A 72,089-nucleotide genomic window follows, 5' to 3' on the forward strand; every position below is an offset into this window, starting at 1 on the left:
ATGTTAATCATTTTTATAATATTCTTTTAAAAACCAAAACTACACATGCAGTACCCATATAAACAAGTGAAAGATCAAATATTTTCCTTCTGCATTTCTATTCCCACAGTTCTTACTCTGGATGTGGATAGCATTCTTTGTCATAAATCCCTCGGGATTGTCCTGGGTCATTGCACTGCTATTAGTAGCAAAGTCAATTACATATGATCGTCCCACAGTGTATCAGTCTCTGTGTACAGTGTTCTCCTGGTTCTACTCATTTCACTCTGCATCAGTTCATGGAGGTCTTTATTTTTGTGGTCATTCATGTCCTTAATGCATTTTATAGTATTCAATTATTGAATATTATAACTTATTGAAGTATATAGAGTATGTAACTTGTAGGCTAACTTATCCCATTTTTATCTGTCATGTATTCAAGCATTTATTAACTCTTATAATGTACTAGACACTGTGCTACATGTTAGGAATATAAAAATGTAACTGAAAATCTCTGTGCCCCAAAGAAATTTACATTTTATAGGGGAAGACTGTATTCATATGAGTATGTATGGGATAATTTTGTAGGGAAACAATTGCAGCTGGTTTGGAAGATGGGAAAAGGCTACATGTAGAATATTGATGACATTTGAACTGGACTTTGGAGAGAATTTGTTTTTTGTTTTTTGTTTTTTTAATAAACTCTTTCCCTCTGTCTTAGAATTGATACTGAATATCAGTTCTAAGGCACAAGAAAGATAAGGGCTGGGAAAATTGGGTTATGTGATTGCCCAGGGTGACATAGATAGGGAAGTGTCTGAGGCCAAATTTATACCCAGGACCTCCTGTCTCTAAATCACTCTTTCTGTTTACTGAATCATCTAGCTACCCCTGAAGCTACAGATTTTAAAAGGTGGAATGTGATCCTTTTCAGATTATAGCTGTTTATGATTTTATGGCACAACTCATTACTGATATTAGATAAACTTTATAGTATCATAAAATAATTTGTATTACTTGAACATTCTTTTGGGTTTCAAAATTATGATTCATCCTTAACCTTTCCTATTTCAATTTTGGGTCAAAGAAATTGTTCCTCTGGCCAAGAAATATGCTGACTATTGGCCTGTCCATTTGCATGCCAAAATCTGGGCAATATATGTTCTTTAAAAAAAATTTTTTTTAAACCCTATCTTCTGACTTAGAAGGCAGAAGAGTGGTAAGGGCTAGGCAGTTGGTGTTAAATGACTTGCCCAGGGTCACATAGCTAGGAAATGTCTGAGAGCAGATTTGAACCCAGGATCTCACATCTTTACATCTGTTTCTTGGTCCATGGAGCCACCCTGCTTCCCCTGTAATATGTGTCTTTATCTATTTTCCTTTTTGAGATCCAAATACAGTTTCAGTTCCTTAGATCATCGGAGGGTTCTAGGACTTAATGTAATCAAATCTGCACAAGATTCTCTCCCAACAAGAGTATCTCTAGAATTTCATTGTTATTATGGAACCCATTTTCTATTTGGACATTTCCTAAGACACCCAACATGATTTAAATGAACTCCCTTTTGTGACACTTTCCTCCCTACTTATTATTGCTTTACTTTATCATTAGTGCTCAGCATATTGTTGAATAAGTTATGTTGGCAGTTGCATCTGTTGTGGAAACTTGCATGATCTTATATACAGGGGAGACCCTGGGTTTGAAGAAAGCTTTTAAGGTTGCATTGCAAGTCAAATATTTTTTAAACTAAAAAACACCCAATGAAATATTATATGAAAATTTGTTGTTGTTATTCAGAAAATTGTTTTCAAAAGCCTTCCTTATCTCTTCAAATATAATAGGGGTTTGAGAATTGATTGGCATTCTGCTGACCTTCATTCTTCTTATTCTTTATACTTTTAAATGCATAGAACACCCTCTTTTAGTATCTTCCCCACCTTTTTAGTAACTTCCAACTAATTTCCTGAAAGTTTTGGAAAATTGTCAAGATCAATGATTCTGTATGAGCCCAAAACAAATTAAAAAATTTTCATGGCCCTGATTAGATCTTTTTATATTAGCAACAATCCATACAAACAGAACATGGACAATATTTTGTGTTGTAAACAAACAGAGGAAGCATGAAGTATCTGACTGAGAAAATTGCAGCAAGGACAACTTAGGTTCAAGACCTGCCTCTTACCTATACTGGTTTTACACTGGACAAGTGTCTTAACTTGAAGGAGATCCCTGGCAAGCCTTTAAGACTAGAAATTGCAGAATGAGTGGAGATTAGCATTGATACTGGGGGTTTTTCTCACTGGGAATTCCACATGGCAATGAAAAAAATTCACAGATTCAGTCCCCCATAACTATACATTCCATCCCCCAAAATACAATAAAAAAAGAAAATTATTCTAATATATATTTGGAATCATACAATCATGAACACATTGGCATTTTGGTTCATTATAATACAGATCCTTGATTTAACTTTCAAACAGCTGTAGCTCAGAACCTGAGATTCTTTGAGTTTTCCTATTTTTTTTCCATTTTATTCTGTCTTTCTCATACTATCTTAGAAACTCATGAATGGAACTTTCAAGTGATCTTGTTACCCACCCTAAAACCACTTGGCTCTCTAGTGTGTTGAAACAAAAGGACCTTTGGGACATGAATTTAGAAAATTTGGGAACTCTGTCCTGAACTCTTTTCCCTCCTCTATTCTGTATCATTAGTAATCTCAACAGCCCTCCTTGGTTCAATTATCATGATGTTACACATATGCTATCTCACTATCTCACCTAAACTCCAACAACAGATTTGTAAAATATTTCTATTTGGATCTTAAATAGGCATCTCAAACTCATATTCTTTAAAGAAGACTAACTTAAAACTTCCCCTTTGCCATATTTGGTTGGCAAGCATACCACTATTCTTTTAGTCACTCAAGTTAGTAAACTTGAGATCATCCTCAGCTCTTCATTTTTCCTCACACTGCTCCCCCCCCAAAAAAAAAATGGAACAGGAATTATATTTTTAGTGCCAAATCAAAATTTTCTCTGTTTTCCTAAAACCATGCTTTCTTATACTTTATCATCATACCAACACTCCTATTTTCTCATTGGAAGTGTTTATGTTCTAGGGCATTGGTGTCCAAAGTGGGAAACAGAAGTTGGATCATGGGTGGTATGGGAAGATATTATTAGAACATCAGCTTATATTTTATTTTTAGGTCAAAATGAGAAAAATTAACCTTTCTTAATATTTAATAAGAAAGGAAGTGGACTCAGTGGAGAGCTGGTTTCTTTCAGAGCCAGGAAGACCTGAGTTTTGCTCCTGACACAAACTAACACTATAAACCTATGATAATCACTTAACCACAGTGTTTTAGGCAACTCTACAATACTATACATTGCACAGAAGGTGCTTACTTATTTTTTTTTTAAACCCTTACCTTCCGTCTTGGAGTCAATACTGTGTATTAGCTCCAATGCAGAAGAGTGGTAAGGGCTAGGCAATGGGGGTTAAGTGACTTGCCCAGGGTCACACAGCTGAGAATTGTCTGAGGCCAAATTTGAACCTAGGACCTCCCATCTCTAGGCCTGGCTCTCAATCCACTGAGCTACCCAGCTGCCCCCTAGAAGGCGCTTACTTATAATATTAATGATCTCATCAATTTGGAATTCCTATTCAAATGAAGTCATAAATTTAATTTCAATCCCTAACATTGGATATGGGTAGCTAGGTTGCACAGTAGATAGATCTCTGGGCTTGAAATCAGGAAGACTCATCTTCAGGAGTTCAAATTCAGACACTTAGTAGTTGTGTGTCCCTGGGCAGATCACATGACCTAACCCTTACAGATTTTTTGCCTCAGCACCTATACATAGTATTGATTCTTGTGTGTGTGTATATATATATATATATATATATATATATATATATATATATATATATAAACAGATATAGATATAGATAGATAGTGCTTCTCAAATGCCTGACCTACCTGGACAGCTGAGTCAATATAAATTATTCCTAATTCCTTAGCCCCTTAATAAGCAGGAGAGGGGCTATCTTTAACCATTCCTATACCTTTCCCTTCTTTTCATTTTTTTCAATTAACAAACATTTATTTTTTCTCTCCAAGAAAAAGGAAAAGCAAAGCCTTTATTTAAAAAAACAAACAACTATAAAAGATTCATACATAGTTAACCAAATCAAATCCCCACACTGTCATGTTCTAAAAATGGCATATTCTACACTGAACTCCATTCCTTTGCTGGCAGGAGGTGGGTAGCATTCTTCAACATTTATCTGGAATCATTGATGCTCATTGAATTTGTTAGTTTTCAAGTTTTTCAAAGTTGGTAATTTTTGCAGTGTTATACTATGTAAGTTGTGGTCCTAATTCAGCTCACTTCACTCTGTATCAGTTCGTACAAATCTTACCAGGTTTCTCTGAAATCATCTCCTTTGTCGTTTATTACAACACAATGGTATTCCATTCATATGCCATAATTTGTTCAGCAATTTCCCAGTTGATGTCTCCTCTTTTTTTATTCTGATTACTCCAGCTCCCGAGGACAGTAGTTGGGGGAGAAGGAGCTGGATCCATTCAGCCTATCTGAGAGAGGCACAGTAAGTCCTTTTAGTAGCAAAGATCAGAGCCAAGGTTCATTTTTATCAGGAAAGTGCTAAGGAATTACATCTCATTTGGGAGAAGAGGGAGGTAATAGTGGAAATTCAAGATGTGATATCTTTGCTTTTCCTTATTCTGCCTCTAGGTAGTTTCTAAGGTCTTAAGAGCCAGCCTTGGAGATGGGAGGTCCTGGGTTCAAATTTGGCCTTTGATATTTTGCTATCTCTATGACCCTAGGCAAGCCACTAAATCCAAATTGCCCAACCCTTATCACTCTTCTGCCTTGGAAATTATATTTAGTATTGATCTTAAGCCATAAGGTAAGGGCTATTAAAAAAAAAAAGATGAGCTCCATTTTTTATAACAAGGAGGAAATGCTGGCAAAATGCTTTTTTGTTTTCTGTTGCCATTGAGAATGGAAGGCCCTAAACTGTAATTAGGAGGTGGGAAATTGTTGAGCAATAATAATTAACATGAGTGGGCTGACTTCATTCAAGTCATACTCAGTAACCACAGGTGTCCCCCAAATCTTTGCTCTATGCCTTCTTTTCCTCTCCCTCTGCATTATTTTGTTTGGTGTTTTCTCAAACTTCCTTAGGTTCAGTTTTCATCTTGCAGCAAAGCTCTGGACTTTAATCTCACAGAGCAAGGCTGGGGACCCTCTCTTTCCCCCTTCCTTCTTCTTCCTCCCTCCCTCACCCCACCCCGACCCTCTACAGGGTGAAAGTGTCTTTTTTTGCAATATTTATAGCTTGATATCCTAGTCTACTGTGTTTTGTTCACAGTTCACCACCATTAATTAATACTCCAGTTTTTTTTCCACAATTAACTTTTTTTTTTAAATATATTTTATTTGATCATTTCCAAGCATTATTCGTTAAAGACATAGATCATTTTCTTTTCCTCCCCCCCACCCCCCATAGCCGACGCGTAAGTCCACTGGGCATTGGATGTTTTCTTGATTTGAACCCATTGCTTTGTTGATAGTATTTGCATTAGAGTGTTCATTTAAAGTCTATCCTCTGTCATGTCCCCTCAACCTCTGTATTCAGGCAGTTGCTTTTTCTCGGTGTTTCCACTCCCATAGTTTATCCTTTGCTTATGAATGGTGTTTTTTTCTCCTGGGTCCCTGCAAGTTGTTCAGGGACATTACACCACCACTAATGGAGAAGTCCATTACGTTCGATTATACCACAGTGTATTAGTCTCTGTGTACAATGTTCTCCTGGTTCTGCTCCTCTCGCTCTGCATCACTTCCTGGAGGTTGTTCCAGTCTCCATGGAACTTCTCCACTTTATTATTCCTTTGAGCACAATAGTATTCCATCACCAACATATACCACAGTTTGTTCAGCCATTCCCCAATTGATGGGCATCCCCTCGTTTTCCAGTTTTGGGCCACCACAAAGAGCGCAGCTATGAATATTTTTGTACAAGTCTTTGTGTCCATTATCTCTTTGGGGTACAGACCCAGCAGTGCTATGGCTGGGTCAAAGGGTAGATATTCTTTTGTCGCCCTTTGGGCATAGTTCCAAATTGCCCTCCAGAATGGTTGGATCAGTTCACAACTCCACCAGCAATGAATTAATGTCCCTACTTTGCCACATCCCCTCCAGCATTCATTACTTTCCTTTGCTGTTATGTTAGCCAATCTGCTAGGTGTGAGGTGATACCTCAGAGTTGTTTTGATTTGCATCTCTCTGATTATAAGAGATGTAGAACACTTCTTCATGTGCTTATTAATAGTTTTGATTTCTTTATCTGAGAACTGCCTATCCATTTCCCTTGCCCATTTATCAATTGGAGAATGGCTTGATTTTTTGTACAATTGATTTAGCTCATTATAAATATGAGTAATTAAACCTTTGTCAGAGGTTTCTATGAAGATTTTTTCCCAATTTGTTGTTTCCCTTCTGATTTTAGTTATATTGGTTTTGTTTGTACAAAAGCTTTTTAGTTTGATGTAGTCAAAATTATTTATTTTACATTTTGTGATTCTTTCTATATCTTGCTTGGTTTTAAAGCCTTTCCCCTCCCAAAGGTCTGACATGTATACTATTCTGTGTTTACCCAATTTACTTATGGTTTCCTTCTTTATGTTTAAGTCACTCACCCATTTTGAATTTATCTTGGTGTAGGGTTTGAGGTGTTGATCTATTCCTAGTCTCTCCCACACTGTCTTCCAATTTTCCCAGCAGTTTTTATCGAATAGTGGATTTTTGTCCCAAAAGCTGGGATCTTTGGGTTTATCGTATACTGTCTTGCTGAGGTCGTTTTCCCCCAGTCTATTCCACTGATCTTCCTTTCTGTTTCTTAGCCAGTACCAAATTGTTTTGATGACTGCTGCTTTGTAATATAGTTTGAGGTCTGGGACTGCAAGGCCCCCATCATATGTGTTTTTTTTCATTATTTCCCTGGATATCCTTGATCTTTTGTTCTTCCAAATGAACTTTGTTATGGTTTTTTCTAAATCAGTGAAGAAGTATTTTGGTAGTTCAATGGGTATGGCACTAAATAGATAAATAAGTTTGGGTAGGATGGTCATTTTTATTATATTGGCTCGTCCTATCCATGAGCAGTTAATGTTTTTCCAATTGTTCAAGTCTAGTTTTAGTTGTGTGGCGAGTGTTTTGTAGTTGTGTTCATATAGTTCCTGTGTTTGTCTTGGGAGATAGATTCCTAGGTATTTTATTTTGTCTAAGGTGATTTTGAATGGGATTTCTCTTTCTAGTTCTTGCTGCTGAGCTGTGTTGGAGATATATAGAAAAGCTGATGATTTATGTGGGTTTATTTTGTATCCTGCAACTTTGCTAAAGTTGTTGATTATTTCAATTAGCTTTTTGGTTGAATCTCTAGGATTCTTTAAGTAGACCATCATGTCATCCGCAAAGAGTGATAACTTGGTCTCCTCCTTGCCTATTCTGATACCTTCAATTCCTTTATCTTCTCTAATTGCTACTGCTAGTGTTTCTAGTACAATGTCAAATAGTAGAGGTGATAATGGGCATCCTTGTTTCACTCCTGATCTTATTGGGAATGCATCTAGTTTATCCCCATTGCAGATGATATTAGCTGTTGGTTTTAGATATATACTGTTTATTATTTTTAGGAATGACCCTTCTATCACAATTAACTTTTAAGAGGAGGTATTTGCTTCATATATTTAGCAAAAGCAGAAGTACAAATATTTCCTCCTCAACACCGAGGAGAGTAGTCTCAAACTCAGTTTAATTTCAACATAGCATTTGCCCAGCCAAGTACCCTTCCAAATACTTGGTTCAGCTGCTAGATGAGTCTGTCAGCTGACAGTACGGTAGAAAATTCATTGGTGCTCAGACATTTGTATTCTAATATAGGAATACAAAAAAATAATTGTTCATGATAGAGGGTGAATAATGATATTTCCATTAAACTTAACTGTCACTTCTTGTTTAGTCCTGTTGTTTAGACCTTTCTGCCTCCCTTTGAGGTTTTCTTTGTAGTGATACTAGAGTGGTTTGCCATTTCCTTCCCCAGTTCATTTTCCAGATCAAGAAACTAAGGCAAAAGGATTAAGTGACTTTGCATAGGGTTATATAGATTGCCAGTGTCTGAATTTAGATTTGAACTCGGGTCTTCCTGACTCTGGGCCCTCTCTCCACTGTCCGACTTAGCTTCTCTTTTTAGGCACTACATGTCTATTCATATTAAAGCATAATGGGGCTTGCCTTTGGATAGTTTATATTTTACTGAGGGGAAGCAACCCATACAAAAATGGGTAAATATAAAATACCTTCCAAAGAAATACTAAGACATTGAGACCAGAGCTTGGAGAAGTTATAAGAACAACAAGGAAGAGCCGCAAGATTTCTTGAAGGAGAAAGTACTTCCAAGAACTGCCTTTTTTTTTTTGCTTTGTTTGTTTTTGAGTTGCCAGCCTTTTTAAGGGTTAGTAGGGGAGATTAAAACAATATATTTTTTTCCCATTAATTACCCTGTTACCTTAAGAGTGGTTATTTTTAGAATTCTGTAAACCCTTCCATTTTCAGCTATAGTAGCCATTAAAATCAAGTTTTAAACTTAAAATAGAGCTGAACCTATCAAAAAGTAGAAAAGCAAGAATTTTTAAAATAAAGCATACCCAGCCACATTGTTCTAAGTAAAAAAGGCATTTTTGCCACTAATAAAATAAAATGTATTTTAAAATATCTGTTTCACCTTTAACTTATCTTTTAGATGACTCTTTATTTGTAGTGTATAAATTAGTATTACACATGTATATTTAAACGAGTAAAAACCATATGTCTACATGCATGCTGTGGGCCATGATAAAAAATCTTTTATTAATAAAGATGTGTGCTTGCTTGAAGGTGACTGTTAAGGGTATTGTCCTTTGGTAGTATTCTCCCTTTCTTTTTACTGACCTGTCCAACTCAATTGAAGTGGCTTCTTTGGTTCTCTTAACACTAGACATCACTAATTTAATTTCACTTGGGATGGAAAGAATCCTGTTAATTGAGAAAGGAGTGGGCATTTAAAACACATTTTACCTACCTGGAGTGCCTTCTACATATATAAAAAAATACACACACATATGTATCTATATCTATATTTTAATATAAAACCTAATCACAAGAAAATTTGTCCCTGTTTACCTAAACTATTCTATTAATATGTTTAAGATCATTGGAAGTTATGCCTGCCTACAACTTAAAAGAAACATTAGCCTGAACAGAAAGTCAAATTTAAGATACCAGTGAAATTTGAAAAAAGACAGGAGGTTGTAACTCAAGATACTACCATGATATTTATCTTTGGTTTTAGAAGAACCATTGTGGTGCAGGAGACACTCAGGAAGAGGCAGGATTAACTGGGCAAAATCACGTAGCCTCTGGGTCATTGGCTTCCTCCTTAGACTAAAAAGAGATGATGAAGTCTTGTTTGTTATCTTTAAATTATATATATATATATATATATATATGTATGTATACTACATGTAAAATAATTTTTAATAATCTTTTAAAAATGTGGATAGTGAAGTCTTGTTCTATCTGCTAAGGGGGAGTTTCCTCATTTGAAAGTTCCCAATGCCACTGAAATCATAGGTTTAAGTCTCTGTTTCTATTCTTTAGTCCTTTGTCTTGAGGAAAGAATTATTTAAAGATCTGTTCTACAAAAGAAAAAGATGATTTCATGTTTTGATTCATACTTGAAATTTTAAATGATTAACTACTTAGTTAAGTAGGTTGACCAGATACTGATTTCAAGACAGTGAAGTTTTTTCTTGCCCTACTTTTAGGAGGGTAAAAATTTAGTGAGAAAATGAATAGGAAAAAAAGACATTTATTATTCTTCCAAGCTGACTTAAAAAAAATAAATTTACAATTAAAATTATACACAGTGGTGCTAACACCGAGTCTAAGAAATCAGTAATATTGGCATATTCCAAGAGAGAAGGAAGGTTCTGGTAACAGTGGGTGAATGACCAAGCCAAATCCAGTAGAAAGGAAAAGGAAGGCATGAGATGGGTTATTCTGTTTCATCCTTATCACCCTTATCATAAAGGATTTTAGTTGTTTAGTATAAGCCTAGGCAATTAGATTTGAAGGTCAGACTAAAATGCCTGTAAGTTCCAATAGGTCATTCATCATTCAGGGACAGAAGATTTGCTTCCAGATGTTATCTAGGAAGAGCAATTTAATCAAGCCGTATTAAAATTAAAATTGGCAGGTGGGTAGCTCAGTGGGTAGAGAGCCACGCCTAGAGATGGGAGGTCCTGGGTTCAAATGTGATCTCAGACACTTCCCAGCTGTGTGACCCTGGGCAAGTCACTTGACCCTCATGGCCTGGCCCTTACCAATCTTCTGCCTTGGAACCAATAATTGGTTCCAAGACAGAAGGAAAGGGTTTTTATAAAAAAAAAAAATTATCCCCTTAACCTCTCCACCATTGGAAGTAAGTGCTATTATTATCCACATTTTACAGATGAGAAAACTGAGACAAACAGAGGTTAAGTGACTTACTCAGGATCACAGAGCTAGTTAGTCTGAGGTCAAATTTGAAATCATGCCTTCTTGATTTCAGACCCAGTGCTCTAGCAGGTCTAATAGAATTGTCTCTCTTTGTAAGAAACAAGAGAATCAAAATGAAGAATACAACTCTTAAATATTGGCTTATTTATTCCATAATGGAAATTGTAATGCAATATATTAGAGATAGTACTCACTTTATATAAATTCCCCTTATGCAATGTAAAGAATTCTGAAATAGATTTTCATTCAAACCCCCCCCCACATATATTAATTTTACTGTGTGCGCTCTCTCTCTCTCTCTCTCTCCCTCTGTCTCTCTCTCTCTCCCTCTCTGTCTCTCTGTCTCTGTCTCTCTCTCTCTCTCTCTCCCTCTGTCTCTCTCTGTCTCTCTCTGTCTCTCTCCCTCTGTCTCTCTCTCTCTCTCTCTCCCTCTGTCTCTCTCTGTCTCTGTCTCTCTCTGTCTCTCTCTCTCTCTCTCTCTCTCTGTCTCTCTGTCTCTCTGTCTCTCTGTCTCTCTCTCTCTCTTTCTCTCTCTCTCTCTCTCTCTCTCTCTCTCTCTCTCTCTCTCTCTCTCTCTCTCTCTCTCTCTCTCTCTTTCTCTCTCTCTCTCTTTCTCTCTCTGTCTCTGTCTCTGTCTCTCTCTCTCCCATTCAGTCACTCTGGTAGATGCTCTATGGTCTCTTGTTCCCCACCAAAATTTTTTTTAAACTTTTTTTTTAAAGCCCTAAAGATAAACTCTCCAAGTGAAAGAACTGTCAATTGGAGAGACCTTCACTGCAGCTGGATCAGGCCTGGGTGGAGATCTCCTGCTGAAGAGAGGAGGCCTTTGCCCTGCTCTGCCCACTCAGACCACCATGTGGCTAACCTTGGCCCAGAATATTCCTCCTCCTACTCTCCCTTCTCTATCTCCAGCTGGCATGATGTCCTTGAACCCTGTGCTTCCCTCCACTTCCCTCCACTGGGATGTGGTCCTTTTCCTTCTTCCCTCCTCCCTCCCTTTCCCAGATCCCTAGCAAATTCGCTTAAATAAGGTCTATGAAAGATACACTTTTGTAAATCAGAAACTGTATGTATCTCTTATCCACATTATTGCTAAATGAAATGCCCAAAAACCAGAAAATTTCCCCTCTGTAGTAGATTCTCTTTAGAATCATTTAAAGAAAAGGATTAATTTATGATCATTACTGTTACTGTCAAATGTATGGTTTAATAGCAAAACCTATTAATTAATCAGGAGTAAATGAAGAGTAACTTTGTTTGAGAATGACAAATGCATAAATATTACCATAATGTTTGCCTTTCGTCAAAGACTGATCTTGCAATGATTATTACCCCACAGTTTTGAGCACACATTGATAGGATGCATGGGCTGGGGACACAGGCCCCAGATATAATTGCCTGTGATTTTTTTTTGCTTTAAAGAGCTATTTCAGGAACTGTCATTGCTATGTCAGAAGTTGCTGAGAGATTTAGAATTCAGAAGAATACTGTGACTGCTGAACATCCAGGATCCTGGAATTTAGAACTTATTTTTCTCCTTTCTTTCTCAACTCTGTGGTGAACCCCCTCCCGTCCCCCCAACAAATTTCTAATTTCTCCTGTGTTTAACTCCTTTTGTTAGATAACTCTCTAAGGACTCTATCCAGTGCTGAGCAACTCATAAAATCAGGGACCACTAAACTGTATAGAAGTCCTACTGGCTGGCTTCATATTGACTTGGCAATCCACATGTTAACCCTGCATATTATATTCTATTGTATTTTTATTCATTTAGTTAAATAATTCCTAATTCCATTTTAATCTGATTTAATTTTATTTATTTTGTTTAATGTTTCCTAATTGCATTGCAGTCTGGTTCAGAACAAGTTTTATATCTTTGGTATAAAAAGGATTGTTCTAGAAGCTGAACTAAAATACTTCTCTATTTTAAATTTGAACTTTAAAAAAAAAATCCTTTCAGTCTTGAAATGATATATCAGTCTGGGCTTTCCCAAGTCTTCTTTGTCTCAATTATACATTTCTTATTTCTTCCAAAATATTTTAGTTTGAGTTAATTTTTAAAAAGCTCATATTTCTTTCTTAAATTCTTTATCTCCTTGAACTTTCTTTTTCTAGATTAGAATTTAAGTAAGTCCTTTTCTTATAGCAGAAGACAAATAATGATCAGGATGACCATCTCACTTCTAAGTTGACTTTATAATTTTTTTTTTCCTGAAAAATTAGTTTGGGGGCAGCTGGGTTGGCTCAGTGGATTGAGAGCCAGGCCCAGAGATGGGAGATCTTGGGTTCAAATGTGGTCTTCAATACTTATTAGCTGTGTGACCCTGAGCAAGTCATTTAACCCCCATTGCCTAGCCCTTACCAGTCTTTTACCTTAGAACCAACACACAGAATTGATTCTAAGACGGAAGGTGAGGGTTTAAAAAAAATTAATTCTTACCTTGGTCATTTCTGCAAACCTCTACCTCATCCCCATCCCTGAATAAAAAAAACCCTCTGTTGTAGTTGTGACTGCTTCTGTCTGCTTATATAGCATTTTAGACCTTATAGTTTATTGCCTCTGACAAGAGGAGCGAGATTGTTTCATTTTCTTTTTTTTTATGCCCCAGATTGGTTATTACAATTACTCAGTTTGGCCTCTTTGGGGGGTTCTTCTCATTTATGTTATTGTAATATGTATTTTTCTTCTGGTTCTGATTACTCTTGTTAATTTGTACAAATCTACTTTCTCTGAATTGCTTGTATCTGTAATCTTTTACCATCTAATAATGTTACATTATTTCCATATAATCTTTCTGAACCTCAGGAATTAAACAACTGCAACAAAAATGTGGTGTGAATCCCCAGGGTAATTGAATATACTACTCATAATGTTCTTCTTAGAGTTATTCATTAACCTAAAATAATTTGCTTACACTAGCTGCAGTGATAACTTTTGCCCCCTCCCTAAGCTACAAATTAAAATGTACATTATTTAATTATAAACTTTTATTGCATAAGGTTGCATTAAAGATTTTTTAGCATTATACTTTTGGACCATTCTGGACTAAGTGGAAACCACTGCTTCAATAGAAACCACTCGATTCATAAGTTTACATACCGTAGTTCCACCATTTCCCAAACATTGAGCACTCATTGTTTCTAGTTCTTTGCCACAAAAAAAGAAGTATTGTTACAAGTATTTGAGCACATTAGTTAGACTTTTCTATCTTTTCGTGTAGAATTTTCTATTTATTGGTATACTGTTTAATGGTGCATATATATATGTGCATGTGTATGTATGTATGTATGTACATAAAACTGGAACATAATAAATAGCTACAATTTGCTCTTGTTTATACAGCACTTTAAGGTTTGCAATATTCTGATTCTGTTAATTGGTTGCTTATCTGGCCTCATTTTTTTCAAATGTGCAATTGTTTGCTAGCATAAACATCATGAATACTACTCTAATCTATAATTTACTTAGATATTTGCAGTGTTTAAATGATAGTATTTTTCTCTTTCTTCTCCTTGACACCATTTAAAAAAACCCTACATTTGATAGTTTTAAATGTAAAATTAGTGGTAGCTGCATATTTTAAAAATGATTTTTAATTTTTAATCTTGTAAAAAGGCATATTCTCCTATTTTCTTTTGAACAGATGGGCTTAGGTCATGAGCAAGGATTTGGTGCCCCCTGCTTAAAATGCAAGGAAAAATGTGAAGGATTTGAGCTACACTTCTGGAGGTAATGCTTTTAAAAAATTAAGCACTGCATTAGTATGTTCCTTTCTATGGCAATAATTCCTCAGCTTTTTTGTACAGTGAGACAGTGCCAAGTTGCCTGGCATGATTGCTAAATGCAGATTTATCATTCTTTATTCTGAGATGTGAATAAAATGTAAAGCCTTCCTTTCCCCCTATTATTATGTTGTAATGAGCTAATTGGACCACAAAACCACATTTTTAGAGGACTTGATTAGTTCATTTTCCTTTTAAATTGCCTTTAGATCTAGAAAGCAGGATCTGATATTTTCAGAATAGCAAATGAGTCTGCTTTATTAATCTATTGAGATTAGGTCTTTTATTTCAGTATTCCAGGCATATTCTGCACTATAGTGCCCTAATATCTTCTCTGCAATAGCATCATCAATGTGTTACAATAAAATGAAAATATAATAAAAATTATAACCTCCTTTGACTGATAGTAAGAGATGCAAACCAATTGATCAAAAATAATATCCCTGGAATGCTGGCAGTCACAGTGTTTCCTATGGGATGTAATTGAAAAAATGATGAGCACTGGCAGGAGACCTGAGTATTATTTTGGCATCTGTGTTGAAAGGAGATAGAATGGAAACAGGGAAACCAATTAGGAGATTATTGTGGCAGTTCAAATGTAGGTGAAAGTGGTTTACTCCAGAATGGTGGCTTTCTGGGTGGAGAAAGGATGTGGGAACAACATGATTAGGTAACTCATTGGGTATGTAACAAGATGAGAAGGGAAATGTTAAGGGAGTAGATGACTAGGATGTGGTTAACTTGGGTGACTGGAGAGATAAGAGAACATGAACAACTAGAGTTGATCAGGAAACACTTTTCATAAGTTTTAACACCTGAGCTGAGGTTTGAAGGAAACTAAGGATTCTGGTAGAAAAGGAGAAAAGAAAAGAGAGAGTATATTCCAGTCATGGAGAAGAGCTTGTATGCAGCCAAGGGTAGGGAGGAGTAGGGGAAGGAGATGGAATGCTAAATTAGGATATTTAGGCTGGCATGTAGTGAGAGGGTAGTCATATGGAATAAGTCAGAAAAGAAGGTTTAAAAAAGTATGAGGAGCTTTAAATTTCCAGTGTGTCTCTGTGTGTATTTTATCCTAGAAAGTAGAGTAAGCCACTGAAGGTTTTTGAGCAAGAGTGACATAATTAAACCTCTGATTCTTCAGAAAGATTATTTTGGTAACTGTGTAGAAAATGGATTGAGGTGTGAGCCTGGAAACAGAGAGACCAATTTAGAGGCTGATGTAATAGTCGAAGAAAGGTAGTAAAGGACTAAACATGAGCGATCAGAGAGAAAGGGATAGATATCATTGATGTGGTAGAAGGAGAATTAAAGACTTCACTTTCAGTTGGATAGAGGAAAAACATGTTTCTTGGATTGCTAACCTGGAGGATTAGAAGGATGATGATATCTTCACCAGAAACAGGGAAGTTTACAGAGTAGAAGTTGAAGTGTATTTTGGAAATTGAGTTTTGATTTTAAGGTGCCCATAGCACCTCCAGTTGAGGAAGTTAGGGAAATGACTCATAAGAGCTTGCTTTGTAGCTAAGAGCATTGTTTGAATAGAAATGGTCATTGAACACATGTTGGCTAATAAGAAGGGGAGCCAGGAAGACTCATCTTTCTGAGTTCAAATGTAGCCTCAGGCACTTACTAGCTGTGTGACCCTGGACAAGTCACCTGTTTGCCTCAGTTTCCTCATCTGTAAAATGAATTGGAGAAGGAAATGGCAAAGTATTCCAATGTCTTTGCCAAGAAAAACCCACATGGGGTCACAAAAAATTAGACATGACTGAAATGATTGAATAATTATTATGATGCTAAGTGAGGTATATTTTGGCATTATTTAAAATGAAATTGTGATAATACTTTACATATTTCATGAGTCATAGAAAGCAACCTGCAATGTAAAAGTTAGGATTAATGAATATTGTATCAGGGCTGTAAATCTGTCAGCAGTACATTTAACTGCTAAGGAAAAATCTGAAATGTTACGGCAACTTATAAACAGAAAGAAAAGTTACTTTATTATGCAATGTGCTAGCGTGGATCTCATTCATTTATACACTGGTTAGACTGATCAAAGATTTATGTATAGATTTTCTTGGAGAGTTTTCTCTGCTCTCTATGGCCATCTGATATTCTCAGTTGGTTATTATGAAAACACACTCATATCTCATCACGTGCTCCTCAAATTTAAAGGCTCTTAGCAGGATCTCAAGGATAGAAACAGGAGCCACTGATCTATCCAGTAGGATTCTTCCAGGCCACATATTGATTTAGTTCCAAAATGTAATATTATTTAAGTATTTTTGCTTTTTTGTTGAATATTTCCCAATTACATTTTAATCTGATTTGAGCTTCTGCTGGGAATGTTGTGACCCCAGGCCACTTTGTTTGATACCTCAGCCTCAGAGTGCTCTTTCTAAGAAGGAGCTTATTCCAGACAGAAAAGGGAAAGAGTGTATTATCAAAATGCTTAAATATTCTGTGGCTTGTTACATTTATAGCATGAATATTTTTTGAGAAGTATCACAGCATTCCAAATGTTTTTTTGTTTTTTAAGTAGCTAACTGAGAGACATTTTTAGGTCTGTTGACTGTGAGCATTAATGTTTATGTTTAAGGAGGCACCTTCCAAGGGACTTTCAAAACACATTCAAAGGGACTTTATAATTATGCTTCCTTCTGATTCCTTCTCAAAGAGGTCATGTTTCTAGGATGCTTTGAAAAGGCAAAATCAGTAAATAAAAAGTTGGATGTTGGAGTACTGAGATTCTTTAAGGTTGATGTAATGTTCTGTGATGGCTGATTTTGTCTGCTTTGTGAGAGGCTACACTACCCTCTACTGGGCCAAAGTGTGCTTTGTCATTTCATACCCTTTTTTGCTATAGAGTTATCCCTGACTAAATGAGAAAGGTCTATGAAAAAATGTCAGCTTTCCTGAAAAGAAAAGATTGGAATTCCTGTTTTAGTGGTTTAATACTGCAGCCATTTGCTTTTTTTCTACTACATGTTTTTACAGTCTAATTTTTCATCTAAAACTGAGATTTTAAAAAACTGTCTTGTCACTCTGAAGAGGTAGATGATGTGGCCTTGGACACATAATTTGTTTCGGTATTGAATTTCTGCCCAGTACAATATATTAATATTTATTTATAAATTAATTTATAAATATTATGAATTATTAATACTTTCCCTAGATGACCTTCTATATGCTCTATCTTGCTTAGCTATCTAGATAGTACAATTGGAATTTTATAAGCTACATATATACATGTATGCATATATCAAATTTGCATATCTCTTTGGAAATCTATATAATTGATAATCCTATCAAAATGGCAACTTGCTTAATTGACAAAAAAGGTAACTAGTTTAATTTTGCAGTAATTTGCCCATTGAATTGATAAAAGATTTCAAAGACAAAGCAGAAAATCTTTCTAGCTTATTCTACTCTTATCTTCCTCCTCCTCCTACCTTCCAGCTTCGCAAACTCTGGCTAATCTCAAATGGAATTACTAATTTAGCCTAAATCTTCTCTGACACAGTTATGATTTTTCAAAGCTCAACAATGGCAGATCTTTGATATGTAAAAATGATTCTTCATTTCCATTCTACTATACAAAGACTAATGATTTCACCCAGATGTAACCTCAGAATTTATTAATAACCATAAAAGACAACGAGCCTTAGACAAGCCCTCATATCTATCATGGTTTTCCCAAGGTCATTTGAGACAAGAATCCATCTATCTTCCTTCTGATGTGAGTCAGAGACAAGTTTCTCTCTTTGTTATGGCCTTTATAGTCTATTCTATTACAAAATGTGTTATCCCTTTGGCTTTACTTCCACAACTGAAGATGGAGCTTGAAGCTTTCTTGTGGCAAGAGCCTCTCAGAACTAGCCTTCCCTTCTTCTGAAACCACCCTCTCCACCCTGTGAAAAAAATGTCATTACCAACTCACCTCAAATCATTCATTTGGAAAATCTCCTATGTGGCAGAGTAGGAGCTATGTACAACTGGGCAGTTTGAGGCACCCAGAAGAAACAAGAAATTCAGCTTTGTCCTGCTTTAGATGTTTTATTTAGAGATTCTTTAGTTTTGAGTGCCTCTTCAAGACCCACAAACACAGCCTGTTCCCAGCTCAGGACTTTCTCTGTTTGAGTAAATGGGAATCTCATTTTTCCTCTCTGGTTACAAGCTTCATTTAATTTCTGGTCCAAATTGAATTTTCCCCAACCACAAAGGAAGCAGAAACTTGTACAGGCTTATCAGTGTTTGAACTCGCTAGTTCAAAGCCTTTATAAACAGTTTAGTGATTTTCTCTATATAATTTTAAATCATTCTTCAGAGTATCTGTTCATATTTGTAGCAGGTGGCTGGAAAAATGGGCGGAAGACCCATTTTGGGTCTGGCCTCTGACAGTTAATAGCTGTGTGACACCGAGCAAGTCTACAGATGAGCAAGTCCTCCTCATCTGTAAAATGGGGGTAATAATAGCTCCTATCTCCCAGAGTTATTTTGAGGATTAAATAAACTAGTAATTGTAAAGTGCTTTGTACATATCTCAAATATACCTCCTTTACTCCTCTGACTGCCACAACTCGAGTGTAGAGCCTTATCACTTCTTATAGCATTAGCCTGCTGACAGGTCTGCCTGTTTTAAGGCACTTCCCATTCTAAAACATCCTCCATTCAGCCACTACAGAGATTTTCCTGAAGCGCAGCTCTCATCATGTCATTCCCTTACTCAATAAACTCCAGTGGCTCCCTATTGGTTCCAGGGGCAAATACAAAATGCTCTGTTTGGCATTCAAAGCTCTTCATAACCTAGCTCTCTCCTAGCTTTCGATCTTATGCTCTAAGACATGTACCCTTTGTTCCAATAACATTGGCCTCTTGGTTTTTCCAAAAAAAGACATGATTCTATCTCTCTGCTCAGGACATTCTTACTGGCCCTCCCCAATGTCTGGAATGTCCTCCCTCTTTAGCTCTAAGTACTCATTTCCCTGGCTTCTTTCAAATCCTGATTAAAGACCCTCTAATTCTAACCCCCTCCAGTTCCTAGTGCCTTTCCTCTGTTAGTTATTTCCTATTTTTCCTGTATTTATCTTGCTTTGTATATAGTTGGTTGCATATTGTCTACTCCTATTAAATTGTAAGCAATTTGAAGGCAGAGACCATCTTTCCTTTCTTTTTTGTACTTAGCACAGTTCCCTGTACACAGTAGGCAATTAATAATGTTTATTGATTAATTAATAAAACTTTAAAGCAGTCTGTCTATAAGTTCTATATAAATGAAGCATATACTAATATGCTTGTCTTCTTCTAATATTCCAACAGTGGATATTACCAATTCTTTCTCATACTTGATAATTTAATGGCCATGAGGTAGAAATCTGAAAATTGCTTTAATTTTCATTTCCTCATAAGTAATTTAGAGCCTTTCTACAAACAGGTACTGAGCATTTGCATTTCTTCTAATAAATACACATGTTATTTTGACCTATATATGGACTTTTATATCTATGTCAATTTTTTGAAACTAGTTGATTCTAGGCTTTTTTCAGAGATATTAGTTGCAAAGATAACATTATCATTTTGAGGCCTTTTTCTTAGTTGCAGAATTAGATCCTGTGATTTTCCCCCCTTCTTATATTAGATGCAATGATTCTCTGTGAAACTCTAGTTTTAATGCGAATTGTTTATTATCAACTCTATATATTGTTTGGTTAAGAATTCTTCCCCATTCATTGATTATAAAACCACCCCTTTTTCTTTTCTTTTCTCTTTTAAAAATGATACAACCTTTTACCTTTAGATTAAATATCCATTTGTAGGATATTGTAGTCTATGGTACAAGATGGTCCAAATCTTTCTGCTTAAAATGGAGAGTCAGGAAGACCTGGGTTTGAATTTTCCTTTGACTTGAACTACCTACGGTCTTGGACGAATCATAAAATCTCCCTAAGCCTTTTTTCACCATCTGCAAAATGGGCATAATGACACCTGTAATACTTACCACACAAGCATTTCATAGGGCTCAAATGAGAGAATGCCCTCAAGTATTTTATAACTGTTGGTGGCTGTGGTGATTGGTTATTTCTCTTAGTACCTGTTCCACTTAGATATCTCAGTTCTACTTTTGTCCTTTATTTAAGTTGAAGTTTGGAGTCACCATCCTTACCCCTTAGATATCACCTTTTACTTATTTTTTATCCCTCAACACTTCGATGAAGGTAATAACTTTTAGACAAAAATTAGAGAGATATACAGAAGATAGCATCCTTATTTGATCATAGAAATGGTCTGTACAATCACAAAAGGCATTGAGTTCCTGTGATTTTTAATCAACTAGTAGGAAATGAATTTAGAGTAATTCTATTTCTCAAATGTATATGAATAATATATGTATTACAGCTAGCATGGGGTACTCTGAGTGGTGCTTTTGACTATGCCTGCATTGATGGGCTTCTACTCTCCTAGATAAGGACCACAGCTTTGCTGCCCACTGGCAGGAAACTATAGTGTTTAATAAGAAGCTAATGAAACTGATTATTTGAGCAATGTTTGACAGAACATATATACTCCTAGTGAGTTGCATTTTAGAAGTGCTACCTTGGCAGGCTTACTTATATATTCCCCCAAATGGTACCATTCCTTTAAACATATGGACTTCTTCTTTAGGCATATCACATTTCCAGCTAGTTTATTAGTCATACAATAAAGAGGTTCTCATTATTTTGGTCTTTTCATCTTAAATTCGATTTTTAAAAGTTACATTGGCCAAATTTAATTCATATAACCTGGCTCTTTCCAAGGACAAAATTTATCTATTAAAGAGTATTTGGCATCAATAGGGAAATTCAGAGTATGTGGTACAGTGAAACTGGATAGTACCCAGATGTCGGTAGCTCTTCTCTGTCCTCTCAAATTGAGCACATAGTAAGTATAGGGAGAGACTAAAGGATGAATCATCAGATCATAAAGTTATAGTGATAGAACACCCTTTAAAGATGATCTAGTTTAAATTTCTCATTTTATAGATATGGCAAAGTCATTTAGTAAAGGTCCTAGAGCCAGATACATGGGTTTCCTGATTTCCAGTGTTCTTTCTGTTAGATCATATTTCTGTAATTAAGTTTCTTTGGCTTCTTTTCTTAGATCTTCTCAGGGGTTTCCAAACCTAGAGTAGCCATCTAAATTGGTTACTACAATTATGCTATGCCTTCTTCCCTATGAAGATTGTCAGAATAACCACTGGAGAAGGAACTACAGCTGGAAGTGGTAGCCCTTCCCTTGTTCTACCTGCTCCCTTCTTCTTTTCTCCTCATTCTACCTTTTGATTATTGGAAGACTTTGGGGAACTAAAAGAAACTTCATTAGGGAGCTATGAAGTATAGTTGAAAAATCATCAGACTTGGAGAGAGACTACCTCTGAAACACAGGATCTGTGGAGCAGTGCCTCATTTTCCTCATCTGTAAAATAAGGACAAAAGAGATTGCCTATATCAACTTCATAGGACTGTTTGAAGGACCAATGACTTACAGGTTTGGTTTGGTTATATATTTTGTTATTGGTATCACCATCATTACCACCTCTTATCATTAGGAGAGTTCATTGACTCATCTTCCCTCTTTACCAGCACTGTACTCTAACCCTCCACTGTTGTATAGAAATAAAAAGTAGCTTCTCTGCACTGAAAGTGGGGGTGGGGAGGCTTCCAATGGATATTAGCCAACTAACAATATTTATTGAGTGCCAAACACAAAATAAGAACTAAGTAAGGAGGTCTGAGATTTATATTTATACAAATGCCCAAGTATAGTCATCTCAATTCAGCCATGGTTAACGTGAAGTTCTTGGGATTATTAATAGAACAGTAAAAACAGCTCCAAATCATTAAGAGAAAAGTTTAGAATATAAAATATTTCTGTTCAAATTGGTTTTGATTGGTTTTGAACAGAAAACCGCCCCCCAAAAAATGCTCATCCAAAAATGGATTAATGCATGCGCTTCTGTCAGATTTAATAGCAATAAAAAAGTTTCTCTCCATATATGTATATACTTCTTACCAAAGACAATCTCCTAACTATTTAAAATTATAGCTTGTAACCATGCCCTGGGTCATGTCTTTAAACCATTGTTAATGTTGGCAGCAATTCAAGGATCTCCTTTTTATGAACTGAAGCTCCATTTACTTCTCTCAGAAAAGCTATTGTAGAAGTTGTTGTCTTTTTGATACTAACTAACCGTAAAACAGGCAAGGTGGAGGAATTACTGCTGCTAGGTGGTACAGTGGATAGATAGAGTGCTGCACTCTGAGTCAGGAGGAAATAAATGAGTTTGATTATTTCTTCAGACACTCACTTTGAGACCCTTAAATAAGCATTCAAACTCTCTTTCTCTGCTTCTTCATTTGTAAAATGAGTTTAATAATACATACTTATATTATTATATAATACATATCATATAATAAAGGGGATAATAATATATAACTCATATACCATATAAGGTGGTTGAGGATTAAATGAGATAACTTTAAAATGTTGTTGTCATATTAGTTATTACTAATATGACTATGACCACCATGACTACAAATACATTTGCTACTTTTGAGGTGAGTAAAGGAGAGAACTTTATCATTCCCACGCTGATTTTGAACATTTATATAATTATAAAGGTAATAGTTGTCTACACTTGATTTTATACCATACTTATTCCTTCACCACCACATATGGACCATAAAAATATGAAGTTTTGGCTTATTATGTGAATGTGTAATATGTGTGGGTGTTTATTCTTAAGAAGCAGCCTGAAATGAGAAATACTGGGCAGGTCTTGTATTCAGGAAGTCTGGGGTTCTTTTCCTTCCTTTGGAGGTTAAAAACTGGAGCATTCATAAAAATATATAATCATAGACTTTTTTATTTAGTGATTATTTTCTAAGTGCTGAGTACTCAATAAAGCATTTAACCTCTCAGTGCCCAGGCAGCTTTCTAAGCTAATGAATTAAAGATCAATAAAACAAGCAAACATTTATTGTTTTATGTTAGGCACTGGCATTCAGAAACAAGTGTAACAGGCCCTGCCCTCAAGGAACTTGCATTACGAAGAGGAAAAATAAATGCAACATATGTATTTGTGTGTGTGTGTGTATATATATATATATATATATATATATATATGTATGTATATATAGAGATAATATATATGGATGATATGGTCTTCACATAGATATTAGATGGATAGATAGATTAGATGATGAATGTATAGATAGATAGATGATGGATAGGTAGATGGATATTTAGACAAATAAATGGATAGATAGATGGATAGATAGATAAATGGATAGCTAGCTAGCTAGATATGTAGGTATGTAGCTATATAGTCATGTGGATATGTAGGTAGGTAGATATAAGTATCTTTGAATGAGAAGGCACTGGGGGCATAGGAAAGACCACACAGAATGTGAAGCTGAATTTAAGGTATAAAGGAAGTTCGAGGCCATCTTAAGCATGTAGTATAGGCAGTAAAAAGTCATGTAGTTGGGAAAGAGAATGGGTTTGAGGAACAACAGTAAGGAGGTTATTACGAAAAAATCTATAGTTGTATGAATGAAGGGAATACTATTGGGTCCAAAGGTTAGAAAGATAGTTTGAGACCAGATAATAAAGAAAATAAAAATAAAATTTAAATGAAAGATGCTGGAAGCCAGATTTCAAAAGTTTTAGAAGAGATCTAAAATAAAAAGTAGAAGTAGCAAGCATAAACAACTTTTTGAAGGAGTTTGACTGAGAAAAGGAGGAAAATATGGGATGATAGGTATCTTGGTAGTAGAATCTAGTGAAGATTTTTTTTAAGGATGGGAGAGATTTGAACGTGTTCATAAGCAATAAGGAAGAAACCAGTAGCTAGAGAAAATATTGAAGATTAAGGAAAGAGGAGGGATAAGGGTGGGAGACTAGCTAGTCTGCTGGAGAACATGAAAGGGTTTGAATCAAAGATACATGTAGAAGGGTGGCCTTGTTGAGAAGAACCATCTCTTCATCAGAGCCCAGATTTATGGAGGAAAAAATAAGTGATGATGTCAAAGTGAGATGAAGAGGGAAAGGGGGAGCTCATAGGGAATAATCTAAAATTTGTCATTAAGTATAAGGTAAAATCCCCAGTTGATGATTATGGGTAGATTTAAGAAAGAAGAGAATAGATTATGAGAATCTATTCTCATATATATAGAGAGAAGAGAAGAGAGATGATGGGGAAAAAAAGGGATAAAAAAGATTGTCTTGATCCAGAGAAGACCTCATTGTGATTCAATAGCAAAAAATTGAAATGGACTCGGGGAGAGGGGTGTGAGATTTCTAAAGAAGGTGGATGGTGGGAGCAGTCCATTATTGGGCTTAGCAAAGCATGAGCAGCAAGAGTACAAAGAGAGGAAGAAAATCAAGAGCAGAATGTGCAGAGTTGACCAGGTCCACTAAGAGAATTGAAGCAATGATGGGAAGAGAAAGTAGCTACGGTAGGTCAAGTGGTGTTGGGACTTACTCAGTCATTAGTTGCCTTCCAAATGATTTTCTTTTTTTTAAAGATCTCAAAGATATCCTCAAGTATAAGGATAGGGATAACAGCTGGCTATGGCTTGGACCTGTAATTTCATTGACAAAAGGAGAATTCCTAGGTGTAGAAATTCTCTCTACAAATTCCCCATGGTCTTAGAGAGTTGCTTAAAGCAGAGATGTCTTACTCATGGTGGCAAAACACCTTTGCTGTCTGAAAAAGATTAAAATGTAAATGAGAAATTTTTTGACAAAATAAATAAAAAATATAATAAAACATAGATAATGTTAATTTGCAATTTTCTAAGTCAGTATGTTGCTGGCAGAGATCCCTTCCCCTCTGAGTTTATGTCTAGTCTAAAGCAGGAGAAGTTAAGTGACATGGGCCAGAATCACACTGCAAATAAACATCAGAAGCAAAGGCTTGAGCTGTATCCTCTGTGCAACATTGCTTCTGAAATATAAAGTTTAACAGTGTGAAATTTGAAAAGATTAAAATTTATATAATAGAAACCACCATACCCCAGGTTTAAGAACTAGATTCTTCCTTTCTATTGCTGGAAGTATAAGATTAGGGCTAAAAAGGACAGATTCCAATCTTCTGTCTAATCTTAAGAGCCTGATTCTATTGATTTACCTTTTCGCCTCCTAAAATTCATTGTAGGAAGTAGTTTGTTTTCCATTTTATCCACAATATGAAAAGTTCTATTGCTTGCCAAACTCAGAGTCTCAGAATACTCATTCCTCTAAGACTTCTTTTTATTTCACTGGAGCTTAAGAAAGGAAAGCATGGCCATTGGCAGAACCTATGGATTGATACATATATTCTTTGTGATATATTTTAAGCAAGAGAGCCTTTCCTAAGGGTTAGTGAATGGATTACTATATTATTGACTGAGGACAAAAGTGAAAGAGATGGCTTTTGGTAAGAAGGTGGTGTTCTGACAGCTTCAGTTTTTAGAAAGACAGAAAAATGAGTCAGAAAGACAGAGGGGAAGACACTAACATAAAAACTAACATAACGTCAGGCAGTTAGGTGGCACAGTCAATAGAGTTCTGGGCCTGGAGTTAGGAAGATGCATTTTCATGAGTTTAAATCCAGCTTTAGACATTTATTAATTGTGTGGCCCTGGGCAAGTCATTTATGCCAGTTTGCCTCAGATTTTCTCATCTGTAAAATAAGCTGGAGATTGTAAAGGATAATTTAGCATTGTGACCTAAACTATGTTAATTATTTGGTCACCATGGATATCCCAAATATAAAAAAAAAATAACCAAGTCAGCTGGAAATTTATGGTGATTTAATTTATATAGTGGAAAGAAATTAAGAAGAAGGAAGAAGGAAAAGGGTATAGGATTTCTCCCACCTGGCTAGTGCCAGGAGGAAGACCAGAGGCTCTATGAAGATAAGGTTTTGAAGAGTAAGGAGGAAAGAATCAGCCTGAACTCCAAAGGGCTCAGCCAAGATGCCTGAACCTGAATCAGCTCAAGGGCAAACTCACTGCCAAACCCAGACAATAGCTGCCACCACACCAAGATTTCGGAATGCTTAGCATGCTGCCAGCCAGAGTCACCTCTCTCTCTCTGTCTCTCTGTCTCTCTGTCTCTCTGTCTGTCTGTCTGTCTGTCTGTCTCTCTCTCTCTCTCTAGCAAGCAAGTGACGTGCCTTTTTACAGTTTTACATTACTTTCCTGCGTCTCATCTGTTAGCTTGAATTAGGACAGCCCAGGGGTCTGTCCGCTTTTTCTGAACATGTCTGTTGAAGGCCATTTCCTCAGATAATGGTGCAGGCATTCCTGACCTTGTTAAACTAAGTAGGGTGGAGAAATGTATAGTTCCCAAGACTTGATTTTGTTAAACCAAGTATCTCCATTGTTACTAATCAGGAAATAGCTATGTCAGATTTTCTAAAGTATAGCCTGAGTAGGATGGAGTAGTTTTAAAATTCACAAGAAGGAAATGGCAAATTAGTCTAATATCTTTGCTGAGAAAATCCCAGATTGGAGGAAGAATTGAACAGGACTGAAAAATGACTGATCATCAGTACTTGCAATCAGATTCTAAACCTCTTAGACTACAAGTGAACTGTCTTCCACTGTCGTCCTCCATATCCGTTTCAGCTGAAGGTACATTTTTGTGATTTCATTTCCACTTCTATAATGCCTTTGATACTCATAACAGTTAAACTTAGATTTTAGGTAAAGGATAGAGAGGACTAGACAGTATAATTTCTCTATGTGCTTCCCTAGAATGGCCTTGACCAGCAAGCAGAAAAATGTAACATATTGCTGACACTGGGCAATAACTAATGTTTACAAAGGATTTTTTTTCTGTTTTTTTTTTAAAGAATCTGTTCCAGTATTTTAGCAGTCCTGGTGTGGGTTCTTTAGATTGGTTCTCAGATGATAGAAAGCCACTGTTGCCTTATAAGGCCAAACTCTGGCTTTAGAGGACCTACCAGACCTTGCAAATAGCTTTCTAGATTAATTCAAGTGAGTAAAATCTTAGAGGATAAAAATCTATTAAGTCATTTCCAATTTCTCTCCCTTCCTCTCTCAAATACTGTGACAAGGAAATCACTTTAAAAGACTGATATATATTAATTTAAGGTCACCAAGGAATTCAGCTCTGTAATTCCTAAATGAAAACTCAATTCAGCAGTCAACCTTTTATGGAGTTTAATTACAAATAGGAGTAAGAAAGGAATTAGAGATAGAGAGAGAGAAAAGGGAGAGAAGGGAATAGGGCTTAAATACCCCTTCTGTTTAGGCTGGGCCAAAAGGCCCAAGCCCTTAGATAGCTGGGGCAAAGAAAAGAGATCAGTCCCTATTACTCACGTGACCAAAATGGAGAAACAGTCTCAGAGGCCCCCACCTTCAGCTTCCTTCAGAGCAAGCTTCTCAGAGCACACTCCAACCACACAGACAAACTCCTCAACCACCACCCTGAGTCTTCAGACCCCTCTATCTTTAAGGAAACCATCCAAGTTCCCTCCCCTCAGTTCTCACTTCTACCAATCACTGTCCATCAATTTCCCTGTGCCAATGGAGGCTCTAGCTTAACCCAGGACCGCCCAGAGGTCTCTGGCTTTGCACATGTCTGTTGAAGGTCATATTTTTAAATAATTAAATCTTTGATCCTTTGCTACAGCCCTTCCTAAATCCTGTTAACCTGAGTAGGGTAGAGATTGGAATAATTAAATTTTGATCTATGCTGCAGCCCTTACTCAATCCTGTTAGGACTGAGTAGGGTGGAGATTGATTCCAAGTATCTCCATTGTATCAATTCTAAAATCAATCATGACTCAAAGAAATTCCTGTTCTATGCTTAAGCATAGGTCAAAGCCCTTTCCATTGTTCAGCAAAAGGTTTCTGTCCTAAAGTAATCTTAAGAAGGGAGGAGGAGGAACCTCCCATGCCAATGGGGTTCACATTCCAATAGACTATCAGTAAGAAATTTTCCAAGTATAAAATTTCCCAATGGTGAAATTTCCAACATTTATAAGTCTAAGGAATTTTAAGGTTTACAATACATACACATATGCCTAAATATATCTTACATGCAATACCTTACCTGGTTATATTTAGGTGTTCTCTATATAAGAATGAATTTCATTTAGTGGCCTTTTCCATTTTCATGCTTGACACCACTTCCAAAATTTCCCTCTTCATTCTTTATCATGTACCTATAGCCATTCCTGAGATTATGGAAGAGTTGTTTCTCTGTGTTTTAATGGCTCCATGGGGATTTAAACACAACTGTACAATGCTGTACCATGTTTCCTAGATATAGGGCTTCCTTTGGGCAACACTTCTGTTGGCATGGCCCACTTCCTAGACAGAAATCTCTTTGACAAACTATATTACACGTTCGCAATTTTTTTAAACTCAAAAATTCCTCCTTTTTTACACCTCCCCTCCAGAGAAACAATTTTCAATTAGGTCCAACAATAACATATTTAAACAGTATCAGAAAATCAGTCCTGAGCATTTACAGAGAAAACATGAAATGAATAGAAATCTCAGAAAGAGGAGTTGCTCTTTTTTCCACTAGATGGGAGTAGAAGATAATAGCTATGAGCAAGGAATCTTTGAGAGTTTTGCTGGCATGTGCTGACTGTTTGGAACTAAATGACAAAGTTCAGAATTCAAGCCTGTGTCCTGTGGCTAATAAAAGTAGTTTATAGTGAAGTTCTGAAATTCTGAAATCTGTTTCAATATGTATGTCTTGCTTTAAGGCAACCCTTTATGCAAAAATGCAAACATAAAATGAGAGGCTGGAGGGCTAATAGAACCCAGGGATCAGAAGACCCGAAAGCTAAGGCACTTGGACCTCTCCCGGGTTTTCCTTTATGTAAAAGAGGACTAATCATTTATGTACTAGCTAAGTTCATAAGGTTATCATGTAATTCATCTGAAATTATACCAAAGGCTAATTTTTTTAAACTGTAAAGTGCTCATTAACATGGATCTACATAAAGTAATTTGTATAGGCTTCCAAAATTGTGATTTTTATATACACGCTGCAAAATAATAGCATTTCTAATAAGTTAATTGAAGCACAACTGAATTAGCTACCAAAATGATATTCCTGCATATATGAGACCTGACCAAGTTGCTTTGTTGAACAAGCTTCAGTGGTTTTTGCTTGCTTGCAAATGCTTCCTTTTTATATTTTAAAGGTCTTTAAAGCAGGGATCCTTCACCTGGTGATCTTGGACAGATTTCAAGGGCTTCATGAACTTGGGTGGGAAAAATGGATCCCCCCACCCCCTTTAAATAGAGCATTTCCTTAGATTCTTTTTCAGAGAAGGAGTTCATGCAGGGATTTCACCAGATTGTTGAAGGGGTTCGTGACACAAAAGAGGTGAGGAACCCTCACTTTTAAGGCTAGCTCCAATCTCTCTTTCTGGACTTTTCACATCATTATTCTCAAACACACTATAGTCCATCTCTAGATTTTGAATGAGAAGAAACCACTTAGACCAGCCTCCACGTTTTAGAGGGGTGATATGATTTACTGTGTTTCACAAAGGCTGGAGGCAGCATCACACAGGGTTGAATGCTAATTCTGGAATTCTGGGAATTGGGTTCTTATCCTTCCTCTGATACTTATTTCCTGTGTGATCTTGGGCCTTAATTTCTTTGGACCTCATTTTCTTCCTTAGTCAGTAAACAGTAAGTGTCTACTATATGCTGGGTGTGGGCAGTTAGGTAGAACACCAGGTAAAGGGCAGGAAATGAAGTCAAACTTATCTGCCCGAGTTAAAATCCAGCCTCAGACACTTTCTAGCTGAGTGAACCTGGGCAACTCACTTAACCCAGTTTGCTTGAGTTTTTCATATGTAAAATGAACTGGAGAAGGAAATGGCAAAGCACTCTAGTAGCTTTACCAAGGAAACCCCCACTTGGGGCCATGAAGAGCCAGATGTGACTGAAAAATGACTGAACAAGAGAAATCTATTCCAGACACTCCACTAAGCATGTGTTGTACAAAAAGAGGCAAAAGAGAGTCAGTCCCTGCCTACAAGGGATTAATACTCTAAAGGGGGAAGAACAAGTAGCACATATTTACAAACAAACTATATACAGGTTAATAAAGCAAGTCACCGACCAATGGAAGGCACTTACATTAAGAGGGGTTGAAAAAAGAATTCCTAAAGAAGCTAGGATTTTATTTGAGCCTTAAAGGAATCCAGGAGGTGGGGACAGCCAGAGAACATGCCTAGAATCCAGAGATGGAGTATCTTGATCTTAGGACAGCCAATGAACCAGAGTTCAAGGAGTGTATGGTGGGAGATGGGAGGTGTAAGAATACAGGAAAAATAGGAGGGGGCTTGGTGATAAAGGGCTTTGAATGATAAACTAAAGATTTTGGAAGTGAGAGGGAACTGCTAGAGTTTATTGAGTATGGGGCTAAGAAGTCAGACCTGTGCCTTAGGAAAGTCACTTTGGTGGCTACAGAGAGGATGATCATTCGAAGTGAGGGGAGCCTTAAGGCAGATAGTACATAGACCCACCAGCAGCAGGCTTTTATGATAATCCAGCCATGAAGTGGTGAGGGTCTGCACCAGGATGGTGGCAACTGAAGAAGAGAGAGAAGGGGACATATTTGAGAAATGTTAAATGAACAAACTGGAAGATAATTTCTCTACTACCTTCCTGTTCTGGTTCTGTGATTCTATGAACCCATCTCTCACATCTTTTGCTCTTTACACTGTCTCTCCTCATTTAATAGATTTGGGTAACCTTCCTCCCCCCCAAAAAAAAAGACTAAGATGATGAGGCTCTATTGTCTCTCTGTGTACCACTCTTACAATTAATGTTAATTGTCACTAGGTGAACAGTATAAAGGATCTTCTATACCCTGATTGTGTAAGCCAAACAAATTTAAATATTATATGTCTAGCCAAGACATTTTTTTTTGCATATAGGTCAGTTTTTATTTATACTGAACAACTTTATACTGAATAGCTTAAAAATACAGAATTAAAATAACTTTAATCTCTGTTATTTATTAATATCTGATCCAAATTTTACATATTTTAAAATATTTAAATGTTTAATGAAACCATGATAGAAACACAATATGAAATTGTTAAAATTCCATACTGACCACTTCTCCATAGTTCATCATTCCCAGATGGATCTTCCTCCTTTCTTCCTTTATCATCTCTTCAGGAAGTGGTCATCCATTTTTCTCTCATATTTCTGTCCTCTTCATTTCCCCTCTTTCTTTCCATACACAAATATGTATAGTTCTAGGAAAACTACAAAATTGGAGCCAGCCTGCCTGCATTCAAAGCTTTGTCCTCCAGCTTGTTCTTTGTGTGACCTTTGGTCAGGTCATTAAAACCCTCTTGAGTCCTCAGTTTCCTTATATATAAGTTGGAGTGGGAACAGATTATTTTTAAGGTTCTTGCAATATTCAATCTTAATTTGGTATTTTATTCTAGGGACAATAGGGAGCCACTGAAGATTTATCAGTAGGGGAGAAATACAGTCATACTTATGTCTTATGAAGATTATTTTCCCAGCTTTATGGAGGATGAATTGGAAAGGGAAAATAGTAGAAGGAAAGAAACTAATTAGTAGTTAGTATAGTATAGTATAGTATAGTATAGTATAGTATAGTATAGTATAGTATAGTATAGTATAGTTTTGGGAAGTAATGAAGACTTGAACCTAAGGTAATGGTCATGATTGGAAAGAGAAAGAAAAATGCAAGAGACATGTAGAGAAAGAATGAACAAGAAGTAACTATTGTGTGGATAACATTGTAGTATAAAGTGGAATGGGTCAAAGATGATTGAGGTTGCAAACTTACATGGTTGTTTCTGGAGCAGAAATAGGAAAAGTTGGAGGAGAAACATTTTTAGGAAGGAAGGTAATGAGTTCATTTTGGATATGTTGGTGTGATAAAAAAATAATGTAGAATTTCGATATTTTCATTTTAAAGGAGAGTCTATCAAGAACTGTCTTTTAGGAGCCCTGGGATAGTTTATATTGATAAATTCTACAGCCCCTCTTCAAAGGATACTTTCTTTTACTATCTGCTATCACTAGTTTTCACAAGGGACCCAAGAGAACTTTAATTTCTCTCCTACTTACTGGAGTAGGAAGACCTCCTTCTCTTAATGAGATATAGTTAATACTTAAAAAGCTCTACAAGGAAAATAAGTTAAAAAAGAGACAAGTTTCTTATACAAAAAGTACTATCTGACCCTATCTAGACCCAATATCCGAATACCTGTTACTGACTTTGACTTGTTTGTTTTTCAAATCATGGTCTCCTCTTGCTTACTCTCCTCCCTTGGGTGAAACAAAGCCTCTTCACTGATAACTAGTGTGGCAGCATATCCAAGGTCCATTCTGTATCATGCCTGATGACTATTTCACTTCTATGTAATGGGATGGTATTAATATGTATATCTCAGTGTTATTTTGAGACAGAAATGATATCTTGGGGCTGCATAGAGCACACTTAGCTCACTGTGTACACTTCATTTCTGAATGAGAGCAATTGGAAATGCTTTGCAATTTTAGATGCTTATATAATTGTTGTGTGCTTGGAGTAGCGTTTGGTTGAGAGTTTCTCCTCAGATTGTTTGGTCTTGATTTTATATCACATTTTCCATTGCAATCAGATTCCAGATTCTATTGCTCTATAACTTCTGAGCTTCTTGGTGTAGCTAGGAAAAATAATGGTCTATCCCTCACAACCCATTTCCATTTTCTGCCTTTCCCTGTTCTCAGGTAGAACCACTGTACTCTGTTCTCATCAGACAGTTTTGGAATATTGTATTTGTTTCTGGGTTCCACTTTTAAGAACATTGTTGAGCAGGAGGATATTCAAGAGAAGGCAATCAGGATAGTGAAAGAGCACTGATGATGTCATATGAGTATCTATCAAAAGTACCAAATATGCTAAAAGCATGGTATCTGTCTTCAAGTATTTGAAGGACTACCAAGTAAAAGAGGAATAGATTTGCTCTTAATGCTCTGGCCTCAGGAGGCAGAAGCAAGAGCAATGGTGGTTTCAGAGGTCAATATAGACTTGGTATCAGAATAAATTTGCTAGTGATTAGAGCTATCCAAAAGTGAAACAGACTGCCTCAAGAATAGTAGAGGTCTCTGGTTTTTGGAGGTCCTCAAGCCAAAGCCAATGGCCTCTTGGTTATTATATGCTAGGTATTCCTTATCTGTGTGGGCATTGTACTAGATGGCCACTCTTTCTTTCCAACACTCATATCCTGTGAATCTTTTGTTGACTCATTCCATGTTGTTTTTTTCTTTCCTACCCTATCCCACCCAAACAAATATATAAGTATCCCTTTTTTTTGTTAGTAGTCACTTACATATATATAGACAAATGGTTATTTCCAAAGAAGGGTTTTTTTTTCCAGTAAGTGGAAACTCAATGAAGGACTTGTTTGTGCAAGTTGGGAAATGTTACTATGTATTTTAAATGACTAAAGAAAAGCTTTGAGGACCTTTGCAATAAGAGGTGTTCAACCTCTAGATTGCATTCAGGAACTCGGATTGTTCCAGGGATAGAGGAACTTGGATTTGGAATCATTTCAAAGATTATTGGTGAGTGACTTCAGGTCAAAGTAATTTGTATGCAGAATGGCCTCATTGCAAAGGTTATTTGTATCTTTGAACTGATATTATGGGGGATTGTACTAACATAGTGAAGGAAGAGGAGTACCTTTGGAGAAGAGATGGGGAAAGACTGACAATGCAGGGGATGATTTCTGGAAGAGAAATCTTCCTTTTTGCCCTTACATAATAGCAGCACACTGTTAACTTGAAAATAGAGAAAGAAATAGCTAGGATTATTTTTGGTTAAGGTAGGAGGAGAGGACATGTTATGAAGAACCTGTTTCATAACAAGATGGCTATTAATTGAATTATACAATGCATTCTTTTTGCTTCTATTGGGGATGTGTATATGTTTGTATTAGAAACAAAGACAAAGTTATTATTCCATACCACATAAATAGAATATTTATCTTTGGCTGTTTTCTCCAAAATTATAGGAAAATATGCCGCAATTGCAAATGTGGCCAAGAGGAGCATGATGTTTTCATGAGCAATGAGGAAGACAGAAAAGTGGGAAAACTTTTTGAAGATACCAAGTATACTACCTTGATTGCAAAGCTGAAAACAGATGGGATTCCTATGTATAAACGCAATGTTATGATCTTGACCAATCCTGTGCCTGCCAAGAAGAATGTCTCCATCAACACAGTTACCTATGAATGGGCTCCCCCTGTCCAGAATCAAGCACTGGTAAGTTTTTTTTAAAAAATTGTGTATATATGTGTCCATATAGATGTTGCTATCTGTATTTCTCCTTTTCTCTTTCTCTCTTTTTAAAATATGTATTTAAGTGTATGGGTAAGAACGTGTGTGTGAGAGAGAGAAAGAGAGAGATGAGAGACCTACCTCCATACATGGAGAGTATTAGGGACCTTGTTCCTATCAGATTTTTGTGGGTCGAACTTTTTTCTGTTTTGTTTTGTTTTGTTAATAAAATGATAAAATAAACTTTATATCAGTCAATGTTTTCATGTGCTTTTCACATTTTCATCCATGTTATTAGTGACCCAATGTCTGCAATTCTGTTATTATCATGAATCAACTTCTTTTAGGGATTTATATTACTTGGACCCATAATTCTTTTCCATCTGTTGCAACTCTTTATCAGGTGTGACTATGTTAGGAAAAATTTCAAAGATTTCTGAGTCAGTGTTTTTAATTCCTTGAGAGCATATTCTGCTTTCCTTAATATAGAGAGAAGAGTATACACTTTGTGTATCCTCTTATTAAAAAGTTTACAAACCTTTAAATTTTCTTATTTTTGAAAATACCATCTCTGTAAAATCATAAAAATATAATTTAAGTCACCAGTGCTAAGGAAAGCATTCAGCAGAGCCCTTATATTGCTGTATAAGGTCAGAAAAGTGAGTGTACTGTTCAGAGTATGCTCCAGTTTTCTTAGAACTACAGCCAAATTGGACATCTGAGAAGGCTCATCTCTTAGGAGAGTTTTCTTTGCTCAGAAATTTAGAACAGAGGGAAGGCAACTTTGTGAAGACATGAATTAATATCATTTTTGTTTGTGTGACATTGAAAATAAAATGCAAGAAAAACATTCATAATTTGTGGTTCTTTAATGCTTGTGTTGCCTAATAATAACCGCTTTGGTATATAGTGTAAAAGATAATATCGGCTCATTTTAAAACTCATCAGAAAATTTTAAAATGGGCTAAACTTTGGAAAGATGATCTGTTTAGCTTAAAACTTTATAGAGCTCAGTGAAGCAATAGTTAATAGCATTCTCAAAGTTTCATAATACTCTTCTCAAAGTTTCCTTTAAGAAAAAGTCCCAGGATTTGTTTATACTAGGATCCCTTACTATTTCTTTTTTTAAGATATTAAAAACCCTTACTTTCCATGTTAGAATCAATACTGTATATTGGTTCCAAGGCAGAATTGTGGTAAGGGCTAGGCATGGGGGGTTACATGACTTGCTCCAGTTTACACAGCCAGGAAGACTATTCCTTTAGATAAAAATGAAAGCTTATCCAAGAGAAATGGAAAATGTGCTTCTAACATTTTGCTTGAAATTTTAAATTTGAATTTGCTTATAGCCCTGGTTCTTTATGTTTAACTCTAGGCGAGGCGATACATGCAGATGCTTCCAAGGAACAAACAACCTGTGGCTGGCTCAGAGGGAGCCCAGTATCGGAAGAAGCAGCTAGCTAAACAGCTCCCTGCTCATGACCAGGATCCTTCCAAGTGTCACGAGTTGACTCCCAACGAAGTGAAGCAGATGGAACAGTTTGTGAAGAAATACAAGAATGAGGCTCTGGGCGTGGGAGACGTCAAACTTCCCAGTGAGATGGATGTTAAACCTGGTGACAGAAGTTCACTTGATGGTGGGGACAGAGGCACCACAGCTGAGGTGGGAGCCGTGGAGGATAAGTCTTCAGCAGATAAAAAAGAGGACTATGTAAGTCGCAAAGTGATAGATGTGTCCTTGTTAGTTACTCTGAGGCTATTAGCCTCAGCTTTGTTTCCCTCAGTTTCCCTCTGAACACTTATTTTGCTACTTCATTTTTTACTTCTCCAGGAGAAGGGTAGGCAAGGGAAATCAAAGGAACACAAATTGAAGTCAATCGATGGATGTAAGTGAGAAATGACATTGAAATTATTTTTTGAAGTTAGGTTTTCATCTATGAGCTTCTCCAGTTACACTGAAGAATTAAGAAATCAATGGAAGGAAAATAGTGAACCTTAACTCCTAGCTTTTTTTGAAGCATAATTTTTAAATTATCCAATTATAGAAAACATTCACATATCATATTCAATTATAAGAGAAATACAAAAAATATGTAGAAATGTAAACATTATAATGATATTCACCTACTGTTAAAATGTCTCTATGCCAACTTATTTTATTGGTTCAATTGATTTCTAACCTTTGAAAATTAGAGAAAAATTTGAGCATTTCTGTTTATGCTGCTATTAACTACATATTAATAAATATGTTTTCTGTCATTTTCAGGAATTCTTGACTCTTTGTAACCCTCTTTTAGGGATTGCGTAGCAAAATTACTGGAGTGGCTTGCCCTTTCCTTCTTGAGCTCATTTTACAGGTGGAGAAACTGAGGCAAATAGGGTTAAGTGACTTGCCTAGGGTCATACTACTAGTAAGTGTATGAGGTCAGACTTGAACTCAGGAAGTTGAGTCTTCCTGACTCCAGGCTTGGCGTTCTATTTGCTGTGCCACCTAGCAAAAAAACCCCAAATAGTACATGTATTGCATATTTATATGCACTTGTGGTACCATGGTCTAGTGTCTATAGAATGGGCCTTGAAATCAGAAAGAATGAGATTCAAGACCTGACTCAGAATTTAAAAGGAATTGAGTTTGTTTGGCCAGCCTAGAGAAGAAAACAAAGACATGATACCAATTAATTTCTTCAGATTTTTTTTAAAAATCAAAAAAGAAGCTCTGTCTGATCAGTCTGTGCCTATAGATGACCAAGTACTTAATATGAGAATTTTGGAATGGGCTGTGAGGTAAGAATAGTTATAGCTATATCCAAGAAGATTTTTAGAAAGAACTGGAAACCATTGAACTTGGAAACTTAAAAAAAGTTTTAATTTAAAAACTTTATTATTCATTTTTTTAAGGTAAGAAATTAGACCATCAGATGTCATTTGGTCCCTTCCAATTCTGATCCATATTTTTGCAAAAATGATATAGGTGCATTAGAGTATGGAGCCATGGCATCACACTCAAAAAAAAATGGTGGCCATTAATATCCATCCATAAGGATCCCTGCAGACTGTGTATTGACTTAGTTTTAAAATGTGATGTTATCAATGTTTTACTATATTTTTATTTATGTCATTAAATATTTCCCAATTACATCAGAAAAGTTACTTATGGCCAGTGTTTGACAAGCCTACTAAAATGGAGAGAGTTCTGGACCTTGAGTCTAGAAAATTTGAGTTTAGATCCTTCCCACCAACCCCCACGTCACTTAGCGTCTGTGGGCCTCAGTTTTCTCATTGGTAAAATGAAGGTGTTGGACTTCATGTCCTCTAAAGTCCCTGCTAGTTCCATGTCTAGAATCCTAGGATAGTTAGGATTTCTTCCTGCATCTTTATTAAATCTAATAACTCAGTTCTTAAAAAAACAACTCTTAAGTATGATTCACTTCCTTAATCTAGAAAAAAACAAAAAGTCAGGGTGGGGGGCAATTCCTGAATCATTGTTAATGTTTAGTTAAATTATACTAAAAAAATGAAATATGAAGAATTAATGATGTGAGGAACCTTGAAAATATTGACCTTCTCCAGGAAGCAGTGTTATTTGTTTTACTTTATAACAATGACCCCTTAATTTCATGTAACTTTTCTTTGAAAGGGTTCAAGGTACTTTCAGAAATGCCATCTGATTTTTTTCTCACAAAATTTTCCTGACATCGAGAAGAAAAGAATACTACTTTGCATCTGGTGAAATAAAAGCACATGGATATGAAATTATTTTCCCCAAATTTTTATTAGAAAGCTAGCCTCAGAATCTGAAATAAAATTGTAATCCTTTAATTTTGAGTTCTTTCTATCTGAACGATGCTGATTGAGTCTTTAATGACTTTTTAGTAGAATAAGTAATTTTTAGTGTAGTAAGTAATTGGGCAGTTAGGTGATTCAGTGGCTAGAGCGCTGGACCTGGAGTCAGGAAGTCCCAGGTGCAGATTTGACCTCAAACACTTAACCAGGAATGTGAATCTCCCTAGGCAAGTTACTTAACCCCGTTTGCCTCAGTTTTCTCATCTGTAAAATGAGTTGGAGAAGAAAGCAGCAGACTACTCCAGTATCTTTACCAAGAGAACCTCAAATTGGATCACAAAGAGTCAGGAACAACTGAACAATAACAAAAGTAATTTTTGGCATGTAGATTGTATAGGGGATAGAGCATTGGTCCTGGGGTCAGGAAGAAACCCAAGTTCAGATTTGGCCTCACATACTTATTAGCTGTCTTCATCCATGGCAAGCCATTATCCCCCTGCCTCAGTTTCCTCAACTATAAAATTTGGTGATTTGGTGAGAGAATAAAATATTTGTAAGAATATTTGTAAACAGCTTTGCAAACCTTAAAACATTATATAAATGCTAGCTCTTGGGAAGTTTGTTTCACTCCTGTGGATAAAATTAAGATGGTGATTTTTATTGCCCATTGTCAATATTGTCAATAAATAGGGTGTGTCTTATTTGAGGAACAGCAAAGAAGCCATATCGATCTATCTATCTTTCTGTATCTGCATCCATCTGTCTCTATCTATCTGTTTATTCATCTATCTATCTATCTATCTATCTATCTATCTATCTATCTATCTATCTATCTATCTATCTGTATGTCTATCTGTGTCTATCCATCTATCTATCTATATACCATTCTATATATCTGTCTATCTGTGTCTCTGTCTCTCTATCCATCTCTTTCTATCTGTCCGTTCATCTATCCATTCATGTATCTATTTGTCTGTCTATCCATCTATCTATCCATCTATCTGTCTGTCCATCCATCTATCTCTCTGTCTGTGTGTCTGTCTTTCTGTGTCTGTCTCCATCTATCTATCTAAGTATCTATCTATCTATCTATATCTCTATCTATCTATCCATCCATGTATCTATCTATATTTCTGTATCTGTTTCTCTATATTCATCCATTCATCCATCTCTATCTATCTATCTATCTATCTATCTATCTATCTATCTATCTATCTATCTCTATTCATCCATGTATCTATCTATATTTCTGTATCTATCTGTTTCTCTATATTCATCCATTCATCCATCTAACTCTATCTATCTATCTATCTGTCTGTCTGTCTGTCTGTCTATCTATCTATCTATCCATCCATCCATCCATCTATGTATCTATCATCTATTTATTTGTCTATTGTCTCTGTCTTTCCATTAAGACAGAGAAATAGGGAAAAAGGTTCATAGACCTAGGTTTAATACCTAATTTAATCCAATCCATTAATTTTACAGGTGAGAAAAGTCAGGCCAAATGAGGCTAAATGATTGGTCCATACATACAGCTAATTAACAGAAGGGACAAGGCTTGATTCCTAATCCATTAAGTTTTACAGTTATTTAGTTATATAATTTTAGATCTTGCCTATAGCAATGAAATCCAGATTAACTCCTTTATTTTATAAATGGTAAAACTGAGCCTTGGAGTAGGTAAATCAGAAGAAATAAAATATGCAGTTATTAATCACGTGATTAATACTGTATCTATATGAATTCATCATTTGTTCCTCAAAAGAACTCTGGGAAGGAGGTGATATCACAATTTTACTATTGATGAAACTAATCACATAGCTAGTTAAGTTGCTGAGGCAGGATTTCAACTCTGTTCTTTCTGACTCTTGGCCTGGCATGCTACCAAACTGCTTCAACATTAACTCCCAAGGTCAATAACATTGCTAATTTAGTGTCAGAATAAGGAGTAAAATTCAAATTTCTTCATTAGGAATTAATGCCTTCAATGCTGATTTTGAGTAAGGAAGACCTAAGCTTGAATCTGACTTTAGATATTCACCAGTTGTGTGATTCTGGATAAATTATAAACTCTTAAGTGCTTCGGTTTCCTTATCAATAAAATGGGGATAAATCATGTACCTCAAAGAGTAGTTGTGAGGAATAAATGGAATAGCATAGGTAAGGCTCTCTGCAAACCTTAAAAGTTCTACATAAATGTTAGCCATTATTTCTATAATGTGCCAAATGTGACAAAAGATATCACAGAAATATGTTCTATATTTTTATTCTAAAATTCTACTAATAAAAATGCTGTTAGTACAGAGTACTGGGAGGCAGTTATACTTGGGTTCAATTATTATATTAGACATTTACTATCTGTGTAACTCTAGGAAAATAACTTAAGTTTTCTTTGCCTTAATTTCCTTATTTGTATAACAAAACTGCTTTACTTCATGACCTATATATTATCTTCTAGCTCTAAATCTCTGAAAGTATATCCTACTAAGATAATCAATCTTTATGAATCATTTCATTACTTCTTTTTTTCAAAAAATGTCATGGCTTATCCATAGCATCAGATTTTATATACATATACAGTGATTTCTATATAAAGGTTTAAAAATTTATAAATTAACATCACAATGTTAAGAGTAAAAGAAACTTCCAAATATCCAGCACTGATATAGTGTTTCAAGATTTTCAAAGTACTTTAGAAATATTAATTTACCTTGTCAATAATCTCATTTTACATATGAGGTAACTAAGACAGAACACTCTAAATCTTTGATCCTCTGTCCTTAGAAAGGCCACTTCCTTTTAATTTCATTCCTTTTTCCAATAGCTGTTACAGCATATTTATACCTTAAGATCGGGGCAGCTAGATAGCATAATGTATAAAGTGCCAGGACTGGAATCAGGAAGATCTGAGTTCAAATCTGGTAACAGACACTTCCTAAATGTGTGACCTTGGAAAGTCATTTAAACTGGTTAACACCATTTCCTCATCTGTAAAATGAGCTGGAGAAAGAAATGGCAAACCACTCTAGTATCTTTGCCAAAAAAAAACCAAAATGGGATTGTGAGTCAGACACAACACTGAAAACAAATGAATAACACAGCACAACACATTATATGTACATAGGCAATGAGATGAACCAGTTGGTAATTATCTACATTTTCCTTTTTTTGTAGATTTTCTGCATACTTTTGCAGGTGACCAGCATTATCTTTCCTGTCTTCCCTTTCACTATTCACTATGTTGGTATTTAGTTTTACTGAGTCCTTTTCTTTTCCTATCTCCATCTAATCCCTATTGCTTTCATTCATTAATTAACTCTTCTTTTCATGCTTCTCATTTTTTTCTCTCTTTAATTTGCCTAGCTTTACCTTAAATTGTTTGCAGATCATATAACAGCTTGATCATTCTTTTTTTAAAAAGTGAGACCAAAAGAAAGCCCTGACTCAAAGCTACTGTACTTTTCAAGGTGGAGAAAGAGACATAAGCAATTAGTAATGAAGTTGTGTACAAGTCAAATGTCTATGAAATTGTATTATATTTTAAATGTATTAGGATGTGAACTAATTAAAGAAATCCTAGGTGAATCCTTTTCTACAGTGAAGGATCCTTTTTATAAAATGAATAATTACCTTCGAATAAAAAAGGCAAACCTTTGTGATGAAATTTCAACTACCAATGAGGAACTTCATTCTATTCATGCAAATAGACAGTTTCCTGGGACACAGAGAGGTGATTTAGCTATGGTCACAAAGATAGCCATATGTGTCTAGAAAAAGGTTTTGATCACACTTTTATTTATTCCAAGGCTTTCCCTCTATCCACCAGACTTCTTTTGTTTGCAGGACAGATTCATATTTGCAATAGATCACTTTCTTAAAGTTAAATACAAAAGGGAGATAAGTATCTAAAATACCATATTAGCCAGGAACTACCATTAGTTCCTAGTCTCTTTTGTGTCATGGAAACTTTTGACAGGATCCTGACACTTCTAGAATATTGTTCAGAATAATATTTTTTAAGGTATAAAATAAAATATATAGTAAAACTACTTACATTGGAATATAGTTGTGTAAATTAAGAAAAAATTCTCCAAATCCCAAGCTAAGAACCTATAATATAAATATCAGTTGTTGTTGTGAATGAGGTGGGATGGCTGAGTTTCCCATGTTAATTAAAATACTTTGTTCTTCATGGGTAATTCTAAGTCAATACTTGTTGTATATATATTAGTTAGAAGAACTAATAGGAACTAATGGTCCAGTTGTTTGGACAGAAAGGAAAAGAACAGGAGAGGAATATCACAGGTGTTACATGACTCTTTGTGGTCATTGTGTATATGCAGATGAATGAAGATAAGAATTCTTAGTAAATCTGATGTTTGTTAGCATTGCCAGTTGCCTGAATCAGTTCTTCCTCTTGGTGTCCCTTTCAGTCCTGTTATTGCTGCAAGCAGAGCATGAAAGAAGGTGATCCTGCCGTTTACGCCGAGAGAGCTGGGTATGACAAATTTTGGCACCCTGCCTGTTTCATCTGCAACACCTGCAGTGAGCTTCTGGTGGACATGATCTATTTTTGGAAGAATGGGAAGCTGTTCTGTGGAAGGCATTACTGTGACAGTGAGAAACCCCGGTGTGCTGGTTGTGATGAGGTAAGAGATTCCAGGGACTGACCATGCACTGTCCACTGTTGTCCCAAGTTCTCCTCTTCAGAGGCATAACCATAGAGAGAAGGTAAATAGAATACATACAAGTTAAAATGTGGTTTTTTTAGCTCTACAAAAATTCATACCAAATGATTTCTTTTTTTTAAACCCTTAACTTTTGACTTAGAATCCATACTGGGTATTGATTCCAAGGCAGAAGATTGGTAAGGGTTAGGCACTGAAGATTAAGTGACTTACCCAGGGTCACACAGGGAAGGAAGTATCTGAGGTCAGATTTGAACCCAGGATTTCCCTTCCCTCTAGACCTGGCTCTCAGTCCACAGAGCCACCTAGCTGCTCACTACTGATTGACTGACTTCTAATTCATTCTGATCTCCTGTCATCTACATGAGAGAGCTTGTGATGAATGTTCACTAGTAGAAAAGGTAAAGAGGTCTGTCTTCTGGACTGAATAATATGTATTGAGATGACTGGTCAGTCCTTAGGTTTTCTTTTTCGAGGTATAAAACATAAGAAAAGTGACTGTTCTGGGAACTGAGGAGCTGGGAGGACAGGGAAGGCAGACCTGTGATCTCTTCTGGGTGAGGAATTACCAATATGGCAACAGTCACACACTGGCAGCTTAAGATTTTGGAAGGTTGGTAAGCTGACTTTCTTAGAGTTTATCAACATGCTTCTGTCACACAATCAGTAAACGTCAGAGATGGCACTTGGGCTGACTCCAAGGTTAACCCCCCCATGATACTGACTCAAACTGATTTCATCTTAATATTCTATTGAGTCAGTAAATCCAATCATAAATGCTTTGTCAAATGGATTTTAGAGGTGAATAGTATTAAGGGGGAAAAATGACTTTTGTCTTTCTTTTTTTTTCATTTTTCTAGTTGATTTTCAGCAATGAATATACCCAGGCAGAGGATCAGAATTGGCATCTGAAACATTTCTGCTGCTTTGACTGTGACTCCATTCTTGCTGGAGAAATCTACGTTATGGTTGATAACAAGCCCATATGCAAGCCATGTTATGTGAGGAATCATGCTGTGGTAAGAGATCTTTTGAGGCTAGAATTATGCCGAATATCCTAAAATGTAATAAAGTATACATAAATCTGTGAACTTGGGAACATAAAGCACACAGCTCTGAACAAGAAGCATGTGGCTTCTCTAAAAGGTCTTAATGAAGTGGTGTGGTGTGCCCAAGTAACTAAAATGGAAAGAACTTGTTGAATGGGAACCACTGTAGAGATCCCTCAGTGTTCTTAACCACAGTAGATAGAGTTTTAGGAAGAATTAATTTAAAGAATAGAATTCTATCCTTGGAACCCATTTATTTTATTTTATTTTATTTTATTTTTTTCATTTTAAACATTATTTTATTTGGTCATTTTCATACATTATTCATTGGAAACAAAGATCATTTTCTTTTCCTCCCCCTCCCCCCCCCAGCCGATGCACGATTTGTCTGGGTATCACATGTGCCCTTGCTCTGAACCCATTACCTTGTTGTTGGTATTTGGATTAGGGTGCTCATTTAGTGTCTCTCCTCGATAATGTCCCCTCAACCTCTGTAGTCAAGCAGTTGCTTTTCCTCGGTGTTTTTACTCCCTCAGTTTGTCCTCTGCTTGAGGATAGTTTTTTTTTTTCTCCTGGATCGCTGCAGATTGTTCAGGGACATTGTAAAAGCCATTAATGGAGAAGTCCATTACGTTCTCTTGTACCACAATGTGTCAGTCTGTGTATAATGTTTTCCTGGTTCTGCTCCTTTCACTCTGCATCACTTCCTGGAGGTCATTCCAGTTCACATGGAATTCCTCCATTTTATTATTCCTTTGAGCGCAATAGTATTCCATCAGCAACAGATACCACAATTTGTTCAGCCATTCCCCAATTGAAGGGCATCCCCTCGTTTTCCAGTTTTTTGCCACCACAAAGAGTGCAGCTATGAATATTCTTAGACAAGTCTTTTTCCTTATTATCTCTTTGGGGTACAAACCCAGTAGTGCTATAGCTGGATCAAAGGGCAGACAGTATTTTATCACCCTTTGGGCATAGTTCCAAATTGCCCTCCAGAATGGTTGGATCAATTCACAACTCCACCAGCAATGCATTAATGTCCTGACTTTGCCACATCCCCTCAAGCATTCATTACTTTCCTTTGCTGTTATGTTAGCCAATCTGCTAGGTGTGAGGTGATACCTCAGAGTTGTTTTGATTTGCACCTCTCTGATTGTAAGAGATTTAGAACACTTTTTCATGTGCTTGTTAATAGTTTTGATTCCCTCTATTATTTAATATTGTACTAGAAACACTAGCAGTAGCAATTAGAGAAGAAAAAGAAATTGAAGGTATTAAAATAGGCAATGAGGAGACCAAGCTGTCACTCTTTACGGATGATATGATGATTTACTTAAGGAATCCTAGAGAATCAACCAAAAAGTTAATCGAAATAATCAACAACTTTAGCAAAGTTGCAGGATACAAAATAAACCCACATAAGTCATCAGCATTTCTATATATCTCCAACCCAGTTCAGCAGCAAGAATTAGAAAGAGAAATTCTATTCAAAATTACCTTAGACAATATAAAATACTTAGGAATCTATCTGCCGAGACAAACACAGGAACTATATGAACACAACTACAAAACACTCTCCATACAATTAAAACTAGATCTAAACAATTGGAAAAACATTGATTACTCATGGATGGGACGAGCTAACATAATAAAAATGACCATCCTACCCAAACTTATCTATCTATTTAGTGCCATACCCATTGAACTACCAAAAAACTATTTTACTGAATTAGAGAAAACCATAACAAAGTTCATTTGGAAGAATAAAGGATCAAGGATATCCATGGAAATAATGAAAAAAAAATACAAAGGAAGGTGGTCTTGCAGTCCCAGATCTCAAACTATATTACAAAGCAGCAGTCATCAAAACAATTTGGTACTGGCTAAGAGACAGAAAGGAGGATCAGTGGGGTAAATGACCTCAGCAAGACAGTCTATGACAAACCCAAAGACCCCAGCTTTTGGGACAAAAATCCACTGTTTGATAAAAACTGCTGGGAAAATTGGAAAACAGTGTGGAAGAAAGATTAGGTTTGGATCAACACCTCACACCCTACACCAATATAAACTCAGAATGGGTGAATGACTTGAATATAAAGAAGGAAACTATAAGTAAATTAGGTGAACACCGAATAGTATACATGTCAGACCTTTGGGAAGGGAAAGATTTTAAAACCAAGCAAGACTTAGAAAGAATCACAAAATGCAAGATAAATAATTTTGACTACATCAAATTAAAAAGTTTTTGTACAAACAAAACCAATGTAACTAAAATTAGAAGGAAAGCAACAAATTGGAAACAATCTTCATAACAAAATCCTCTGACAAAGGTCTAATTACTCTAATCTATAAAGAGCTAAACCAGTTGTACAAAAAATCAAGCCATTCTCCAATTGAAAAATGGGCTTGGAACCCATTTATAACCACTGACTCATTCATATGTCAGAATCTACTCTGGTGAGTTCAAAGAGTATCATTTTGAGGTTGTAAATGAAGTTTTGTATATGGATTCTTGTCATTTATTATATCTGTACCATCTGGAATGTTCATTTTTAAAAATTAGGTGTATTCGGTGTCATTTCTCTTTCCCCAATGACAAAAATAAAAACAAACCCACTCTTATAATAAATATGCACTATCAAGCAAAATTAAACAAATAACAGCTCAATGAGTATCCTGACTCTATCACTTCTCTGTTAGAACCATCACTTGGAATTTGATTAAATATCTTGGCTATAAACAGATACTTTTGGTGATGGCTTGGGTTGCAAAAGAATTTAAAGTATTCAAGTCCACACTGATGAGACTTAAATATTCAAGTACTTCTATTATGATCTCCAAACCACTCATTTATGACTTCATAATCCACTATGAAGACAACTTTAATAGACTTCTAATATTAAAGATTACTAGCTTTAGTCTATTTTAGATAGTGTGTTCATTCCCTGAGCACACATGCACAAAAAGATGAAGCTCACTTCATGGCAGATAATTCAATTAATTGCATGTAGTTCAAGTAGTTTAATGTAACACAAATTCAAAACCTCAAAGCAAAGAGAAGAAAATGAGCTATTTCTTACAGCCTCCAGAATGGAAAATGATTCTTTCTTGAAGTTTCATCAGTTTTAGATCTCCAGTTCTGGTCAAATGTATGGAGCAGCTAAATGGTATGATGGAGAGAGTACCAGATCCGAAGTCAAGAAAGACTTGTCTCACTGAGTTAGAATCTGGTCTCAAACACTTGCTAGCTATGACCCTGAGGCAAATCACTTAACTTTGTTTGCCTCAGTTTCCTCATCTATAAAATAAACTGGAGAAGGAAATGGCAAAGTTCTCCAATTTCTTTGCCAATAAAATCTCAACTGGGGTCACAAAGAGTCAGACAGGAATCACAACACTGGAAGACAACTGAGCCAAAAGTGTACAAATGCAAAATAATGAAAGTAGTGGCAATAAGAAGGGGAAAGCTTTTAAGGTAACAGTAAAAAAAAAGGTCATCCTGGCAGGAAATAATAAGCACCACATTTCTGATGGTTACTCTAGATTTCCCAGGATATCCTAGGTTCTTCATGATATTAAAACATTTTCCAAAAGCTATTCTTCATAGTCCTAGTCCTCCTTACTGCCCTCTCAGGTTTTGTTCACTTTTTATAATTTTTTAATTTTTAAAATATTTTTCTATATTTACATATGTCATTTTCTTTCTCATCTCTTACCCCTCCCAGATCCAATAAGCATTTCCACTGGGATATAAAAATGTTATCACTAATACCTATTTCCATATTATTCATATTTTCAGTAGAGCAATCTTTTAAAACCAAAACCCAAGATCATATATCCAATATAAACAAATGATAAATCATTTGTTTTTCTTCTGTTTCTACTCCTGCAGTTTTTTTCTCTCGATGTGGATAGCATTCTTTCTCATAAATCTCTTGGGACTGTCTTGTATTAGTTAAGTCCATTGCATTTATTGTTCCACAATGTTTCACTTTGTATGTATAATGATCTCTTGGTTCTGCCCATTTCACTTTGCATCAGTTCATGGAATTTCTTCTAGTTCATATAGAAATCCTCCAGTTTTTCATTCCTTACAGTTCAATAGTATTCCATCACCATCAGATACCACAGTTTGTTCAGGCTTTCTCCAATTGAGGGACACCCCCTCATTTTCTAATTTTTTTTGCCACCACAAAGAGGATGGCTATGAATATTTTTGTCCAAATATTTTTTCTTATTATCTCTTTAGGGTTTTTGTTTCCTTTATAAGCCACACAAAAAGGTTTCACATTCCATTCATCACATGAAGGCATTCAGGTCCTTGAAAGGATGGGAAGTTTTAGTTTTGGCAAATCAGTAGTTCCAAATCAGATGTTTTAAAATAATTTTTAAATTTCTTTGCTGAAGAAAGCACAAGAAAAAAGACACTATAAATTAAATTTTTTAGCTTAGGCACTTAATTTTCAAGCTTTCTCAAACAGGTAAAGATAGGCAAAAGAATATAAGAAAACTCACTAACTAAATTATTACCAAAAGCATGTGCTAATCATGCTTACTTTTATAATTTTTATGAAATCTTTTATTCAGTTTATCAAAGATTTATTAAGCATCTACTATGTACAAGGCAGATCTAGACAGTCTGTACATATGTCAAGGGTGCCCTTGAAAATAGAAAGGATTAAGAAGCTTTCACAGATTTTAGTCAACAGTAGAAATTATCTTTAGTCACCTCGTTGTCTAAAAAGGAGAGCACAAAATCTTTCTGTTTATTATTTTTAAATTACAAAATAGTGTATGCCTCAGAGTAAGTACAGCCCAGCATTAAAGACTCTTCCAAAAGATATTTCTCATGAATATATTAAAATGATATAGGAATCCATTTTTTTTCCTAATTGAATCTCTAATTATCAATATCAAGTAAAGGATAAAAACAGAAATGGAAGGATTCTTTAGAGATGGAAAAATACCTGCTCCTATTTGCAAATGACATCATGGGGGTTGCATCAAGCTTCCAAATAACATGAGCCTCTTTCAGTGAGATTTATAGCCTTACAAGGGGTCAACTTTACAGTCTACACAGGAAAAAAACAAGTGGTTGAAGATGATTTATCACCAAGACATGCAGTTGTGTAGGCAGCCCATCTCTTATTACTTCATAAGGACATTCATCTTGAATAGCCTTACTGACTGCCTGTGAACTGGACACAAAATTTAATGAGCAGCAAAAGCCTATCCTGGATTATGATACCATTTTGGGGGGGACTGCATCATCCCATTTAGAATAAGCACAGTGACAATTCACAGTTGAATCCAGGACTGATTGGCAGTATTTTAGTTTTTTAGACCTGGACTGACTGGTTCATCCCAACTTGAGGGTGAACTAGTATCCCTCTCTTCCTAGCAGTTCACCAAATTTTGCCAACTTAATGGATGCATACAGTAAGCTTTACTCTTATTGCAGCCCAGAATTTTTGCATACAAGTAAGCCACTGGGCTTAGCCTCCCCTAGGAGAAGAGATTTTAGATATATACCACCATGCCTAGCTATGCAACATTTTCAACAATCCTTAGCATCTCTTTGACCAGAAAAGCTTTTATCTAGCATTTTCCTAATGATAAAGATACTAAATATTTGGCAAAAATCTCTGAACTTACTATAAACAAAAAAAGTAGAAGAGTATAAAAGTAACTACCAAACCTGCTTCTTTTCTCTGTAATTTTTTCTTAGAATAATCTAATTTAACATCTGGGAGATCTTAGATGAAAGGTATGATAAGGAAACAGTGGCCTTTTGCTACATTGCACAGCAGACCACATCAGTCATCAGACCTATGGTCACATAATCAACCATGGGCTCACTGTGTTTAATTTCACTTAAAAAAAAACAGAGTTTCACTAGAGCAACATGCTTCTAATGAAATGTCTCTTATGCAAATGTCAATTATCCAAAATCCTTGATAGATGGAATATTAGAAAGAACTTTGTTCGACAACCTTCTGATAATTCATATCAAATGAGGCATAAAACAAAGACTAGCTAACCAGAGGCATTTGCTATTGTCATGAGGAAGGTCCAGGACAGAGTCCAAAGAAAGGAAGGATTCCATGGAGATGGCAAAGACCTCCAGATGTTCCTGATTGTGAAAGGTTATACTGAGTGTATCAAGCCCCAGGACATTCAAGTGCCTCCCAAATAACCTAATTAACCATCTAAGAAAAACCAAACTGGTGAGGAATATCTCTTGTGGAAATTAAAGTATGCATTTGGATGGATAAACCATTAAACTTCTCTATAGGACATATGTCTTGGATGGATGCTGTATATAGTTAGTGAGGCAATCCCAGAATTAAATAGGAGGAGGAAGTGCATGGGCTGAATTGCATTTGGAATATTGTACGTTGTTTTGATAATAAGTCAAAACAAAGACCCATCTTTTAAGAGCTCTTTCATGATGCTGTATGGCTATAAGTTAATAGGATAATTAATGTTTGAAGAACTAAAGTCGAAGGTCATCCACTGGACACTTTAGAGGAGTTTGGTGAGGTTCTGCAGACTGTTAAAAATTATATAAATTGTAAAGGCATGCACTTTAGAGGCTATAATCAGAAAGATGCAAAATTGGAAAAAAAATATAAGCAAGAGCAAGGAATAACTGAAGGACAATCCACTTTCTCTATTAGTATCTATGCTGTGTTAAGACATATATCATATATATATATATATATATATGTACACATACACACACACACACACACACGCCACACACATTCAAACCCCAAGGCTGTTGGGTGGGCACCCTGTGGAGATTCACAAAGGTTGGGAAGACATAGAGAACTGGCAGCACCTCAGTACTCTCTCCTCTTTTGAAGTTTGCTCCATCTGAATGGATCATCCTATCCATAACTTGGTGACAGTTTTTATAAGTCCCCAATTCATATTCCCTCCTTTCCCAAGGGGTTCAAAGTTTTGTTGATACTATTCCATTACATCCTAACCTGTTCCTTTATGTTTGGGGTCATATTTATCCTCTCTTCTACCCCGCCAATAAAAATACACATTTCTCTCAATATAGTATTGGCTCCTTCCATGCTACCTAAAAACACAGCCTGGTCTCTCTCACACTTAAAAAAAGATCATTTGATCTTACTATTATTTCAAGTTATCATCCCTTTTATATTCAAACTTCTAGGGGAAAAAACACCCAAACTATTTTCTTTTTCTTCTTCTCAATTAATCCCGTGCAATTAGATCTCTGACCTCATTTCAGCCAAAACTTCTCTGTAATGCTCTCTTAATGCTCTCTTAATTACCAGATCCAATAACCTTTTAATCACGCTTCATCCTGCAGTATTTCACACTGCTGTCTCCTCTCTACTCCACAGATTTTTGTGACAATACTTTTATCTGGTTCTCCTATCTATGTGGACATTTCCTTTTAATCTCCTTTACTGGGGATCATCATCAATGTCCCACCCACCTGTGTACTTCAGCCTTGGCCCCTTTTCACTCCTCTCCCCACACTGTCTCTGTGATTTCACCAGTTCTCATTATTTATACACATCTTCCAGATCTCTCCAGCTTTAGCTTCTCTATTAAAAAAAACTACCTATTAAGGCCACCCTCTGGATGTCCTATGGGCACCCCATGTTCTACATAGCCAAGACAGAATTCATTATCTTGAGGCAGCAAGGTGGGACAAGAGACAGAGCCCTGGTCCTGGAATCTGGAAGAACTGACTTCCACTCTAGCCATAGATACTAGTTATGAGACCCTGGCTCAGTCATTTGTTTGCTTCACTTTCCTCAACTATAAAATGGGGATTATAATTGTACCTACCTCACTGGGTTGTTGTAAAGATCAAATAAGATATTTTTAAAGTGCTTAGCACAGACACTAGCCCATAGCAGATGCTATATAAGTGCATCCTTCCAAGTCACCCAGATTTGCTCATTCAGATTCAGTCTCAACACTTCCTCTTTCCCCACTCCTTCCATAGCTCATCAGTTTTCAGCTCTCATCACTTCTACCTGCAGAGCATCTCTCACTTCTCTCCATTCTCAGAGGCATCTCCCTCATTCAGGTCCTAGACCTTCCTAGGCATTGTGATAGGTGCCAGTGTCCATTCTATCCTTCCCATAGCTGAAAAATTAATACTCTTAGAGCACAGGTTTAAGAATGTTAGTGCCTTTTCCAAGAAGACCAGTGATTCCAGTTATCATCTGTACCATAATGTACAAACTCCTCTAGGTGGCACTTAAAGCCCTTTACAATCTGGCTCCATCCTGTATCCCAAGCTTAATGTACATCATTCCCACTTGTGGATGCTACATTCAAGCCAGACTAGCCAAATGGCTATTTCCATATATAGCATCACATCTGTTTCTCTGCCATTGCTCAGCTTGTCCTCCTTGCCATGTAATACAAATCTAGCCCACCTAAACTGTGTTGGGCTTCCATTCTGAACATAGCTCATAGCAATGAGCTTTGGCTGAGTCTCAGTGACAGGAATCAGCCTAGCCATTTCCCCTTTTATACTGCAGAATCAATTGTGAAGCATCTACCGCACTAGTCTTTTTTTCTCACTCTCTAACTAGAGGGAGCAGAAAAGGACCACAAGATCCTTTAAGAGGTTTCACCTCTCTTAAGTGCTCAGTGATGCTGAAAGGCATTCGCTCCAACTGCAGTCTTTCTTCAGCCAACCAGCAACTTGCAAGCAAACCTTTTTTTGTCAGCAGCAGTTCCTGCTGCTCTTCTCTTTAAGCAATTCTGACAAAAGTTGTTTTTACCCCCTGCTATCGCTTTCCTTTTTTTTGGTTAGTTCCTCAACACACCAACCTTAGCCTTTGTCTCCTCTACCTCCCAGTTTCTTAAATTAGACCTTCCTAGTTCTGAATGACTTCCCTTTTACTTAAAAGCAGTTCACCAAAATTTCCCTGTGAAATCAGCAGTTTTAAAAATAATATTTTTGTCTCCAAATATATTTGTTAGTGATTATATGTTATATATCATATATAGAATTTCTTTTTTTGTATTTTTCCCTCTTAAGTTATAAAATACTCACATGGAAAATAGACGAAGGTACCATAATGCTCTATAGCTGTAAAGGCCTCAAAAAAAAAGTCTGTCTCATTTTATGTCCTTAAAACTGTTAATTTTCTGCCTTTTGAATTATCTGACTATTCATATTCGTGTGATATATCATTTACATCTTTCACAAGATAATTGTGTCTATTTTACTTCATAGTTCATTTTCTAACCAAAAAATGTTCAAATTCCATCTCTATGACATTTTAGCAATTTTTATTCAAAAAGAATATTCCTTTCCTATTCCTTTCAGAAATCAAAATGTTCATCTAAAAAAGTAAAAACATTTTACATCCATGTTTAAATATTTTCCTCTATATTTATGTACCTTTTAAAAGTCCTTTTTAGCACTAAACTGTGCCATATAAAAGGGGGGGGGGATAAGCCTTAAAATGCAGTTTTTCCCTCACCTCAGACTCACAGAATTTTTAGCTTAAACCCAACCCAAGTGCTGCCTCTATGTGAAGCCCATTCTTCATTTCCTAATGCTCTCCCCCTAGAAATAAATTTTATTGACTTACCTACATCCATATTTTTCCTCTCAATCCTAGTCCCCACTAATCCCATGTGTATAAATGGAGATTTTGAACCTTAGACTTCAATCCCCAGACGTTCTTGGTATTTCCCAGAATTCTCTATAATTTCTTCTGAGTCTCCACGTTGGCGAGATCACATTATTGGTATTTAACTGGTAGTAACACCTCCCACGCTCTCTTCCTTTGCAATGATGTATCAAGTATAATGGTAAGCTAAGTGTGGGGATTTTAAATGGGCTAATCAGCCATGGTCATGTACATGGTTTTTATTTTGTGTCTTCTTTATTCCTTGATGTCTAATGATCCTTAATAAACCTCATAAAATATAATGTTTTTATTATTAGAGATATAATTTAATTTTTATACATGTCAGCTTCCTGATATCAGGAAACATGAAAAAAATGTATCCCATTGCCTTGAATAGCATATGGAATATGTTATTTAATCATTCAGTTATACCCAACTCTTTGAAGGCTCCATTTGGGATTCTCTTTGCACAGATACTGAACTGGTTTGCCATTTCCTTCTCCAGTTCATTTTATAGCTGAAGAAACTGAGGCAAACAGAGTTAATCAATTTGCCCATATCCCAAAGCTAATTTTGTCTCTTTTGGAGAAGTTAATGGAAGTAATAATAGAACTTACCTCTCAGTAGTTACAAGGATCAAAAGAAATTATATTTGTAAGCAGAGTAGGTGCTATATGAATGTTCACTATTACTATCATCATTGTCATATCAATTAGATCATGGACCTAGCCAAGACTCAGGTCATTTTTGTGTTATCTTCTTATTTCAGGAAGTGACTCAAATTTTAATTATATTATCATCAGAAGCCCCATAACTAAAAGGATTTTCTTTATGCAAAGCCAGTCTCAAATATTGTCAGTCCATTTAAGCAAAATTTTTGATCACCCTTAATATTTTGAAGAAAATTTGTGGATAAATTTGAGTTGATGATATAAGATACTTTGGTGTCCACAAAGAATCCTTTAGTTCTCCTCTCAGAAGGAAAGCTAGGGATGGCTTCCCTTCCCTTGGTTAGTATGAAAGGTTCTTGGAAACTCTTTCTCTCTCTCTCTCTTAGCTATTTATTTATGTTTAATAAGATGAAAATAAGGATTAATAATAAGGAAACCATAACACTATCCAGGAACTGTCTCCACCCACCTGCTAAATCCACCTCAGGATAGAGTCTTCTGATCTTCCAGCTACACTAATATCTACACTGGCACTTGTTAAACCCTCAAACACTATCTGACTATAACTCTACCTAAATCCTTATTTAATTAACTTAATTTGGTATTCTCCAAGTATATATAAATTCAGTGAGTCCTAACTGACAATCTGGTAGCCTAGGTACCAGACCAACAGCTTCAATCTTCCTCCTTCTCCAAAACTGTTCTCCAGCAAAGCAGATCTATCAGCTTCTTCTGAGATATGACTTCTCTCAATCAGGAATGTAGAAACCCTCTTCAGATGGGATTCAGAGGTCTCTCTTCCTTTTCACCAACCAAGAGTAAAGTCACAGATGTTTGTCTTCAGCATCAGTCAGAGAAGCTCACTAACCTAAGCCCAGTCAGCGAGTGACCCAGTCAGAGTGAGAGCCCCAACTCCCAGAACTTTTTCCTGTGTTCTTTCTTCTAAGTTCTGGTCTCTGGTCTCACTGCTCTCTATGTTGTTTGTACCCTCAGGGATCTCTTTATCAAGTATCTTATTTTAATCAATATCCTAATTTCTTCAATACAATCTTCATTCAATGTTCTCTATAAAAACTATAGGATTTAATACATATTTTTATACAATACGGTTTGCCTAACTATGGCTGTAATTAAGCATAAAAATCCTTTTAAACTATCACTACAATTTACAGTTAACTACTGTGCATCGTAAACCAAATCTAGCACAATTCAGTCAGTAGAAAGCTGGTCTATTCAGGACATCTAGAGAATGTTTGCCTAGAATTAGAAGAAAAGCTAAATAATGCTTTTTTCCTATTTTTGTCATAATAGTCAAAGCTCATGGACTTTTCATTTTTTCTTATATATTTCTTTTAATTATTTTTATTTACAAATTCCCTTTTCCACCTATGAGAAGGCAAGAAATATGATGCATTATACATAAGGAGTCATGCAAAACATATTTCTAGATTAGTTGAAAAAAAAAACCCAAGAAAAATAAAGTGACATACTAACTGTAATATCGTACAATGATCAACTGTGAAAAACGTCATGATTCTCAATGATATAATGGTCTGGGACTGTTCTGAAGGACTTATAACAAAGAATGCTATCCACATTCAGAGAAAATTGTTGGAGTCAGATCCAGATCAAAGCATCCTATCTTTCACAGTAGTTTATTTCTGGTGTTATTTGGGGGTTTTGGTTTTATATGAATATTCTCCTACCACAATGACCAACATGGAAGTATGTTTTGCATGATAATACATGTATAATCCAGATCGAATTGCTTACTATCTGTGAGAAGGGGAAAGGAAGAGAGGGAAGGAGACAATTTAGATCTTATAACTTCAGGAAATGTATGTTGCAAATTGTTGTTACATGTAATTGGGAAAAAATTCTTTTAATAAAAAAGAAAACATTTTTTAAAAGAAAAAAAAGAAAGTGACAAAAATACATGTTTCAAACTGTATTCAGAATTTATCAGTTATCTCTCTGGAAATATTTAGAATTTTTCATCGGGTCCTTTTGAATTTTTGTGGATCATTATATTAATTAGAGTTACTAACAGTCTTTTATAGTTGAATATCATAATATTGCTGTTACTGTGTATAGTCTTTTCCCAGTTCTGCTCACTTCACTTTGTATTAACTCGTGTTATTTTTTTCCACATCTTCCCCAAACCACTTCATCATTTCTCATGGCAGAATAGCATCTCATCACCATCATAATACCTCAGTTTGTTCAACTGTTCCCCATTTGATGGACACTCTCTCAGTGTTCAATTCTTTGCCACTATACAAAGAAAAGCTCATGGAATTTCAAGGAGTGTTTCTGCCCAAGCTTTTACAAGGTTTTCTATAGTTGAGTATCTCTTTTGGACTTGAGGAAGACAAATGTATTATTTACCTCTTGCTAAAATCTGAGTCACAAGTTTAAGATATTATTGTGTTAATTGGGTTGAATTTCTTTTTCTTTTCTCTGTTCAACAGATTTGTCAAGGATGCCATAATGCAATTGATCCAGAAGTACAAAGAGTGACTTATAACAATTTTAATTGGCATGCTACCGAAGAGTGCTTTCTCTGTTCCTGTTGCAGCAAGTGTCTGATTGGTCAGAAGTTTATTCCAATAGAAGCAATGCTTTTCTGTTCAGTAGAATGTAAAAAGATGATGATGTCTTAAAGAGAAAGTGCTAGGTAATTCTGAGCCATTGCTTTCTTCTAAAGTGGTCTACATTTCTACTGTAAAATGGAATTTGGGCATTTGGAAAAATAAAAAAGAGGGGAAAAAGCCTATAATAAGTTGAGAAAAAAACTTTTTTTCTATTTCCCTTTCCTCTTTTTCTTTTTCAGTCTTTACTTTCATTTTTTTAGAAATTGTATTAAGCACATTCTATTCTGGGGTTGGCATATCTGACTTGAGAAGGCCAACTCTATCTCTGTTTCTTTTTCTTACTTTTTTAAGATTGAAAAGAAACAAATTTAAAATTAATGAAGAATATGTATAGATTCTCTGCACCCCTTTTTATTCTACTTTCTGGTGGGTGCAATAATGAGCTTTTCTGATGGTGGGGGAATACACTGAAGGATACAAAGTGCTTATTAAACAAACATCTCAGAAAAATGTGTAGCTGTCATTTATTTCTAGACCTTGTATATTCACTGCTCAGTGATGAATTATTTTCTTGGTTGTCTTGATCATTCCTTTTTTTTCTGTTTTCTTGCTCAATCTCACATCTCTAGTAAAGTAAAAATTCCTCTAGTCAATGACGTGCCCTTGATCTGTGGATATTGTTTGTTTGGTGGTTGTGCATGTAATATAAAATTGACCACTTTTCAACTCTTTATAGATAGATCTTTGAAATTTTTTTAAGGTGATGTGGTTTGAGTTTCAGATATTCAGTTAGAGCATATGTTGTCAATTCTAGAACATCTGCGTATATATCTCAAGGTATACTGTGGAGCCAAGAGAACTTGTGAAATGTGTTAATTGCAGTTGGCAGATTTTGGATTTGCTAAACCCTTAAATGTTTTTCTTTTTTTTCCCCAAATGATAACTGTTCTGTGACAGTTGTAATCATGCTTATTGGTATACCTAATTTCCTTTTCCCCAAAAGACTCCCTCTTAAATAAATATTACAATCAATTACCTAGGTTATTATTTTACAAAAGCATCCAAATTATCCATACCTTAGTGTGTGTTTATGCATGTGTATCCAAAATAAAAAAAACAAATCTTTGATCAATTTAATGGTTGTATATATTTTATTCTCATCTGTTTAGCAGGGGGAAAAAAAAACTGCTGCAACTCTGCCTGTTTTACAGCAGGGGTCAGTATCTCCAAAGACTAAAGACATCTTGTTTTTTTAAAAATGAGTCAGCTGCTGCTGTTGCTCAAAATAGGACAATACTTGGATTATTCAGAGTGAGAAAGTGTCAAGTTTAATAACAAATGAGCAAAGGACTTCAAGTCATCAATGTTTGGTTGCTTAGGAATTATAATTATCTTGCTTGAAGATAGAGTTAAGAGCTAAATTTCTTATTCAGGGAGCCAGGGTACAGGATTTTGGTAGTGAACTTAATAAGGTCTTCGGGATTCTCAAATTCTCTGTTCTCAGTTCTCTTTTATATGCTTACAAATGACTGAGGTCCCCAAAGAGCTTTTGTTTGTGTAAGTCATATCTGCCATTATACTCCATTAAGAATTTGAAATTTTTAGTATTAGTATGAAGATAGTTCTGATCTTGTGGACCCTCTGAAAGGTCACGAGACCATACTTTGGGAAAAATTGATCAAATTCAACCACCTCATTTTATAGATGAAGAAACTGAGCCCCATAAAAGTTAAATGTTTTTTCATTCAAAATCCATCAAGATTTGTGGGTTTCTGTAACTATTCTATGACGGCTCCTAATTGCTACTTTTGTACAATAGTGACAACTTTGCTTCTACATAAAACTTTTAAAATGAATTTTCAATATTTTTCTTGTTGAGTTCCAAGGCCAATAGAAAATTGGACCTTTCTGCATAAAGAAAATTCTAGAATGTTAGAACTACAGAAGACCTTAGAGACCATTTAACCCTGACCCTGCCTCATTTTGTAAATTAGAAAACTCATTCAGAATGTTGAAATGATTTTTTTCACATCCATATTAGCCACATCTACTCTAAAATAGGTTTCTATATAATACATTTTTTTTGGAAAATATCATTAATGGCCTATATTCCTCTGGGGAAAGGACAGAAAGCTGATCTTATAACTAATCAGAATCTTTTTCTTCCATTAACTAAAGCATCTATTCCTCTCTGAACATAGTGAGGGCACTTTGCTTCTATATCATGAATATCACAATAGAGTTTCCTGGAAAGGACCCTAAAGGGCAGTAAATCTATAGAATTGCTTTTACAACAAGGTCTCTTAACCTGAGGTCCATTAATGTTACAATATTCATTTAATACCAATTCTAATATAATTTTAAAATAATTCCACATATTTTATTTATTAATTCCAAATTCTATCCTGATGAGAGATTCATTAATTTTACCAGACTGCCAAAGAGGTCCCAGGCAGAAAAAAATCCAAGGCATAAAGAATCCCTGTTCTACAAAATCTCCAACAAGTGGGGAGGAAGTAGTTCCAAAGTAGTGTAATTGACCGTGTCAGAATAAGTGATTAAAAAGTAACTGACTTCTTTTATGTCATATGACAATTTTCTTATCCATGTACTAGATCAGTAACTTGTCCATGACTTATAGGGAGTTTCTTGGGCAGTTGAGAGGGTGACATGTCCAAGGGTACATAACATCTTGTCAGAGACAGGACTCAAACCCAGGTCTTCCTGACCCTGACATTGGCCCTCTTTTCCATTGAGTTAGTCAGTGTACTATTTGATGATACTTCTGAAGAATAATAGCAGGTCAACCCATTCATGCCTATGTAGACCTCAACAGGGTCCAGTTGGCCTACTGACCCAAACTAGAAGTTGTGGCAATAAAACTGTTAATAGGTCCTGAGTAAATCTCTATATTTAGCAGGATAGTCAAGTAAAATGAGGGCTTGTTAGGTATATGACTAATATTTGCTTTTCCCTTAGGGCGATTAAAAAACTATTTTAAATAATATTTTATATTATAATCATATCTTATATATTTACATATAATTATAATATATACTAATAGAAAAAATAGTTTCATATAAACACTTCAGTATTACTCACAGGTAGGGGTTTCAACTATACTAGGAAAGAAAACCATTAAAATAAAATATTAATTGACTTATTTGTAGCACTGTAAGGTTATAAGAATAAATGAGAAATATTATGCAGCCATTATTAGCTCCATTTTACAGGTTTAGGAAATGGAAGCCTAATAGGCTAAGTCATTTGTCAGCATTTCATAGCTAATGAATTTGAACCCAGGTCTTAACTTCCAGCAATTTATCCACTGTGTCACTAACTGAACTAAACAAAACTTAATAAATCCCTGCAAACTATGGCTGAAAAGGCATTCAACTTTTATAACAGAACCAGTAAAATCCAAATGTTCTCTCAACTGCAAGCTAAATCTAATTTTTATTCGATTGAGTCTATGAGAAACAAGAATAATGGCATCATTGGAAAAAAACGCCTTTGAATTATTTTGGTTATTTCTTTTAAATTTATTTTTTTATTTTAAAATATTTTTCCATGTTTCTTTGATTCATTTTCTTTCCTTGCCCCCCTCCCAGAGAAGACAAGCAATTCCACTGGGTTGTACACATGTTATTCCTTGATACCTTTTTCCATCTTATTCATTTTTGTTATAGAGCGATTGACTATTTGTTTTAAATACTAGTAACTGACATGTAAAACAACATAGTTAAAAATTCAGCTGGGATTGAGGCAGGAGAAAAGACTGGCTGACTAGCCACCAGGAATATTAGGAGGGAAGAAGGTTTTGTTTTACATATGAAATAATATGCTCTGCTAAGTATAGCTCCCTGGAAGCAGCAAGTATCTTACTCTGTCCCGAATACTTAAAATTTTCTGATCCAGAATCATCTTCATTTGGCTGACACTAAATTTCCCTCTTGATTTTTTCCCCTCTTACTTCAGGTTTCAAATGCCAAATTCTAGATTTATCTTGGGCATCCGTATCAGGGAGTTCCAATAAGCTAAAAACCTTCATCAAAATGAAAAGTCTCTTTAAGAATATCCAGTAGGAGGGAGAGATGTTTCCAAGCAAAGGAGCAAAAGTGAATACCATCATCTTACCTTTGGATTACACTGCTGTAATAGTTTCCCAGCTATTCTGACTGCTTCCAGTCCATACCTTCTTCAAAGCATCCTCCACACACCTGCCAAAATAATCTGCTTAAGTCATAGATGTGACAGTGGCACTACCCTGCTCAAAAATGCTAGTGGCTCCCCCCTTCCCTACAGGACAAAATACAGAATCCTTAGTCTGGCATTTAAAGCCTTCCACTGTCTGAACCTAGGTGGTGGTATGTAGAGTCCAGCCTTGAAATCAAGAAAAATCATCTGTGAGTTTCAAAACCAGCTTCAAACACTTCCTAACTGTGTGACCTTGGACAAGGCACTTAATCCAGTTTGCTTCTAAGTTCATCTGTCAAATGAGCTGCAGAAGGAAATGAAAAACCACTCCAGTATCTTTGCCAAGAAACCCCAAATTGGGCCACAAGAAGTTAGACACCACAAAAAAATGATTGAACAGTAAACAATCTGGCAGCCTACCACACTTTAGTCTTTTTTCATACAACTTCCTTTTACAATCTCTCCATTTTAACCATTCCCCAACTCTTGTCTCCCAGGATTTACACAAGCTGTGCTCCATGTTTTTACAGTGTTGCCCATCTTCTCTCCTTTCCAGAATCCTCGTCCAAGAAGCCATATCTGATTCCCACCCTCTCCCCTTAATACTTTCTCCTCAGTTTACCTTATTTATTGTTGTTCAGTCATTTCAGTCATGATCTGGAAGCCTACCACACTTTAGTCTTTTTTCATACAACTTCCTTTTACAGTCTCTCCATTTTAACCATTCCCCAACTCTTGCCTCCCAGGATTTACACAAGCTGTGCTCCATGTTTTTACAGTGTTGCCCATCTTCTCTCCTTTCCAGAATCCTCGTCCAAGAAGCCATCTCTGATTCCCACCCTCTCCCCTTAATACTTTCTCCTCAGTTTACCTTATTTATTGTTGTTCAGTCATTTCAGTCATGTACGAATTTTTGTGACTTTGTATGGAGTTTTCTTGGCAAAGATACTGGGGTAGTTTGCCATTTACCTTGTATTCTACTTTTATGGGTACATGTCGTGTTTCTCCATCTAGAGAAGAACTTTTTGAAGGCAGGGACCCTTTCCTCAGTATATCTGTATCCCCAGAGCCTTATTTGGAAAATGTTTATTAAATTAAATCTTCAATATCACCATATAAGTACAACTCTCAGGTCCATTTGACAGATTGGAGATTTCTGGGGTTCATTCATTGAAACTCTGAACTCCACATAGATCCTTGGCCATTTGATTACTCATTTTCCACATAAGGGTCATTTTCTCCATTAGAGCTCCTTTCCACAAATTAGACCAAAGAATATTTCCCAAAGCAAGGAGAATGAGCTTGGCGGGTTCTAGTTCCCTTGAACAGTTTCCAACTTCTTCCAAATGGGGAAGATCTGGTATCAGAGGGGGGTGCCCTTAGCCAAATTAAAGAGTTGGAAGCAACCTCAAAGGCTAACTAATCCAACTTGTACCTCATGCAGAACTCTTAAAATAATCCTAAAAATAATTTTCCAACTTCAACCGAAGAGATTTAGTGAAGGAGAATCCACTACCCTCTGAGACTAAGGTTCTACTTTGCAACAGCTCTAATTGTTACATTGATCCATAAATTGAAATGTAATTCATCTCTCTGCCACTTCTTACCCACCATTCCTAATTCTTTCCCTTAGAGTTTAACAGAAAAAGTTTAATTCCCTTCAGTAGAGCAGCCCATTGCACACTTGAAAATTGCCATCATGTCCTTTCCCCAAATGGGGGCAGCTAGGGGGCACAGTACAGAGAATGCTGGGCCTGGAATCAGAAAGACCTAATTTCAAACCTAGCCTCAGATACTTATGAGGTGTGTGAACCTTGGGTGGGGGGGGGAAATCATTTGCCTCAGTTTCCCCACATGTAAATTGAGCTGGAGAAAGAAATGAGAAGCCTCTCCAGAATCTTTGTCTAAAGAACCCCAAATGGGACCACAAAGAGTTGGACATGCCTGAAATGACTGAACAACATCCTCCAAAATATTCTCTTCTTCAGGCTAAATAAAACAAAATGAAACGAACCCCAAACTAGAAAATTTGGCTTTTCTCGTTTGAATTCTTTCCAGTCTATCGTTGTCCTCCTCATCATGTGAAACTAAACACCAGGATGCAGAGGAGGGCAGAGTGCAGCGGATCCCTCAGGGCATGCACCTCTTCATCCCCAGGTCTCATGACCCTTTTCTGCCTGCACATCACTCTTGTGACTCATAGTGGACTTGCTCCCCACGGAAGCATTCAGAGTCTTTGTGTAAAAGCTTGCGTCGAGGCTGGCCCCACTCCAGCTCCCGTTGGCGAGATGGTTACTCTGAACTCATGATAAAACTTTCCATTCATCTTGTGCGATCCTGTGATCCTCCTTTGAAGCTCCCCAGGTGTGTGTCATCTGCAGATGTGATGAGATGCCATGTGTGACTTCCTTTAAGTTACTGATAAAAATCAGTGAACAAATGTCCCAAAATTGAGCGGTGGGTCCAGTTTATGTGGTATTGTTTCTGGTGAGTTACCAGGCAGAGGGAGAAAGAAATCAATCCCTAACTGCAAGGGTGTGACCAAGGAGAGTATTCAGGTAAATGAAATTCAGGTAACAAAGCAAGTTACGCTTTATTAATAAAAACAAATCAAATAATTTCACATAAAAGCATGCCTATTTGGCTCCTTAGTGAATTCTCATGAAAATATTTCTTACTCAATTTGAGTTTTTATTAGGCATTATGGGCAGATAGAAGGGCAGGTCTGAAGTCAGGAAAACATCTTTGTGGGTTCAAACCCAACCTCAGACACTTCCTAGCTTTATGACCCTGGCCAAGTCACTTAACCACATTTGCTTCAATTCCTCATTTATAAAATAAAAGAAAAGGAAATGTCAAACCACTCCCTAAAGCTTGCCAAGAAAATCACAAATGGGGTCATAAAGAGTTGGACATAACTAAAATGACTTAATGACAACATCAACAAACTAGGCAACTTTTTAAAAAATCTTACCTCCCATCTTAGAATCAACACTAGATATTGTTTCCAAAGCAGAAGAGTGGTGAAGGCTAGGCAATGGGGGTCAAGTGACTTGCCCAGGGTCACACAGCTAGAAAGTGTCTGAGGTCAGATTTGAACCCAGGACCTCTTGTCTCTAGGTCTGGCTCTCAATCCACTGAGGCACCCAGCTGCCCCCAAATTTAGGCAATTTAAAGACTAGGAAGAGGAATGAGCTTGTGTCTTTGCCATTGTACTCCTGCCATTTCCTAGAAAAGATTATATGCTAATAAACCTACAGCTAGAAGAGACCATCTAAACCAAACTAATTTTGTAGATAAGGAAACTGAGGCACAGAGTGGTAAATTACACAAGGTCCTAAAGGTAGTGCCAGATGCTAGATTGGAATTTTTTCACGCAACATTGCCTTCCATAAGATATACCAACCCCCAGAATAAAAAAGCACAAGAGAAGTGCACCATATCATTTGGATTAAAAGGGAAGATTTCAAGAAAAAAGATATTTGAGCCAATATTAGGATGGATAGATGGACAGGAAATGGATGGACAGAGGTGGGTAGTATGAGAGGACAGGTATGCCAGCTACTCTGATTAGTCTAGACCCATGAATGGACCCTTGAAGGCATAAGTGGGGGATAAGGTTGGAAATGTGGATTGGGGGCAAATCATGGAAAGTCTGAAGTGGGAACTGTATTAGCTAACTGGGGAATAATCAATGTTTTTTTTTTTTTTTTTAGCACAAAAGGGCTGGAAAGAAAGCTTGGCATGATTGGTATTGTCTGCAAAGAAGCTTAATCTGACAGGAATACACATGGTAGACTGGAGTGGGGAAAGACTGGAAAGGCGAGAGAGGTCAGTTAAGAAACTCAGAGTAGGGGGCAGCTGGGCTGCTCAGTGGATTGAGAGCCAAACTTTGGTACCCTGGGCAAGTCATTTGAATCCCATTGCCCAGCTGTTACCACTCTTTTGCCCTCGAACCAGGATTGGTTCTAAAATGAAAGGTAATGGTTTTAAAAAAAGAAACCATCAAAGTAATGTAGGTGAAGATTAAGGACTGGCACACAAGTGATAGTTACTGAAACGATTCATAGATTTTTCTTGGGATGCTTGGATTTTAAATATCACTTGAGGATGAATAGATTTCTACTACAGAATCACAATAAAGAACCCCCTCATAGAAATCTCTTAGATTTATCTAGCCTTTGCATTTGGCATAGTTTAAAGTCATGTGTGGGTTTTTTTTTCCCTTTAGCTGAATTCCTGAGTTGCCAAGTACAAGTCTCCCAGTTTGAATTTAGCGAAATGGGACTGAAGTATTTCAAATACAGGAGTTTCTTTATTTTCTCACCCAAGAGGAATTTAAAGTTCATCCAATTTGGCCATGGTTACTAGGGAGAAAACACCCAGGATGAAGAAATGCATACCTTTTATTTTTTTTTTAATTCAACAGCGTATTTCAACTTGTCTTTGGGATATTTATTTAAATACCAGAAAAACATATTACTGTATGTATGTTCATGTAAGAAAATAACAATGGATGAAATATAAAAGCATCTGGGTTCAAATCCTGCCTTTACCACTTAACTATGTGATCTTGGGGAAATCTTTTATACTAGGCTAGGTCTTAGTTCCCTCATCTTTAAAACCAAAGGTTGGACTCTGTGGCTTCTAAGGTCTCTCCCAGGTCTAAATTGATGATCCTCTGGTTCTGTTTTCTGTGAACTGAGTATTTCGCACCCCTGTCAAGACTTACCTACTCATTGTCTGATTTTAATGGATTAATGCCAAACATTTGGGCTTAAATGAAATATTGCAAATAAATTATCATATAAAATGTCTTTCAAATGGCATTGCAATCATCATCATCATCATTATCATCATTATAATTTTCATTATTAAACTAGAGCACTTTCCTTTGTGGGTATACATGGTTTGGATCAATGGAATTTAATATATTTATTAGTGATTATTTTGCACGTATGTCTAATTTCAAAATTCTACCCCAGTTCAAAGTTTACGCTCAGGGAAAGGTCGAGAGCTCAAGCTTGAGTGTCTTTGCCCAATTATTTTCATCATTAATGGAGAAAAGATTTCTTCATCATTAATGGAGAAAAGATGTTCAGACCCTTACAGAAGGATACTCTCAGCAAGATGCTGTTACATTTGTACTTGCTTTTTGACATATTTTCTTAGAAGACTATTTAGTGATACTGACATTTACCAAGATCTGTTATGGATTTCCCCCCTTTTGCTACCCTTCTCCAGAACATCTAGACCTTGAGACAAAGAAAACCATTCCAAATTACCTTTCCTGGAACTAGATATTGTTGAGTAAGGATGATATGAGTTGACTTTTCAATATATATTTGGATAAGTAGTGATGCTTGTTGGTAAAGTGAGTATGAGCCCTGGGAGGTAGGAGATCTGGGAGCTTGTCTCAGATCTAGACTTGGGGAAAATCACTGAATTTTCCTGGGCTTCAGTTTCCTCTTCAATAAAACCAGGCAAGTGGAAGTGATAATATTTCAATTCCCCTCTGACTCTATTCTTGTTTACAAAGGAATTTTTAGACAGGTGAAGAATCAGAAAAAGATTTCAGCTTAGTCTTTAAGATCTGTGAGTTCTTGGGCCAGAAATTTAACCATAGCTCTGAGAACTTTGGCTATGAAGTAGTAATAATAGTAGTAGCACTACACACCTCATACAATTGGTGGGAGGATAAAATGAAAGAATTAAGTGCATTGCAAAACTTAGTTTCTTCTTATTATCATTATAAAATCTTTGAATTATTTTTACCATTGAATGAATAATGATCAATAGAGAGGTGCAATATGGATGATTTCACTGGAACTTTATTGTTTGTTTTGTTTGATTTTTGCTATTTATCAGCTTGATTCTTCAAATAACCTCCTATTTATAATCCAGACATAGCCTATTCGACTGGGACAGTTCCCATGGAACTTGGTCCTTACTGAAGAACATGTACTTTGAAATGATGCAGCCGTCCCTGGAGTCATAAAGACCCAAATCCAAATCTGACCTTGGGCACTTACTAGCTATGTGGCTCTGGACAAGTCACTTTTAACCTCTGTTTTCTTTGGTTTCCTCATCTGTAAAATGAGGATAACAATACCACCTGCTTTCCAGGGTTGTTGTAAGGATCAAATGAGAGAATATTTTCAAAGGGCTCAACACAATTCCTGGCACATAGTAGGTACTACATAAATGCTAGTGATTGTAGTTTGAAAGTATCTGGAAAATGCCAATGTTCCTAGAATATGGTTATGGAAAAGATATTCAGCATAAGTTAAAGAAGCAGTGGAGTAACATCATATAAAAAGATAATGCTGAGGAAATCCAGGGATCAAAGAAGAAACTAAACTTGGTAGAGTCTGGGTGAAAAATCTAGGGAGGTAAGAAAGAACCAATGATTTTCTGAAAGACCATATAATAAGAAAAAAAGGAAATAGAGAAGTAGTTTAGGACATAGACCATAAGTCTGAAAACGAAGCTTGATGTAGCCAGATGGAGCTCTTCAACTATATTTCTGCAGGAATATTTCTTCTACTGAAGTCAGAGTAGTTATTAAATTGTTGATTTGCCAAAATGACAATTTCATACTTTTCATTTATTTTTCCCAATGACATGTAAAGACAATTTGTGACATTTCTTTTCTAAAAGGTTATGTTCTTAATTCTCTAATTCTCTCTCTCTCTCTCTCTTTCTCTCTCTCTCTCTCTCTCTTTCTCTCTCTCTCTCTCTTTCTCTCTCTCTCTCTTTCTCTCTCTCTCTCTCTCTGTCTCTCTCTCCTCTCCCCTCCTTTAAATGGAAAGCAATTTGATGTAGGTTATACATGTATAGATCATGTAAAACATGTTTTCATATTGGTCATGTTGTGTAAGACATTTTAAAAATACAAAAAAATAAAGTGAAAAGTTGTATGCTTTGACCTGAAGTTAGACTCCTTCAGTTCTTTTTCTGGAAGTGGGTAGACTTTTTCATCATAAGTCTTTTGGAGTTATCTTGGATTTTATTCTTGAAAAGCTGGAGAGAGTGATTATAAGAGATGCTGAACTGGTACTTTATTTTATAGGATCATAGATTTAGAGCTCATTTTATATATAAAGAAACAGATTCTAGTTTTCCATTAAGTCACGGTGTTTCCACATTCACCATAAATATATGAATAATTGGCTATATGGTTTTTATTTTAAGTACTCCAAAGAGGCAGAAATAATTAACTAATTAACTTTTTAAATATATATTATTACCTTCTATTTTAGAATCTTTAATATATATCATTTTATATATTTAAATATATATTTATTTACATATTTTACTTTTAATATATATTACTGCCTTAATATATGATTACCTTCCATCTTAGAATCAACATTGTTTATTAGTTCCAAGGCAGAAGACTGTTAAGGGCTAGGAAATGGGAGTTAAATGACTTTACCGAGGGACACACAGCTAGGAAGTGTTTGAGACTAGATTTGAACCCAGGACCTCCCATGTCTAGGTCTAACTATCAATCCCCTGAGCCACCTAGCTGCCCCCCCCACACACACACAATTATCTTTTGAAGAAGCTCATTCCACTTTTAGATTGGTTTGATTACTAGGAAGGTTTTTCTACATCAAGTCTAAATCTCCCTCCCTTTCATTTCCTTCCATTTCTTTGTGTGAATAACGATGATGATGATGATGATGATAACTGACATTTCATTAGTGCTTTAAGCTTCTCAAAGTATTTCCTATGCATTATGTCAAATAATCGTTGGAAAATAGTTAGTACAGATAGTATTCTGATAACTTTACAGATGAACTTGAGGAGCAGAGGGGTTATCTATTGGAGTCATGCATCTAGGAAGTGTCAAAGACAAGATTTCATCCCAGGTCTACCATTGTCCAAGGAAAACTCAACACTTGCTCCGTCAAGCAGAACAAGTAGAATTTTTCTCTACCTGTCCTGAAATATAGCCCTTTAAAGACGGATGTCCCGTTCTCTCCTGAGTCTTATATTCTCCAGAAACAACTTCTTAAGCTCTTCTCACCTGCCCTGAGACTTTTCCCTTCCTGGTATAATAAACTCCTGTTTTAGATTGTCATTCCCATGTAGAATATATGCTCCTGGAGCCTTGAGACTGTGTCACTTTCATATTTCTAACCCTGTTACTTAGTGTTTAAAATAGAGTGCTTAATAAAGACTTTTTCACCCATTCAGTCTTTGTATACAGCATGATTTCAAAGCCCTTTACCATCCATGCCATGCATTTAGATTTTCTACATCCTAAAATGGGATATCCGGCATACACTTCAGATGTACACGATTTAACCTTAATGTTATAGTGCAGAGCCCTCTACCCTGTGGTCATAGTTTAATACTGATTGACTAATTTATTCTGTAGCTCCTGAGATTTGGTGGACACTTTAGGGTACAGGAACTCAGAAACACGACCTGAAGCATCTGCAATCGATTGCTCAAAAGCCAGATGCATAACCACCTCTTCATCAAAGCCACATATATTCTATTCATTTCTAACTGTGTAAGAAAACCGTATGGGATTTTGATACCTGGAAAATGTTATTCTAAGAATAAATTTGTTAATATTTAAAGCATTTATGTTGGATTTCCTGTGGGTAATGGAGTCTGTGCTGAGCAGCTATAGAGATGAATGATTCCCCTCATTAAATCTAGTTACTGCCAATATTCACTTGATTATTTTCAGCATAGCCAGGTGGAGTAACTCAGAAAAGACTTGCCGGTGAACTATGATAACCTTCACTTATGATTGTGGCAGGCTTAACAAGTTGTTCAAATGTTCCAAATGGCATTTAAGGGGGAAAACCCCCCAAGAACTGTGCAATACTAGTTGTGGTGTTAACACAAAAAGGAAGTTAAGATTTATGTGAGATATCCATTGGAAGTGTGTTTATATGAAGTGTGACCCTACTATCAATTTTAAAAAATTAAAGTCTATCCTGATCCTTAAGTATACTTTACTGCCATTTACAACAACCATAAAGTATTTGTTACAATTTTGAAGTTTCCAAACGTGAAATATTATATGGAGTTTTACAAATTCCTTCATGACATAATATAGTTTCATGGATTTTCCGTGTACAAAAATGCACGACTTAGAACATAAGCATGTATAGAGTTCTGGCCAACTCTCACCCCAGGATGTACTAGGACACCCAGTAACACTCAGCTTGTGTTCTATACATGCCTTCCCCTTGGAGCAAAGCTCTACTGAAGAGTCAGATGGACTGGCCATCACCAAATCTGCACTTGAAACATTTTAAAATGTTAAGACTTATCTAGGTTTGATCAATAAAGATCTAACAATAAAGCCCCTGATAATCCCAAGTGTACTTCAATCCACTCTGAGGTACTGGAGTAGGAATTCAGTTAAGTATCAATATGCCCATTCATTCATTCATTCATTCATTCATTCGTTTGTTTGTTTGTTTGTTTATTCATTCATTCATTCATTCATTCATTCATTCATTCATTCATTCATTTATTTATTTACAGATGAACAAATTGAAGTCTACATGTTGGAGATTATTCTCATGCCCAGGTGTCTAGACTTTGCTTAATCCATTGCTTATTTTACCCTACCTCCTCATAAGAAAATCCATTCCATTTTGGGAGAATTCTAAGTATCATTCTTCCTTATCTGCCTCTAATAATAGCAAGTATTTATAGTATTTTTAAGGTTGGCAATGCACTTTAAAAAATTTTCATTTTTATCTTCACAACAGCATTGGGAGTTTGCTACTTGTACTATCCCTACCTTGTAGATGAGGTGTTAAATGATTTAGCCAGGGTTAAATCATTAGTAAGTATCTGAGACCTAAGGGAACTCACATATTCTTGACTCAGGGTCCCTTGTACTATTCCTTGCACCTCTTAGCTTGCCGTCAGTAGCTTCTTTTTTTAAATTCACCCTTACCTTCTGTCTTGAGATCAGTACTGTGTATTAGCTCCAAGGTAGAAGAGCGGTAAGGACTAGGTAAATAACGGGGGTTAAGTTGCCCAGGATAATACTTCTAGGAAGCAAATTTGAACCCAGGACCTCTCATCTTTAGACCTGGCTCCCAATCCATTGGGCAACTGAGCTCACCCCCTCCTCCCAATAGTTTCTCCTCACTAGTGCTAGTTTGTATCTTTAGAACTATATCGAACAAGCATAAAAACTGTCTTGGTATTATTTACCCATATTTATCTTATCTCAAATACTTCTCTCTTCCAAACTAAATAAATTCCTTCAACAATTTTTCCTGATAATTTCATTCTTCTCCCCACCCTGACCATTCTCTCCTGGACATTTAGTTTATCAATATTACTATAAAAATGTGGCCCCCAGAGAGAACAAATAGTTCTAGCTATGGTCTGGCCATTGAAGGGTGAGACTCTGCTTTCTTGGAGTGGAAACTTCAATATATGAATTTCCTTAAAAAAGGAAATATTCCCAGCATGAGTACAGGTCACAAACCATCTATGCTTCTCCTGTTTGTGATTCCTGACAATATTTCCTCATAAATCCTTTGTAGGTCTACCCACTATTCTAGGAACATTGCTTTAAATCTGTTAATATTTCCTGGGTACCAGTGCAGCACTAGGGCTGTCCAGCTATTATCCCTATCCAGTGCAAAATAGCCCATCTCCTTTTATGACCAAATTATTCTGTTTGACATACCTTAAACCATTTCTTGTGCAAAAGTCAC

The 72,089-nt window shown here is 36.1% G+C and overlaps 1 protein-coding gene across 1 annotated transcript; it reads left to right on the forward strand.

Moving 5' to 3' along the window:
- Positions 1-14,253: 14,253 nt before the first annotated feature.
- TES (testin LIM domain protein) lies at positions 14,254-58,314 on the forward strand (the record flags this gene model as incomplete). The annotated part of the gene is given in 6 exon segments (NM_001168690.1): positions 14,254-14,341; positions 34,475-34,727; positions 36,118-36,453; positions 42,962-43,177; positions 44,077-44,235; positions 57,055-58,314. Coding segments are annotated over 6 exon segments (1,244 nt in total), but the record flags the coding sequence as incomplete, so codon positions are not given.
- Positions 58,315-72,089: the final 13,775 nt, after the last annotated feature.

This window comes from Monodelphis domestica, chromosome 5 (assembly GCF_027887165.1).
Source record: "Monodelphis domestica isolate mMonDom1 chromosome 5, mMonDom1.pri, whole genome shotgun sequence".
Lineage (NCBI taxonomy): Eukaryota > Metazoa > Chordata > Mammalia > Didelphimorphia > Didelphidae > Monodelphis > Monodelphis domestica.